We start from the raw sequence: 72089 nt of genomic DNA on the forward strand, positions 1-72089 counted from the left end.
ATAGGGACGTTGTGAAGTACGTGTCCCAGTCGTTCAAGGGAGATGCGTTAGCATGGTGGAAGTCACTCCTACAAGCTGCCGGTAAGGCCACACTGTACGGTATGTCATGGGAACAGTTTGTGGCCCTGATCAAGGAGAATTTCTGCCCGCAGCATGAGGTCGAAAGAATTGAGTCGGATTTTGTATCCCTAGTGATGAAGAACCTCGATTGTCAAGCATATCTTACTACATTCAACACCTTATCTCGATTAGTGCCGTATTTGGTGACCCCGGAGCCGCGGAGGATCGCTCGTTTTATTGGGGGTCTGGCACCGGAGATAAAGGCGAGCGTTAAGGCATCAAGGCCTATGACATTCAGATCAGTAGCTGATCTATCCCTCTCCCTCACTCAAGATGTAGTCAGATTGAGAGCTATGAAGAGCTCAGAGGAGAATAAAAGGAAACGTGAGGATGACACCTCACGAAGATCTGAGAAACGACACAGAGGGAACAACGACCACCGGAAAGGGTCGGGATCTAAGAAAGGAGATCATCAATCGGGTGAGAGACCCAGATGTAAGACCTGCAAGAGGCACCATTTTGGGAAATGTCGTTTCGAAGCGAAATCCCAGTCTCAAGAAAGGCGATGTGGAATCTGCAAGTCCACGGATCATAAAGCCTTAGATTGCAAGAGGATCAAAGACGCAACTTGTTTTGGTTGCAACGAGAAAGGGCACATCCGGCCAAATTGCCCAAAGAATGCGAAGAAGGCTGATGAAGGAAAGAAGACTAATGCGAGAGTCTTCAGAATGGACGCCAAGGAGGCAGTTCTTGACGACAACGTCATTACAGGTACTTTTCTTGTAAATGATGTTTTTGCTAGAGTCTTATTTGATTCAGGAGCCGATAAGTCGCTTGTAGATGATAAGTTTAGTAAATTGTTGAACCTTCCTGTTAAAACCTTAAGCGTGAAATATGAGGTGGAATTAGCCGATGGAACTATAGAAACCGCCTCGACTGTTCTAGATGGATGTGTTATATCCATTAGGAATCATTCCTTCCCGTTATCCTTGCTTCCCTTTAAGCTAGCTGGATTTGATATAGTGATAGGCATGGATTGGTTAGCGCAAAACCAAGCCCAGATTCTGTGCAACAGAAAGCAAGTAGTAGTGAAGACTCCGTCTGGTGAGTCACTCACTATTCAAGGAGATACCCAGCATGGATTGCCTGAGCAAGTGTCCATGCTCAAGGCATCCAGATGCATGCAGAAGGGATGTGTCATTTATATGGCACAAGTTACCATTGATGAGCCGAAGCCGAAGATTGAAGATATCCCTGTTATCTCAGAATACCCTGAAGTATTTTCGGAAGAACTCCCCGGTTTGCCACCGGATAGGCAAGTGGAGTTTCGGATAGACATCATTCCAGGCGCTGCGCCTGTAGCAAGAGCACCATACAGATTGGCACCAACGGAGATGAAGGAGTTGAGGACGCAGTTGGATGATTTGTTAGCTAAAGGTTTTATTAGACCTAGCTCGTCTCCTTGGGGAGCGCCAATCTTGTTCGTTAAAAAGAAGGATGGATCGATGCGTCTGTGCATCGATTACCGTGAGCTTAACAAGGTCACTATCAAGAATAGATATCCGTTACCCAGGATCGACGATCTGTTCGATCAGTTGCAAGGAGCAAGCTATTTCTCCAAGATTGACCTGAGGTCAGGTTATCATCAGTTGAAAGTCAAGGATGAAGATGTGCACAAGACCGCGTTTAGGACTCGTTATGGACATTACGAGTTCCTAGTGATGCCTTTTGGGCTCACCAACGCACCAGCCGCATTCATGGATCTCATGAATCGTGTCTGCAAGCCCTATCTAGATAAATTCGTTATCGTCTTTATTGACGACATCCTTATCTACTCGAAGAGCCAAGCTGACCATGAGAAACACCTTCGTTGTATTCTCAAACTTCTGAATCAAGAGAAGCTTTATGCCAAATTTTCGAAGTGTGAATTTTGGCTTCGAGAAGTCCAGTTCCTAGGACATGTAGTAAGCGAGCGTGGTATCCAAGTAGATCCCGCTAAAGTAGAAGCAGTCATGAACTGGCAGGAGCCGAAGACTCCTACCGAGATTCGCAGTTTCCTCGGATTGGCAGGATATTATAGGCGATTTATTGAGAACTTTTCAAGAATTGTTGCGCCCCTAACTTCGTTGACTCGTAAGAAGATTAAGTTCGATTGGGGCCCTAAGCAGCAGGAATCCTTCGATATTTTGAAGAAGAAGTTGAGCAATGCTCCAGTGTTGACATTGCCCGATGGCGTAGAAGAATTTGTGGTGTACTGTGATGCATCACACACTGGCATGGGCTGTGTACTCATGCAGAAAGGCAAAGTCATTGCCTACGCTTCTCGACAGCTAAAGGTGCACGAGAAGAACTACACCACCCACGATTTGGAATTGGGTGCAGTTGTATTTGCTTTGAAGCTATGGAGACATTACTTGTATGGAACCAAGTGTATAATATATTCAGATCACAAGAGTCTTCAGCATCTGTTCAATCAGAAGGAATTGAACATGCGTCAAAGGCGATGGATGGAGACTTTAAATGATTATGACTGCGAGATAAGATACCATCCAGGCAAGGCAAATGTAGTTGCCGACGCCTTAAGCAGAAAGGAAAGGGTGAAACCAATGAGAATCAATGCCAAGCGCATTGAAATAAGGAATAATTTGAATGAAAGGGTGTTAGCTGCACAGAAGGAAGCCGTGCTGGAAGCTAACTATCCTGACGAGAAGTTAGGAGTAACTGAGGAGCAGTTATCCTACGACAAAGATGGAATGTTACAACTAAACGGACGAATATGGGTTCCATTTTATGGAGGACTTCGGGATGTTATCCTCCAGGAAGCCCACAGCTCTAAATATTCCGTTCATCCTGGAGCTGATAAGATGTACCAGGATTTGAAAGCAAACTACTGGTGGATTGGTTTGAAAAAGTCAGTAGCTGAGCATGTAGCAAAATGTTTGACTTGTGCGCAAGTCAAGGCTGAACATCAGAAGCCGTCAGGTTTGCTTCAACAACCTGAAATTCCCAAGTGGAAATGGGAAATGGTGACAATGGATTTCATCACCAAGTTGCCGAAGACGAAAAAGGGAAATGATACCATATGGGTCATAGTAGATAGACTGACTAAGTCAGCTCATTTTCTACCCATCAAGGAGACGTATAGCTCCGATATGTTAGCTCAATTATACGTTGATAAGATTGTAGCGTTGCATGGTATACCTATATCTATTATCTCCGATAGAGATACGAGATATACATCGCATTTTTGGAAGAGTTTCCAACAATCGTTGGGCACTCGTTTGAATTTTAGTACGGTTTATCATCCTCAGACTGATGGTCAGAGTGAGCGTACTATTCAAACTTTGGAAGACATGCTTCGTGCATGTGCGATCGATTTGGGTGGTAGTTGGGATAAGAACCTACCACTGATTGAATTCTCCTACAACAATAGCTACCATTCCAGCATAAAGGCTGCGCCTTTTGAGGCCCTATACGGTAGAAAATGTAGATCGCCCATTTGTTGGGCCGAAGTTGGAGATGTCCAGTTGTCGGGACCAGATATCGTTTTTGAGACGACGGACAAGATCGTGCAGATACGCGATCGTTTGAAAGCTGCCAGGGATAGGCAGAAAAGTTATGCGGATCCTAAGCGCAAAGATTTTCACTTCGATGTAGGTGATAAAGTATTGCTTAAAGTATCGCCCTGGAAGGGTGTGATGCGATTTGGAAAGAAAGGCAAGCTAAGCCCGAGATATATAGGACCCTTCGAGATTATCGAACGTGTCGGGTCAGTCGCTTACAAGTTAAACTTGCCTGAAGAGCTTAGCGCTATTCATAATGTGTTCCACATCTGTAATTTGAAGAAGTGTTTCGCTGACGAATCACTGGTTATACCGCATACAGATATACACATAGATGAGAGTTTGAAGTTCGTGGAAAAACCTTTGTCGATTGAGGATCGACAGGTGAAAAAGCTTCGAAGGAAGTACATACCTATTGTAAAGGTCAAATGGGATGCCCGTAGAGGTCCCGAATACACGTGGGAAGTGGAATCCACGATGCAAGAGAAATATCCTCATTTGTTTCAGTAAATCTCGAGGTCGAGATTTCTTTTAAGGGGGTGAGGATGTAACACCTCGAAAAAAAAACTTCGTCCAATAATGTCTTGACACGTGTCATAAGGTTCCGGTATGTGAAAACAAACTTTAGAGGGACTAAAAGTGACAAACAGTGAAAACTATGGAACGTAAGGGTCCAAAGTGTCAACAATGGATAAATAGACTCTATGATAACTCTACATAATGTTTATAACCTTAAACGGATGGTTCATGGATCATACGAAGCGGAAAATGCACAAAAGTGAGGAATTACAAACTATAGGGGCCAAAAGTGTCAACATGTTGAATTTATACCTCTGAGTGAACTTTTGGCAGACCCGAAGCTTGGTAATGCTAAAATGTACTCACTAGAATGTGTGGTAAAAGTTTCGTGAAGTTTCGATAACGTATGAGAAAGTTATGGCCAAAACCGTACTTGAGGGGTTAAAAGCGTCAACATCGAATTTCATGGCTTTTCGGTTGAGCGCAAAGTTATCCGAGGACATTACCATGTTGGTAAATGTCCCAAGGTTCTTAGAAACCAAGTTTGGGGGTTTACGCGTCATGATAAAGAGCCGAAACATCATTTGCGAAGACAGGGACCAAAACTGCCAATGTTTGGCAAAGTTTGACAGTAGCAGAAGCCAGGCGGCCCGCCTGGGCTGCCTAATGCGGGCCGCGACCCAAGCCCAGTAACAACATTTCGCGAACTATTGTGTTTTGGGTCCGAATTTGAATGGGAAACAACTGTTTTCACCTCTCTTTTGCACCAATAAACTCCCTTGCATGCCTAGGACAACAGTAAGCTCTCTACAACCTCTGAATTCCTCCTTAAATCAGATCACAAGCTCATATTTTTGGGCACTTGGTTGTAAACAAGAACTCTCAACTTGCAAGAACACTCTCAAGGCTTCTGGAGCAATTCTGAACGACAAGGCTGACTCTAAGGATTAACTAAGCTTCATTAGGACCTTTGTAAGCTTCTATATCAGTCTCTAATTCGTTCTAGCATAGATTAATTGCTAAAAGTCAAACCGTTGTTCTTATTATTTGACTTTTCGATTAAACGAGTTTTGCTCTATCATTTCTCAAATTGAAACCACTGATATGTTGGTATTATTGTGGGAAACAAACCCTCAAAAGGGTATTCTCTGATTCCCACTTTATGCATGCTAATTGTCGAGTCAAAGTTGTTTCTAAAAAGTCAACAGAAATCGTTTTTGCGAAAAATAGCTCAAATGGTAATGTAGAGGACATGCAATCTGTTTGATCATCATAAATAACCTATAATATATATAAGAATGTGTTTTATCTTAATCAACTCGACAATCTTTAGTATAAATACGAATCGGAACCGAAAGTCTTGTAAAACGACTTTTTCGTAGACTATCGATTCGGATCCGTGCATGCATGTTTGAGATCTGTATTAGAGCATATTTTGAACTATTTTTACTTTAGTATAACTTTCTGGAATTTTTGATACTTGAGTCTATACTTAGCCGATTCATTTGCATGTTTCCGATTTATGCTTAAAGTTGACTATTTTGCCCTTTTTGATATAAAACGTGATTTTTGGAAAAGTGAAAGAGTAGAAATCTTTATTTCTAATATATAAACTTGCACCGAAAATTTGAGATCAGTTGGTGGTCCAGATTTTGAGTTATGGCCAATATCGTAAAACTATATCTTAAAGTTACATAAACGGCGTATTTCGCATATAACCTATTTCTGGCCACGTTTTAATATAAAACTTTTTACCCACTGATGTTATATAATATTTTGGGATTTTTGATGATTTTTATTTAATTTTTGGCTGATCGGATCATACGTCGCTAAGTCGATTCGGTTTATGCCGGTTTTGACCGTTTAAGCCATAAAATGAGTTTTATACATTCTTTTGACCCGAAACCTTTTTCTACTGATTTTATACGTTAAATAAATTATTTTAAGTATTCTGGAAATATAAAATTCTCAGATTTCTTTTGAAAACCCGGAAACGGCGTTAAATCGCATTTTAAGCGTTTTTAACGCATAGTAAGCGTTATACTCATTTCAAACATGTAAGACTCATACCTACTGATGTAATTAGTATATTTTCATATAATAACAGTAAGTAAAAATGTTTGAACTCAGATTTCCAGTTTTGGCATTTTTAGCCCTTGTGAAATTACTAAAATACCCCTAAGGTGCATAGTTTGATTTTAAATGATAAGTTTTGTATATGGGTCATACCCTACTGTTATAATATACCCAATAAAGTATATTTACTGTATAAACCAGACCCGAAACTCAGATTTCTAATTTTACTCTTTTATAATCTTTTAAATGACCAAAATGCCCTTCTAAGGCATAAATTGAGTTTAAAATTATTCGGGGCATAATAGAACATAACTTACTGATATTATATCATATTTAAAGCATATTATCTCAGGGAACTTGCATATGACTCTTTTGGCTACCCGTAACGCCCTTTTAGCGTTCGGTTCGGTTTACGTAACTAGTTTGCGTAAATTGACCGAAACGGGTCAAACGTTATCATTTTTATCTCAAATTCCAGAATGTATTTAGTATACCCATATTATACAAGTATTCAAACTTGTTGGGTCTAAATCACATTCTATCCGGTCTTTCGCTTAATCGTGCGCTTGTACCGTATCGTCCTTAAAACTAACCGGTCTAAGCTAAAGCTTAAATAAAGGACCCGTTAGGAGTCTAATAGGTTATTATAAACCTTTGTTCCAGATTAGGAGGCCCAGTAAAAGCTACCTACACTTACCAATTGTGATTCATACTTGCTCAGGTAAATACATTTTGACTTATTTTCCCTATACGGGCTTGGGGTACGGTATATAGTATACCGCTTGATCGAGCGCACAAATCCTGCGCCCTATGGGTGTACAGTCTTGAATAGTTTGTGCGACTCGTTTAAACAGTCTTGTCTTACTTTAGGTTTTGGGGGGTTATTGACCGTGTCCCGGATATCCTTGTCATTATCTTACGAGATGGCCACGACCAGAGCACGGGGTGTAGGCGTACACCCGACGTGTATAACTCTTTAATGTGGTGTGTCATTTAATCTTTAGCCCGGACAGCAGATCCCGGGCCACCAAAAGTACGAGTACATGTAATTCGTTCACAAGTTTATATTGCATAATTATCCCAAGTTAATAAAAATATTTATGCCTTGTGCATTTAAATCAATTTTCAATCATTTTCAAAATGAGTCAGTTGATTTGTATTTACCAGTGTAAACTGACGTATTTTTCCCAAAAGGTTAAGTGCAGGTACTAAACGAACTAGGCTGGCTGTTTCCTAAGAGCGTCCACTATAGTCTCGCAAGCTCGGACGACAAATAACTGTTGAACAATTTTTATCCTATTTTTATTTGATCCGCCTGTGGATCCGTTTCAACTACTGTGATATTTATTATTACATTTAATTAAAGTTGAAATGTATCTATTTCTGCTTCCGCTGTGCATTATTATATTGTGTTGTTCGTCTATGACGATGCCAACCACGTCACTGTACCCCACACCGGGCCCACCGGTGACACGTGGAGGTCGGGGTGTGACAGTATGGCTGAGCATTCTTCACTTAGGTTGACCAATTGCAAGGTTTCGATCTTTCTTTTGTGGGTGAGGAAGTCTCTTATGAATTTTGAATATTTTGGCATTTGAGTAAGGACTTCTACAAATGGGAGATTGATATGCAATTGTTTTAGTAAGTTTATGAATTTTGTGAATTGCTCATCGGTCTTTTGGTGAAGTAACCGACCGGGGTAGGGTACCGAGGGGGTTTTTGGTTGGTTCGGAATTTTGTGGGATAGTTTCTTGGTGGGTTGAGGGCGAGTTTGTGGGTACTTGTTGCCACACAACGAGACCATGATGAGGGCATTTTCTCAATAGCTCCTTGAATCTTTCCCAAGTTTCGTATAAAGATTCCCCGTCCTCTTTTGAATATGTATCTATTTCGGTTATTAATTTAGCGGTTTTAGAGGGCGGTGTAGGATCGGGGAATCGATCAAACGAGACGTTCAGAAGAGTTCTAGACCAAATCAGAGGCGGAATTCCTTGATTTGATCTTCATTGCAGCTTGATTTGCACTTAGAAGTAGATTAAATGTCGATTGTATTGATTTGACACATATACAAGAGCTGGCGACACTTCGGCAGAGCTTTGCTACCGGAATCAGAAGTTACAAATGAAGAACCAAGACTCACTATATATAGGGAAAGCCAGATCGCGCGAACCAGTCCTGTCCAGGTCGCACGAACTGGTCAGTTCGCACGAACTGGCCAGGTTGCATGATGTAACATCCCAAAACCGGGTTTGGTAAATTAAAACCCGGTTGGTAAAAAGAAAAGAGTTATAATCCCTCACCTAATCAAAATGAAACTAGAGGGACCAAAACCGTTAAGTGGGGAAACATGAAATTATAAAAATAAAATTAAAACACCACACACACACAGTGTGTGTGTGTGTGTGTGTCGATGGTCAGGAAGGAGAAAAAGGGGTTCAACCCTAGTTTCACAAAAATATCAAATTGAGAGGGAAATTCAGCTCGGATCTAATGCATGTACATGAATTCATGATCATCTAGCCCTATAAATCACTTGGATAGGAACTACATTAACACGTACTCAAGCATGGAAGGCTAACGGGTCAAGATGAGGCAAGGAAGCGGCTACGAACACGGATGCACAAGGTAAGTGATTTCCGGAATCACTTCTTAATTTGTTAAGTAAGGTTACATTCTAGTTAATTAGCATAATGGTTGAGACAAATAATGGATGGGTGGTATGAAACCAACGATTTTGCTAAGTAGATGTAATGGGTCAAAATGAGGTCTTGATGTTATGATGAAACGAAGAATAAGAAATGTCTACGGAATGGTAACCGGGTGACGGGTAGGATTGGGCATAAGCACGTTAATGGGTGAGTGGAAGTGCGGATAATGTAAAGGTTTTATAGCTAAAATGTTCTTGTAAATTCTGGGCTAAATCGAATGTGTTATTGAAGAAAATAGGAACGGGTCAAACAAGTCATAAATGAATAATAAGTCGATAGTTCACAAGTTAAGAATTTCCTTAACTCGGATATGGGATTTCAAGTCCACATGGTAGAATGCGAATTTACAAGCATGTAGGAAGAAACGGGAGGTTAAACGGGTAAACGGTTCAAAAGATACGCACGTTTTAGTGCGTACGGACGACGAAACGAATCTGCAGAAAACTGCAGATTCTAGAGGGCGTAGCCGACGGGTGGGGGGCCGTCGCCGACAGGAAAGGGAAAAACCATTTTTGTGCTGACGGGTTAATTTCCTGTCTACGGGTTTTTGGGCTACGGGTGAATGCAAGGCCCGTCGCCGACGGCCCTAGGGGCGTCGGCGACGGCCTTCCCAAGTCCCAAAAGCTGAAACTTCGTTATTTAAGTTAATTGACGTACCGTGGGCTTCGGTATGATATCCGTGGACTACGGCGGACTTTCCAAACATGATTCTGTTGGTTCTTAAATGTTGATAGGCCAAAAAGCTAAGACTAAGACCCATATTAATAACATATGATTATGTAAGAGGTACGTGTGATCTAGTACATGATCGTTAAAGTATGTGCGTATGTATAAAGATAGGTATAAGTATATGCATGTGTGTAAAGATCGCGGGGAGGTATGTTCATATGTAGATGTGTATGTATGCATGCAAGTAGAGACATGAATGCAGGTACGTATGTAGAAGTGTATAGATATGTATGAGAATATGCACGTATGTAACAATGTAGGAAGGGTATGTATGTGTGTAGATGTGTATATACGTATGTATAAAGGTATGTATAGAATATGCTTGTATGTTAAGATGTAGAAGAGATATGTTCGTATGCATATGTGTATGTATGCATGTGTGTAGAGATGTACGAATGTAAGTGCGTATGTGGAAGTGTATGTATGTATATATGTGGAAGTTTAGAAATGTGTGTGTGCGTATGCAAATGTGTACTAGTGTATGTATAGGAGTACGTGTGATCGTAGACGTGAATGTAGGAACGCATGAAAGTAGGTACATGTGTAGAAATGCATTGGTGAATATATGAAGATACGAATGAATGCAGGCATGTATGTTTTGAGGTATGGGGGTATGCGCGGGTACATGTAAGTATGTATATACGTATGATGTGTGTGTGTAGTATGTGACCAAAAGTGCACGTACAGATGTGCGTAGGTACGATGTAGTATTAATTGTACATGAGGGAATGGGGCTAGTATATATGTGTGCATAGCCTTAATATGTTTGAGTACTAAGTTACTAATCATGTGCCTTGAGAATGAAATGAGATTTGCAGGTATGCTATGGTAGTCCATCGTGAAGTTTTGAGGAATTGGAATGTAAGATTGCACTCGGAAGGATAATCGAAAAGTCTGGCACACATAGAAAGCTTGCGGCGTGGTCAATTAATTATGTATGATAGATTATGAATGTAGATTATCAAATTTTAATGATGTGCATGTTTGTGGTGGATGTAGGTTACACGGTCTATCGTCGGTTTAAAGCATTGGAGGATTGAAGATCGAGTCAAGGGCAAAAATTGTACGGGAAGAGTAGTCACGTAGCTCAAACGCGTATATGTAATTGATGTGAAAATTCAGAACGAACGATGTAAACCCTTTAATTAACTTTAAAAATTTCTAGTAACGAACCCCAAGTATGATATATGACTAAGATAGAAAGAAATTTTAAAGGCCCAAATTTTCCGCTGCGTCATTTTAAGGTATTACGTTTTAGGGCGTTACAAGTTGGTATCAGAGCCCTGGTTTGAGAGAATCGAGTAATAGAAAGTAAATGCTTGAACTCAAAACGGTGTGCTCTCGTAATCAAGAACCCGTACAATCCAAGACTCGATCAAGGCCTAAATGCAAAGGCGAATGTAAGTATGTATTAGATTATGTATTTGAAGGAACTAATAGTGTGTTATGTGCAAGGTAAGCTTAAGAGTTTGAAGAGGATGATCCGTGAATACAGAATAGGATGAACGCTAAGGCGGGCAAAGGTGCAAATAGGCAAATTAACCCCAGGTACACACTACTAATATGTATGAGTACCGATGTCAAAAGAAAAAGGAAGGGTCTCCTTGGGAGGGTAATTATTAAACGAAAGACAATGATGTGGTCTTGGGGAAGTTTTAGAAATGTGCACGAAACTGAAACCCATTTCTCGGGCATAAGTCGATGATTACACGAAGGCACGAAACTAGTGTGTGAATTGCGCACCTGGCCAGTACGCAAGAAGCATATGACTTTCGTGAGACCGTGGCAATTATTGCAGGTATGTCCGGTAGAACTGGGTAGCAGGTGGGCACTATGTTGTAGCGAATGCGAAATAGCAAATCCATTGCGGATTTGGTTATGCTAACGAAGGTTATGAAAAGTTATGCGAGTCGACCGGTTCTAGCGAACAAGTCGAATAAGAATAAGCTACCATCCGTTTTGAACGGGTGATATTGAATGCTCTAATGAATGCTAGAAGCTTAATCCATTATACGGATTGAAAGAAGAAGTTATGATTAAAAGCGAAAGACCCAATTATTTGGGTAGTGGAATGTGTATGCTTAACTCTCCTTGAGAGTGATTATGCCGAAACCCAATTATTTGGGTAGTCGAATGTGTATGCTTAATTCTCATTGAGAGTGTTTATGCCAACCCCAATTATTTGGGTAGTGGAATGTGTATGCTTAACTCTCATTGAGAGTGTTTATGCCGAAACCCAATTATGTGGGTAGTCGAATGTGTATGCTTAACTCTCATTGAGAGTGTTTATGCCGAACCCCATTTACTTGGGTAGTTGAATGTGTAAGGAAGAAGAAAACTCATATATGGATAGAACTAAAATGAAGTAATTATGATTCGACAACTAAGATGACTAACCTTAAAACCTAGTTGCTGAAGGTAGGTAAAACCTTAAGTTTTTATTAAACACATGTAAGAAAGAAAAGGTACGAATGATATGTTTGAAACCGCTAGATGGATTCAAACATAGAAGGAATGAAGGGTATGGAAGTTACGTTTAAATCCGTGGGACGGATTTAAAACATAAAAGGATGTAATGGTTGCCTTTATAAGTAAGCATTAGTATAAGTTTGAATATATAGGGACGATGAACTTTTACTAACCGGTCGAGGAAATGAGAAGGTTACATGGAAGTATGGCATGGAAGGTATAGATTTGATAAGAAGAAGTCAAACATAGATTTGTGTATAAACGAAAATGAGAAAGGTTTCGGGGACGAAACCTAATTTAAGGGGGGTAGACTTGTAACATCCCAAAACCGGGTTTGGTAAATTAAAACCCGGTTGGTAAAAAGAAAAGAGTTATAATCCCTCACCTAATCAAAATGAAACTAGAGGGACCAAAACCGTTAAGTGGGGAAACATGAAATTATAAAAATAAAATTAAAACACCACACACACACAGTGTGTGTGTGTGTGTGTGTGTGTCGATGGTCAGGAAGGAGAAAAAGGGGTTCAACCCTAGTTTCACAAAAATATCAAATTGAGAGGGAAATTCAGCTCGGATCTAATGCATGTACATGAATTCATGATCATCTAGCCCTATAAATCACTTGGATAGGAACTACATTAACACGTACTCAAGCATGGAAGGCTAACGGGTCAAGATGAGGCAAGTAAGCGGCTACGAACACGGATGCACAAGGTAAGTGATTTCCGGAATCACTTCTTAATTTGTTAAGTAAGGTTACGTTCTAGTTAATTAGCATAATGGTTGAGACAAATAATGGATGGGTGGTATGAAACCAACGATTTTGCTAAGTAGATGTAATGGGTCAAAATGAGGTCTTGATGTTATGATGAAACGAAGAATAAGAAATGTCTACGGATGACGGGTAGGATTGGGCATAAGCACGTTAATGGGTGAGTGGAAGTGCAGATAATGTAAAGGTTTTATAGCTAAAATGTTCTTGTAAGTTCTGGGCTAAATCGAATGTGTTATTGAAGAAAATAGGAACGGGTCAAACAAGTCATAAATGAATAATAAGTCGATAGTTCACAAGTTAAGAATTTCCTTAACTCGGATATGGGATTTCAAGTCCACATGGTAGAATGCGAATTTACAAGCATGTAGGAAGAAACGGGAGGTTAAACGGGTAAACGGTTCAAAAGATACGCACGTTTTAGTGCGTACGGACGACGAAACGAATCTGCAGAAAACTGCAGATTCTAGAGGGCGTAGCCGACGGGTGGGGGGCCGTCGCCGACGGGCAAGGGAAAAACCATTTTTGTGCTGACGGGTTAATTTCCTGTCTACGGGTTTTTGGGCTACGGGTGAATGCAAGGCCCGTCGCCGACGGCCCTAGGGGCGTCGGCGACGGCCTTCCCAAGTCCCAAAAGCTGAAACTTCGTTATTTAAGTTAATTGACGTACCGTGGGCTTCGGTATGATATCCGTGGACTACGGCGGACTTTCCAAACATGATTCTGTTGGTTCTTAAATGTTGATAGGCCAAAAAGCTAAGACTAAGACCCATATTAATAACATATGATTATGTAAGAGGTACGTGTGATCTAGTACATGATCGTTAAAGTATGTGCGTATGTATAAAGATAGGTATAAGTATATGCATGTGTGTAAAGATCGCGGGGAGGTATGTTCATATGTAGATGTGTATGTATGCATGCAAGTAGAGACATGAATGCAGGTACGTATGTAGAAGTGTATAGATATGTACGAGAATATGCACGTATGTAACAATGTAGGAAGGGTATGTATGTGTGTAGATGTGTATATACGTATGTATAAAGGTATGTATAGAATATGCTTGTATGTTAAGATGTAGAAGAGATATGTTCGTATGCATATGTGTATGTATGCATGTGTGTAGAGATGTACGAATGTAAGTGCGTATGTGGAAGTGTATGTATGTATATATGTGGAAGTATAGAAATGTGTGTGTGCGTATGCAAATGTGTACTAGTGTATGTATAGGAGTACGTGTGATCGTAGACGTGAATGTAGGAACGCATGAAAGTAGGTACATGTGTAGAAATGCATTGGTGAATATATGAAGATACGAATGAATGCAGGCATGTATGTTTTGAGGTATGGGGGTATGCGCGGGTACATGTAAGTATGTATGTACGTATGATGTGTGTGTGTAGTATGTGACCAAAAGTGCACGTACAGATGTGCGTAGGTACGATGTAGTATTAATTGTACATGAGGGAATGGGGCTAGTATATATGTGTGCATAGCCTTAATATGTTTGAGTACTAAGTTACTAATCATGTGCCTTGAGAATGAAATGAGATTTGCAGGTATGCTATGGTAGTCCATCGTGAAGTTTTGAGGAATTGGAATGTAAGATTGCACTCGGAAGGATAATCGAAAAGTCTGGCACACATAGAAAGCTTGCGGCGTGGTCAATTAATTATGTATGATATATTATGAATGTAGATTATCAAATTTTAATGATGTGCATGTTTGTGGTGGATGTAGGTTACACGGTCTATCGTCGGTTTAAAGCATTGGAGGATTGAAGATCGAGTCAAGGGCAAAAATTGTACGGGAAGAGTAGTCACGTAGCTCAAACGCGTATATGTAATTGATGTGAAAATTCAGAACGAACGATGTAAACCCTTTAATTAACTTTAAAAATTTATAGTAACGAACCCCAAGTATGATATATGACTAAGATAGAAAGAAATTTTAAAGGCCCAAATTTTCCGCTGCGTCATTTTAAGGTATTACGTTTTAGGGCGTTACACATGAACCTGCTGGTTCAGGCCTGTTTCCCGATTCTTTCTTACAACGTGTCTTGGTCTATCTATTCTATTACATGACTCGATACAAGACGAAGTCAACAGACATATGCACCAACAAACTCCCCCTTGGATGATGACGAGTCTTCAGTGTATTGAGTCTTCAGTCTTGATCGGTCTTCTCGCTCTTTCAAAGTATCTTTCTCTGTAAGCATCCTTCAATCTTTATATTCTCTTATCAGAATCTCAACCTGACTCTATTCTCTCTCTGATTCTCTTGATCATATATCTTGATTCATTAAGCTCTTCAGCATTAGCAGCTTCTATTTCGAACGCTATTCCAATAACTAAATCTGGCTTTTATGTCTTCAGACTCCCCCTTTCGTTAAGTCGGGATCGCAGTCTGGAATTCACAATCTGCATCTTTCACAGGTTTAGGAACGTCTCCTGGCTCTCCGTAGCAACAGAATCAGAAATCTGGCTCTAATATGCATATGCTTATGCAGAAAATCCTCAGGAGTCGAAACCTAGCTCTTTCAAAGCTTTTTACCTGCACATACTCTACCCAAAACATAAGGTTTTTTATTTATAACAATTTTAATCTCTGCTTAACCATTTGTATTCATAACAGACAAATTTTGATTTCAAATTAATGAACCATTTAATCATTTCAAGATCATTTCTCATTTCAAACAAGCTCTCCCAAACTTGTTGTTCATCATGTTTAGCACTTGGAATTTTGAAAATCAGCTTTCCAAACATCAGTTGTCGAAAATAATATAATTTTTTTTTAATTTTCAAAATTTTATGCTAAAGCACATTCTTTTTGGGTTTTTATCAAAGATTTTCAGAATGTAAAAATGCAATAAAGAAATATTTACAGACAATATTTTTGTGAGTTTGTGTAAGAGGATCATATCAGTTTATGAGACAAATCATTAACACCGTTGATCTTGATTTAACTTTAATTTTTAAACAAATTCACTTCTGATTGTCAGTATTTTTGTCCACTTAAACTTCTACACAAGTTTCAATTGATTCAAGATACGAATTAGTGTTTTAAGGACTTAAACTTATTCGCGTGTCCCACCTCAGAATATACTCCCGTATCAAAATTCCCTAGATTCAGTCTTACAGGTGAGTATACCAATCTGATATCTGTATCTGGGTTAGTGCGAGACCTTGAGAGCTCAGGTATGAACTTCCGTTCAGTCAAAGAGATGAAGGCTCGACTTTAGGTGTGTTCCCTTTAGGGAATCTTTTCTTCAACTGCAATTGATTCATATCTTTCGATATTTTTCAATTTTTATGCAGAGGGTAAGCTTTTAAAGCGCATAAAGTATTATACTAGGTCTAGGCCATTGCTTTCGCAATATCAGAAGACCAGGTATAATACCCCAGATATCAAACAGTATAAAGACTTAGTATCTCAGAATCAGGAAATCTCTCAAACAAGATTTCGGGGGTTACCCATATATCCGAGAGATGTTCCCACGAGATAAGTAAGTATTAATATTTATGTTTATATCTCAAATTCAATCTACTAGTCGTGCGAAGTCTACTGGCACATCATCAGTGAGACTGGTTTAAAAACATTTTGACTTTCCATTTCTTTAGCATGTTGTGATAGTCCACTGATGTACTATCATTTCCTATTTTTCACAACAAAACTCATTTTTGATTTTTCAATGTTTTAGGTTTTTTTCTGGTTTTATCATATTTTTGGATTTTTCAAATTTTCAAAATTGCTAAAAAATTTTTTACTCCCCCTAAAATCAAAAATATGTTTCAATTTTGATTTTCCAGGAAAATTTGAAAATATTGCTTTTACTTTCAATAAACTGTACAAATAAAATGACAAACTGATGTGAATTGCTTCAATTCTCCATCCTCTTGGCTTAAACAATCAGAACTTCCCTTGACAACAAACTATTTTCCCATTATGATTTCAAAACACTTAAGTTTGTTTTAATCAAAATGGTTTTTCCGGAAAATTAGTTTTGTTGATTTCACACATCATGAGGATTTATTCATCACGTTGTTCTTTCAACCACTTGTATGAAAGTTAAATCAAGTTCAATTTAATGACCTTGATTAACCACTTGTAAAAACAATCACTTGTAGGTTTTTTTTCACACAAACATTTTCATTTCTAAGAAAGATGCCGATTCCTACTCCCCAATTACCAACCTGGGAGTTCCGGCAAGTCAGGATTTTCAGTTAAAGAGATTCACCCAAGCCTGACGGTCCTTGGGTGATTCTGAGTCATCATCACTCGGTTTCTTTCCTTTCTTATTCTTTTCATAGAATTCCTTTACCCCTTTGACCTTCCCGTCAACCATTTTTCCAAAAATATTTAGAACTCTAGGGTTAAAGGCTTTTTTAACATCAAATTCTTTTTTTTTCAGAAAAGAAATGATTTGAAATCTCAACTTTGCCAATTTTTTGCTTTTAATTTCCATTTGTCAATGGTGGAAAATTTGCATCATCCATTGCCAGAACGGAAGTATCACTTTTTAGCTCAACTGGTGGCTCCTCTGACTTTGACGAGTCAGATTCATCGCCAGAAAGTGGCTCCTTTGCTTTCGAAGAAACAAACTCATCGCCAGATTTAACATCTGATTTCTTAACAACCCACTTGTGGTTGTTCAGATTCACTTTTCTTTTGTAAAAACGTTTTGAACTCTCACCAACTTCAAATGTAGAATTTTTAAACATTTTGAATTTTTCAGTTGGTGGTTCAGTTTTATCAACAACTTTTTCTTTGAGTTTAGAATGAACTTCCTGTTTTGTTTGGGTTGCCTTTGGACAGTTCCATGCAATGTGCCCAACATTTTTACATTGATAACAGGTTCTCATTTCCTTCTTCTGAGCAACATTATTCTTCATTCCCTCTTGCTTCTTAGCAAGGAATTCTTTGTTCGTCTGCTTTCTGAATAAATTCTCTTTTTCTTCTTCAGAAGATGTTCCTGAAACAAATTTAGTTTTTGGTTTATAAATTTTCTCATTTTTATGATTTTCTGGTGGAATAAAACCTAAACTTTCTTTTTGAAATTACTGTTATGGTTTGGTTTCTTTCGATAACCCAAACCAGAACTGTAATCTTTTTTCTTGTTTAATCTTTGTTGAACTCTTGAAGTGTATTTTTTAGGGTTTTTCAGTAAGATTTACATCTTTTATTTCAGAAATATTAATTTCTGTTAATTTGAAAACCTTGTTAATCATTTCAGTTTTAACACTTCTTATTGGAAATTACTCATCAGAATATAATTTGTCGGAGTCATTCAAAGTATATGCTACTTTGAATGTTTCTTCATTCAAATTATTTTTTGATATCAGAAAATCATTATTGTAAACCCTTTTGACCGGTGTACTCGAACGTCTGTCTGATGAATACGAATTTTCTGATTTAGACTCTGAATTTGACTCTTCATCTTTATCCAACACCTGATCGACCACTTTCTTAATTAACTCGGACTCATGATCAGTGTCAGACGCAATGAATGTGATGTCAATATTATCTGGCAATCCATCTGAAGGTTCAGATTCCCACTTTAAATTGGTTGCCTTTTTGACTCTTTCTGAATTAGGATTTCGTGGAGAATATCCTTCTTCAAGCGGCGGTGGACACCTTGTATAATTGGCACTATGTTTCTTACCAGTATTTTTACTTCAGATTTCTTCTCTTCAAACGCTTCCATGCCTTCTACTGTAGGGTAAATCTTGTCAATCACGTAAGAAGCACATGAATAACTTTTCAATAACCTATTTACCCTCTCAGTTTCGATCCTCTGAGTTTCCAATTTTTGCTCAAGTTCAGCACATTTCTCAATGTACTGATTGATGATTTTCTGCTTCGTCATGAATGCTCCATTGAGTGTCTTCATAGCTATCTCTTGTTCATTTCTTGACTTGCTATATTGATTCATAGCTTTGTTTAAAACATCATAAGATTCTTCCAGTCTGTTCATGTTATGAATCAATTTGTTGTTGTGCCTTTTCAGAGTATCACAATTTTCACACTTCTCGGGTATCTTTTCAGTATCTGCTTCCTTCTCAACCTTGATAGCTGGAATTTCTTTAACCTGCTTCTTTACTACTCGAACATTTTCCTCAGGTTTGACCTTTTCTTCAACAGTTGCTGCCTTATGATTCTTCTTTTTCGCAGCTTGTCTTTCTTTGATCTCTTCCATTTTACCTGCAAAATACAAAATTATACCTATCAGGTGAAAATTCTTTTTTATAATATTCAAGTTTTCGAATTTCTTCACTGTCATTATCACTCTCTTCATCTGATGAGTGATAAAAAATTGGTGCTTTTACTGAAGCCTCTTCTATTGAAACTGGTTCTTCCTCTTTCATTTTAGGACTGAATTGTTGAGATTCGTAATAAGTATACGCTATTTCATCTTCAGCAGTTGAATCTTCAAAAATTTGAGCAACAAATGCTTTAGAATCTGAAGTTATGTTAGGATCATAATGATCCCAATTAAAGCCTTCTGGAATCCTTTCATCTTCTTGATAAACTAGATAAGCTTTCTTTGATGGCTCTTCGATCAGATCCTTCCTAGCATGTGAAGTTTGTGGCGATTTTTGTTGATGTGGAGCAACTTGATGATAAATCGCTTTTCGATGATAATCATTGTTGCCGAATGGATTTTGAGCTCCACTTGCTTCGCGATTTGTGCATTCTCGCTTAAGGTGCCCCTTCTCCCTACAACGAAAACAAGTAACTTTAGATTTATCAAAGCCTAAAGGTGAAGTTCCAGCATCATGGAAATCATCTCTTCCAGTGATCTGTTTAAACTTCTCAGCTCTTCTTAACACACTAGCCATACACCACTTTATATCCATTAATTCCATCTCTTCAGCATCAATCTGATCATAATCCTCTTTGGTTAACATTGGATTACCAATCCTTCCGGCTACCAAACTTTCATAAGACTCTAATACGGTCACCAATAAAGACATATGACCTTTGGCAACCTCTTCCGAGAAATTCTGACCATTCTGAAGATGTAATGCAATGTTGCATCGTAGTACTTGCCATTATTGGATGCTGAAAAATTTGGATCAAATGATGGATATGAAGAGAATCTATTATTGTTGTTTGATCCTTGAGATGACCCTCTAGAAGAACTGTTTGCGTTAAATGCAGTTTCGATTTTTGGTGCAATGTTGGTCTTATCAATCGTACTTCCTTTGTAGTACAAACCAATGTCCTGTTCACCATTAGAATTCTTCATTTTCTCCATCTTCCGTTGTTACATCTCTTGAACTTCGAGTTTTTCAATAAACTTGCTCAGCGATAGATTCGCAAATTCACCATTATTCTTCAGAATTATAAGATACGTGCCCCCAAACATCTTGTGGTAACGCATCAGCCAACTTTTCAACCCACTCTTCTCTATCTTTCTTGACATCCAATCGCTTCATGTTAACCACCAAATTGCAATATCTTTCTAAAATCATTTTGGTGTTCTCAGTTTTCAATCCACGAAATGGATCAAATTATTTCTTCAAAAGCGATTTTTTGTTCTTAATCATGTCTAAACTTCTAACAAACTTCGTTTTTAGTTCTTTCCACATTGAGTGTGCACTTCCATTATGTTGCAATAAAATCAAGATGTCTTCCTTAATAGCTTGTTGCAATATACTGATCATCATCTTTTCACTTTTGTATTTCTTTTTCTCTTGGTCATCTAAATCTTTAATAGCAACAATCTCCCCATATTCATCAATCGGTCTAACATATCATTCTTCAACACATTCCCACGCCTCTAAGTGATTCACTTGAACCCAATTTTCGAAACGTTCCACCCATCCACTATACTCCTCGATATTCATGATCTTAGGCGGTTTTTGCATGGTGCCCATTTCATTCTCTAAGTTCACATTCTGAGCCATAGTGATCGGGGTAGCAAAGGCATTGCAAAATTCGTTTTCCATGTTTCGGTTTAAACAAACACAAAGTTCAAACGATCTCACACTCTTCAAACGACTTGGTGATGTTTCACACGACCTGATTCAAATCCAAACGACCTGGAATTGGTACGATCTGAATTTGGTGCGATCTGGAATAACCCGTGCGACCTAAACAACTTTTCAAACGACCTGAAATGCAATTCCAAACGACCTGGAAACCTTTTTAACTACACCGTGCGATCTGGAAGATTTCCAAGCGACCTGGAGTTCTTTCACACAAACCGTGCGACCTGATAAACTCAAACCGTGCGAGCTGGGTTCAATCCGTGTGAGCTAGACTCAATCCGTGCGACCTGGAGCCCAATTCGTACGACCTGGAGTCACTTTCACACGATCTGAATGCTTTTCGAACGATCTGGTGATTTTCAAGCAGCTTCGGTCCAAAAGTTCATGATTTTATTAATTTTTAGGTTGAATTAGGTTCTAATTTGTTTACGGATTGATTAAAACAGTGTTTTACATGTTATATCACAAAATCAGATCATTCTAACCACGAATTCACGGTTAATTTGATGAAAAAGTGTAGAAAATGAGTAGAAATGAGTAGAAATCAGATATATCGGTGAAAAACAAGCTGAAATGGTAAGAACTCTTCCTCCTGAGCTCTGATACCACTTGTAGGATCGGGGAATCGATCAAACGAGACGTTCAGAAGAGTTCTAGACCAAATCAGAGGCGGAATTCATTGATTTGATCTTCATTGCAGCTTGATTTGCACTTAGAAGTAGATTAAATGTCGATTGTATTGATTTGACACAGATGCAAGAGCTGGCGACACTTCAGCAGAGCTTCGCTACCGGAATCAGAAGTCACAAATGAAGACCCAAGACTCACTATATATAGGGAAAGCCAGGTCGCACGAACCAGTCCTGTCCAGGTCGCATGAACCAGCTGGTTAAGGCCTGTTTCCCGATTCTTTCGTACAACGTGTCTTGGTCTATCTATTCTATTACATGACTCGATACGAGTCGAAGTCAACAAACATATGCACCAACAGGCGGGAAATACTTATATAGAAATTTTTGGGAAAGTTCATTCTAAGTGTTTACCGATCCATTTGGGAGGGTGTTGAGCCAAGCCTTGGCTCGGTCTTTTAGTGAAAATGGGAACATTGCAGATAGCGTCGTTTGATGCTCCGTTGATCGGAAAGTGCCACATATTTCCAAAAAGTTGGTAATATGTAAATGGGGATCTTCATCGGGTAGGCCATGGAATGTTGCGTAATTTTGGAGCATTTGGATCAAACGCGGGGAAGTTCAAAGTTGTTGGCATCGATATTCGGTGCATTGATGGCGGCTCCGAGGTTACTGACCATGGGCCGCAAGTAATCCATTATGGTACGTTGATCCGCCATCGGGATTCGATCCCCTGAAGCTTTCTCTTGATTTTTGGCTTTTAGTCTTTTTCTTAGAAAGCGTTTGGTTTCGTCTAGAGGTTCTTTTATGTCTTTATCAGAACTGGAGCTCATGCACCGCGTAGAGATTTCAGGCCCTGCGATTGAGTTCTAAGTCCTGCGATCAAAACAAAAAGAAAAGTTGATCAAATCGTTTACCAAGGCCCCGTGGTCAATGGCCACGGCCCGTGGTCGTGATTACAGTTGCTGTTTTCTAGATCCCAGTTACTGGGGAGTTCAGCACGGCCCCATGGTGCACCTTCACGGCCTGTGGTCACTCTTCTGTAACTTAGAGAACAAAAACTACCAGTAAGGATGGTAGACACGGCCCCGTGTCTGACCGGGCATGGCCCGTGCTGAGTTCTGTAGATTTTGAAAAACTGAAAAAATTCCTAAAAAAAGAAAAAATGCAAAAAAATAATTAGGCCGTTGATTTTAAACTTTCTTAAAATCCTTGTATCCTGGAAACGACACCAAAAACTTAGTATGCGTTAAGCGTGATATGATTTTATTAATATTTTATGCCCATTTTACGCATTAGTCAAGTTTTAGATTTATAAAACACGATATTATACTAACACTAAACACACACTTGGCAAGTGCACCCATCGCGAGCGTAGTATAGTGTTGGTAAGATACCGAGGTCGTCCAAGGAGACAAGAGCTTTTAATACCGGTTTATCGTCAACGTCTAATCAATCTAAATTTTTTGAGAAAAGAGTTTTTAAACATAAAAATAAATCTAAAAAGTAAAAAGATAAATAAATAAAGAACAAATAGACAAGATAGAATCACTTCGATCTAACTCATCTTTAATGTACCCTTTGATGATTTTCGCACTTTCGGACTTTTTAAGAGATTATCTTAGTTATAGTAGTAGGCCCCTCTTTTGAAGGTGACGTTACCCTAACCCAGTGGTTTGAGTCAGCAGGGATACTATCCCAAAGGGTCGGAATATTGAAAGACAATTAAGTAAGTTATTAATGCGAAAATTGGTAGGCCCCTCTTTTGAAGGTGACGTTACCCTCGGCTAAGTGGTTTAAGTCAGCAAGGATACAATCCCAAGAAGCCGGTTTAATGTTTTAATAGTAGTTTACATATGAGGGGTTCAAACTATTCGCACCCCCGCCATCCAATACCTTTGGGGCATTGAAGGAGGTCCTAGTAAGCTTGAACCAAGTCCTCGCAGGATCTAGGATCTATACACGGAACGAGACAAGAACTTTACCAAACCACCCTTCTAACCCCCTTCCAGGTAGTTAACGCGTTTTATATAGACCGTAAAGACACGAATGAGCAAATCAATGACATCGTGAAGAAATGTAAAGAAAATTCACTTTCAACGTAAGAAACTAGTTATTAAAGTCATTAATACATACCCAATTAAAAAGTGTCAAAAGATTAAAAATCAAAAGTAATGCATTAAAGACTTGTCTTCACCAAGTGATGTAAGAGATTAGCCAAGCATGGCCTTTGATTGACAAAAACTCCTACAATCAATCTTGGATCCCGAGATTACTACACACTCTAAATATGAAAGATGGATGATGGTGGTGGGTGTTAGTGTTGGTGTTGTAGTGGTGGTGGAGTGGTGGCAAAGTGGGAGAGAAGTGGTTTGCCAAGGGTGCCTTTGAAGGGAACCAAGCACCCCTATTTATAGTCAGAACCGAGCCCCGGCCACGGCCCCGTGTCCACTGGGCACGGCTCGTGGCCAACTTCTTCTCTTCCTTCATTTATTGCATCTGTCAATAGAGGGCCCCACACGACCCCGTGTCTGCTAGATATGGCCCCGTGGTAAACTCTTCATTGTACTATCAAGATTTTGCAAATCTAAGAGTTGACCACGCCCCATGGTGAGCTGGGCACGGCCCCGTGGTGAGCGTAGAAGCTTCTGCAGTCTTTGTCTTTTTCTGTGAGGTTTGACCACGGCCCATGCCTGGCTGGGCACGACCCCGTGGTCAGATTCTGTTTTCTTGTTTTTGCTTGCCGAGAGGTCGGGCATGTCACGTTATTCCTTCTTCTTGTAATTATGTTGGTTTTTGGCTGCTTATTTGTTCCTTTTGTTCTTTTAAGCTCATTTGGTCCTGTAAATTCAAAAGGGAAGAAAGAAACACGCTTTTTCCAACATTAGTACTAAAAAGGGTTGGTTTTATGCCTCAATTGATGTAATTTATATGTTGCATTTTGTACACATCAGTTGTCATAATGCACGGGTCATAAATCAACTTAGTTATTATTTTCTATGTTTTATATTTCGATCTAATTTCTTTATATTAACACGCCGCAACTTCAGTATTGGTAGTCGTTGGCGGTTGTGTGACATTAATGTTATTTGGCACGATACTACGCCCACACCGCAATGCGTGGGCTTAATACTAGTTGTTTAAAATAATTAATATTATATTTTAAAAAATAATCAACAATCTATATTAATAAATTAAGAAAAAAAACACTTTCACTTTCATATTCATTAACCATAACACCCCTCAAGTGAAAGTGTAGGGATGGCAAAAAAACCCGAGTTTGACAGGTAAACCCAAATCTGGAAATATTCGGGCAGGGTATATCCGAAACCCGATGTATGTAAAATCGCGTATGAAATTGGAAAAAAATAATATTTTACGGATACGAAACCGATATGGGATTTGGTGATACCTGACTTGATTATACGAAACTATATACTCGTTTATCCAAACCATATAGCCAAAACATATCCCCTAAAACTTAAAGTTTTTATTTTCTTTTTTTTCCAAATCCCTTGTTTAGAAATCCTTCATTCAAATACTTTTATTACTTAAAAATTAACTTTTTTTTTCTTTTGACATATATATCTTGAAAAATCATCATGTCCCGATCCGTGGCAGATTATCAATCAGGACATGATGATTGTTCATAGCTCATGACAACTAATAAAGTTTAAATATTTATTCATATTCAAATTAAAAATGTCACATAACAAAAAAAAAATCAATACATCAATCCAAAAACATAACTCATAAAATAAGTCTCGTTTGTCCGACTAAGGCATTTCCTACGTGTCTCCATCGTTGTCTCGTCAACCTAATTTCCTGTATCATGTGTAAAACAGTTTTTTGGTCAACATAAATTGGTGAGTAAATCTGTATTTTTAAATAAATAGTTCATTTGTTTTATGAAAAATATTAACATACAAAACATGTGTTAATAAGATACTACGAACAATAGACAATCACCACTATCAATCATTACTATTCACATGCAATAAACAAACAACAAAAATAGCGTAACCCATGATCATCCCATAGACAATCACCACTATCAATCATTACTAAGAATAATAAGGCGATACCCACATCCCATAATCACGAGGAAGTATGTGATGGCGAACAACCCAAACAATGAGGAGAAGTCAGCCTAAGAGTAATGAGGCGATGCCGATATCCCATGCCTTAAGGAAAAGTCAAGATAAGTGCCTAAGAATAATAAGGCATTTGTGAAACAAGCAACCATTGTACATAAATGAAAAAAAAAAAAAAAAAAAAAAACAAACTAAGTAACACATAAATCATACCATGAATTTAGATGCTTTGATTATTAAGTCAAATGAAACATGAAAGTCGCGACAAATGATAAACCCCATAATGTTAAATTGTAAAAAGGGGAATTTGGAAGATCTACTCACAGTTTACGTATATAACAGAACGAAAAAATACCGCACGAGAACGAGGAAAAACTTCAAGAGATAAAAGTCACCCTAAATATAACATATCGAAAAAAAGACTAAACAACCAACACATAGATAATTATAAAATGAGTAAACTGCCATTTTGGTCCCTGTGGTTTGGGCACTTTTGCCATTTTAGTTCAAATCTCAAACTTTTTACATCTGGGTTCCTGTGTTTTGCATTTTGTTGCCATTTTAGTCCAAAATTCAAAAACCCCATTTTTTGACTGTTGCAACCTCCTATTTTGTCTTTTAGTTCAGGGGCATTTTGGTCATTTTGCTTTTCATTTAACATTTTCTTAATTAACATTTTCTTCCCCAAATAAAGCATCATCATCCCCAAAAAAAACCCTAACTGACTCTCTCTCTTCTCTCTCTCTCTTCTCTCTCTCTAAATCGATCAGTTAATTGAGACCTAAATCGATCATCATCATCATCATCCCCAAATAAACAACATAATCCGGCGTCGTCCCACCTGAGCACCACCACATAATCCGGCGTCATCCCACCTGAGCACCACTCCGGCGTCGTCCCTACCGAAACTCAGATCCACCATCGTCATCGTCATCTCTGCGTTCCTCTCTCTCTCTCTTATGTTTCTCTCTCATTTGGCTCTCTCTCTCTCCTATTTCTCTCTCTTTCTAGTGCAGAATGGTGGTGGGGGGATGGTGCTTGTTTCAGATATGTTGGTGTGGTGGTGCACCGTGAGTGATGGTGGTTCAGATCTGCCGGTGTGGTGGTGGTGCGGGGCTGTTGGTGCGGGATGGTGGTTGGGGGTGATGGTAATGGTAATGTCTGGTGGTAATGGAGGCGGTGGCGGTGGCGGTGGAAGCGTGTGGTGGTTGCGGTGGATGGTGAGTGAGGATGGTGATTTTCTGGGTTTTAGATGTTCTTGATTTTATGGGTTTTGATGATGATGTTTGAAGATGAACGATCTCTGGGTTTTGATGATGTTCTTGAAGATGATGTTCTTGATTTTTCTGGGTTTTGATGATGATGTTTGAAGATGAACGAGGTCTGGGTTTTGATGATGTTCTTGAAGATGATGTTCTTGATTTTCTGGGTTCTTGATTTTCTTGAAGATGATGTTCTTGATTTTCTGGGTTTTGATGATGATGTTTGATGATGTTCTTGAAGATGATGTTATTAATTATTGAAATGTTATAATAAATTAACATGGACCAAAATGCCCCTGCATTAAAGGACAAAATAATCAGTTTTCAACAGTCAAAATAGAGGGTTTTGGATTTTGGACTAAAATGGCAACAAAATGCAAACCACAGGGACCCAGATGTAAAAAGTTTGAGATTTGGACTAAAATAGCAAAAGTGCCCAAATCACAGGGACCAAAATGGCAGTTTACTCTTATAAAATTAAACCTTATGATTTGGGGACTCTTGTATACCTCAAAACGTATAACTGGATTTTCCAACTTGATAAATAAGTTAATATTAGTAAATGCGATTTACTTTTATGGGAAAAGATCAAATAGGAAGTTAATTTTCGCTAGGAAGGATAGGAAGCCATAGGATTATGACATGTGGCAAATTTTAAAATAAAGAGAAAGGGTATTTTAGTCAATCCAACTCCTTCTTCTTCCTTTTTCAAAACCCAGTAAATTCAAAAACCCACCATTTTCAAAACCCACCATCTTCAACTATTTCTTCACTTTCTATCTCAATAATCACTACATTATAGTGCGATTTTCATCACCAATCAATGATTCAGAACCCGATCAATGTGTTCTTCAGCTTTTTTTTAAATAAAACCCAGTTTAATTTCATAAAAAAATCTCGTTTTTTCCGGTGATTTTGGAGATAATCACTCGATTCGTTTTGATTCGAGCGTTGATAAGTGTTTCTATCATTCAAATTTCGTCAATTGATGAAGAAATCGGCTTCGATCTATGTAAGAAATTCTTTAATTTCATTTTCATGATCTGGGTTTTTGATTTAGTCATTGCGTTTTACGATCTTTGCGGGGGTCCGGGGGCGGCAGCCCCTGGCTGGGGTTGAAAAATTAAATTGCTGTACTAAAAACGCATCAGAAAAATTAATTTTCCAGAAATTGGCTCATTTCGAAGACAGTAATTCGTAGACAATTCAGACAGTTCACAGTGACAGACAGTTTTATGTGTCCATTGCGTTTTTGAAATGAGTCATTTTTAAGTGTTTTCTTGCCATTGCGTTTTACATATAAGACATTTCTTTGTGTTTTTGGTGCATTGCGTTTTAGGTAAAACACTTTTTTATGTGTTTTCAGTCCATTGCGTTTTAGAAAACAGACATTTTAAGTGTATTCTGGCCATTGCGTTTTACAAATAAGTCATTTCTTTGTGTTTTTAGTGCATTGCGTTTTAGGAAAAACACATTTTTATGTGTTTTCTGGCCATTGCGTTTTACAAATAAGACATTTCTATGTGTTTTCTGGCCATTGCGTTTTACAAATAAGTCATTTCTTTGTGTTTTTGGTGCATTGCGTTTTAGAAAAATGTCATTTTTTAGGTTTTTTTTCACTGCGTTTTACGTAACTGGTGGTTTTTCTATTGCGTTTTACGCAACTGGGTTTTAAATCTTTTTTTTAATATAGCAATAGTATACTCGTTTTAAAGATTAAAAAACGCTCGTTTTTTTGTGCAATTTTTATAAAAAAAATAATGTCATATGAAAGAGTTATTAACGTTTAAAAAATGGGGGGGAATTGGAGGAGAGAGAAACTATTGGCTTGGATTGACTAGAATGCCCTTGAACAAACTCACGCGCCTCATTTCTTCCTTTTAATTTCCCTGATTTAATCTTAGCCCTTGATTAACTTAATGGATGGTTAAGATCACTTCCTATCCTTCCTAGCCAAATAAACTTCCTATTGTATCTCCACCCTTATTTTTATTACTAATCATTTATCATGTTATAAATGTTAGAAAAAATCGATTAATGAGTAAGATTGATAATATAATAGCACTTTATCATATACCGTAGTGGTTTACTATAAACTATAGCATGCGGAATGACTATAACTAGTTGATCAACCATAGGCAAGCCATAAAAACACTGCCCTTCTAGTATGGCGTCGTAGGTAAGCGCCTACAATACAGCCCCGTAAGTAACCGTTTGTACCATGCAATATGCATACCATAACACTTTACACTTTATTACTTTAACAAAGTTGCAGTTTAAAACTTTATGGTTTCTTTAACAAACTTTATAATAATCTATCATGTTCGAAAACATAATGCTTTACTTTGAAAACATAGCTAATATGCATAACACCCAAAAAGTAATGTAAAGAGGGGTCTTGAAACTCACATGTGTAGGTATAACCTTACCGATTACTGTACATTCTTGACCCTTAGTTCACCTGATAAAGTTCCACAAGAGAAACGGGTCAACTATATATCAAATCCAAACTTGCGCTTGGAACAACGCTAAGTTACGCCTCAGTCTATAAGAGCCTCATGGTTGTGGCTTCCCATTGGGTTGCACGGTTGCACATGACCCCATAGGCGAAACTAGCCTTGCGTTCCCAACGATTGTGCTCCAAAGGGTTGTGCGCCCATCCAATCGCCCTTGTTAAATAGGTTACAATCATGCCATGTTGCATCTGTACAGTGAGGCGTAACATCTGTGAGAAACTCTAATATGCCATTAATGGCGGCTAACTTTCTCTCTGATCAGATATCTATGGCAAGATCACAGCTTTATGGCTCTAAATGCATCAAAATCGATGTAGATAATCTTCATTATTGAAACACATGAAAACATGCAAACTTTAACGTGAATAACGTTGTTTCAATTCAATCTCAAACCCGAATGCAAAACCTTCGAGGTAAACAACCCCAAACCCATTTTTATTCACAAATAACTTAAGGGTGTTTCCTTGTTGATTCCATTTGACTATAACTTGAACCCTAACATTAAAGAAGCAAAAACACAGTTTTTCTCTATAGAATCCCATTCTCTCTCTTTCAAACGAAAACGGGGGTGTGAATGAGCATGGAGGTTCACCTTCTCACCACTTACACTGTGTTCCAGAGTCTCATTTAAGAAGGGAAAAGAAAAGACTTGGGAGGAAAAGAGAAAAAAATCATGTTCCAGAGTTTTTTTTTAGGAAGGAAGATGGGGGAAAGGAAAGAAAAAAATTGAAAATATTGACCATATATGTTTCCTTCCAAATTGGAGTAATTGGGAGAGAAAGCCTATCTCTAAAATTTGAACTCCTTATGAATTCCCATATTACCCTTACACATTCTCTTTTATAAAACATGATTCTACAAACGTTCACAGCAAAATTTTTGGCGCTAACCTACCTGCAACTGGCGGCAATATACCGCGATCTTCGATCTTCTTGACGTCTGAATCATTTCAGGTTCTCCTTGTTTTTCCATCTTTTGCCCTAGTTATTGTTCTTCATTCAGGACTGCAATACTTTGTTATTTGAGTAATTTTTTTTTATCATAACTTGCTATACATGTTATTTGTTTCAGAAAGAAAAGGTTTTGAGATTTCTTGGTGTTTGGGTTTATAGATAAAAAAGAAAGATGAGTTCTTGTGTCATCATTTGATATTAACTGCTGGTAGCTTCAATCTAATCTACATTACATCAACATCTGCAAAACTAAATAAAATGATAAACAAATGAAAATTTACACAAGACTAACATTTTCTTATATTTAGTTAAAATAAACTAAGAAATAAATGGTTTGATATCAAACAAGGTATAGTTTCTTTAAGTAACATGGTATAGGCTGATGTTCGACATCAATTTTGATTATGACAAAGTATAGTTTCTTTAAGTAACATGGTATAGGCTAGCAATTTTATTCTAAATCAAAGTTAGGCCGAGGGAAGACAACTAGGCTATATGGGTAATTGGTTCGGGTGTTCACGACAATTTTGGAAAGACTTAAGTAAAAGCTGGTAGTTTGTAATGTTGTTTTTTTAAACTAAATTGTACTAGTTTGAATTCTGTTAAATATGTTGTGATAATGGGTATATAATTTAATAGAAGTTCATAGTGAAACCTGTGTCGTAGGCAGTCGGATTTCATAACAGACTTGACCTATTGTGTTTCCTAAAGTATATGCTTTCCAACATCTAGGAAATTTATAATGGATAATCGAATACTCAAAGCGGCTGAACTTTTGAAAGCCAGACAATTACCTGATTTTAGCATTTTTTTTACTAGTTTAGATCGGTTCAGATCAGTTAATGGCATCGATATTATTATCCCCTTTTACTAGTTCACATGGTCTTATACAGTACTTACCAAATTATAACATCAGGTCCCATCGTAATTATGACAGCTCCCATTTTGAATCAGCAGTAACAAGACACCAAGTTAGTGATCGTTTCATAGGATGTAATAGAATTGGAATTGGATTTTAAAGAGTTACTTTGAAATCCCATACTGCGTTTGGTTGGTATAATTTCAATAGTACCGCTTAAGCAAGATTAGAAGAAATAATTTCAAACCATTTTTCATGCATATGATTAGTTTGTTTACTGACCTACTTCCTTATTTGGCTTCCTGCTAATCACTACACTTTATAACTTCCAATTTGAACTTAAGATGTTAAAATTAGGGGCTGCAATTCTATGACAAAGTTTTTACATGTCTTGTCGTGAATTGTGATGCTTAGTTGCTTATCTAGTTTATGTATTTGTTTAATAATTTTTTTAGTACGCACTGCATACTTATGGATTTTAAAGAAAAGAAGGTTGTGCTAGTTGCAAATTAGTAAAGAAAAAATTATTTAGCAATCTTGTTTGTGTTTATGAAAGTGTATATGTCAATCAAGTTTCCCCATCTTAGTAGAACCTTATTTCTTTAGCATCGTGCAGTGTAGAAGTAGTTGTCTAATTGAATGCAAACAGATTTAAATTGTTTATTTCTTTAGCATCGTACAATGTAGAAGAAGTAGTTGTTTAATTAGTTTTATGTCTATAGATGGAACTGATTGTTTTGTGTAAGTGATTCATCTTGTTATTTGTTTGGATTATCATAGTAGGTTAAGAAGTTTTATGTTAAAGGGTATAATTGTAATATTGTAGCTTTCTGTTCTTTTCCTCCTAACTCGGGAACACCTAAAATGTTTAATTTTCTTTCCTTTTCATTTAACTCGGGAACACAAAATAAAATCACCTATTTTCCTTTCTTTTCTCTCTTAGTTTCCTTTCCTTTCCCTTTCTTCTTTAAATGACACTCTGAAACAGAGTGTTAGAGTTTTAGAAATAAGTAATTTCCCTTATGCCCTTGTGAGCCTTCCATATTTAGGTTGGGTTTGGGTTCCTTCAAACTCACAACTAATTAACTACACATAATTATTTTTTATCCATAAAACACCCATTTGGATCCAAGTTATCATTACGCTTATTCCTTTAAAATTCCGGTCATTACATATAATGTTTATATAATATAGTTATATAAATATTTTTAAAATAAACATATATCGACGGCAGTTTTTTTTAGAATTGTGTGAAAGTCGTCGGTAGTTTTCAATAAAAAATATATTTTTCTTTTTTGTATTCCATGGGATCAATTGGTACCCTGTCAGTAATTTTGTTTAAAAAGATATTATTTTATTTTTGGATTTCGTGGAATTTATCCCTAATTATCCGACGAATTAAAAATTATTTAGTCATTTATCTTTATACCACTTTTCAGACGGTGTCCTTTTTAACGAATGTTGACAGGCGGTGTCCTTTACTAGGTATTTTGTTACAAGTTTATTCCTTTACACCCAACCCAGTTAAAAAACCCTGTTAATTGTTGACAGACGGTGTCCTTTACTAGGTATTTTGTTGCAAGTTTAGTCCTTTACCTAGGTATTTTGTTGCAAGTTTAGTCCTTTACACCCAACAATTAACAGAGTTTTTTAACTGGGTTAGGTGTAAAGGACTAAACTTGCAACAAAATACCTAGTAAAGGACATCGCCTGTCAACATTTGTTAAAAAAGACACCGTTTGAAAAGTGGTATAAAGATAAATGACAAAATTTGTAATTTTTCCTAAAAGAATATTATTTTATTTTTGGATTTCGTGGAATTTATCAGTAATTATCCGACGAATTAAAAATTATTTAGTCTTTTTATTTTAGATTTCATAGGTTCCGATGATAGTCCGTTGGTAATTACCGACAGAAAATTTTCTATCGATACTACTCGTTTTTTTTAGTAGTGTGTTATATAGTTCCTTAATAAACAGTATATTCAAACAATGACAAAATGCATAATTAATGATTGTTAATGCCTCAAATTTATATGAAATATGCAAATGGGACCATATAAATAGTGGACAACTTGCTTTCTCCAAACCTTTGTCTTCTTCATATTCAACATCTTGGACATGCGTCACACACATCGTACCCTCTCTTTCTTCTCATTTCCCCGTGTAATCTGTTGTTTTTTATATCATAAGTAAGTTTATTGTGTTGAATAAGACTGTTATTAAGTTGAATCTACTGTTGTTAATTGTCATTCCCCCAAAACAATCTGTATATATACATCATCACCACCTCTCTCCATTGTCCCAAAACACCACTTACATTTGCACTTTCATTCTTCCGTAATGTCAAGCAGAAGATCGGCCCAATCATCAAATGAGGCTGTAAGGCTCACTGATGCTCAAATTGTACAACTCCTCTCGAAGTTGCAACAACTTCTTCCCGAGATTCGTAATCGGCGTTCCAACAAGGTAAAGATTATCCCACATATCATGTAGTTTGTTGATTTGCTTGACATGTTTTCAGTTATGTAAAATATAACGGTTTACCAACTTTGAAATGAAGAAGAAGAATAAAAAAAAAAGAAGCTATTGGATTCTCTTTTTTAACTTTTTTTTTTCTTCAAATAATGTCAAGGACAAGAAATTAATCTCAACATGTGTAAAGACCAAAACAGTTGAGGATTTGACAAAGCAAAAGCTTAACTTTACAAAGTTATCCGGTCACTTCCTGCAACCGTTAGATCAAACGTATAGTCAATATATAACACATGAAAATTACTATCATGCATAACTAAGAAAGTATACCATTTTTATGTTCAACCACTTGGCAAAATCAACAAGCACTTTTCTTTTCTTTGTTATGGTATACCGTAATTGGAGTTCAACTGGAAAATAAAAAAACCCTAACAAGCAACAACTAGTGTGGAGATATTGTATAAATCTTTGACCTCTTGTTTTATTTAATTTATATAGTAATATGCATGTGATAGTCGATCCTAACGACTACGCTCCATAAAGGGTCTATTTTTGAGTCACATGAAAACGACTAAAGCACACTAGATTCATGTACCCAGTCACTTAATTAACATGTATGTGTGCCCGTGTTACAATAATATTTTATTTGTACAGTTTTGGAAAATAAATAATCCTAATAATAGTTTTGGTAAGGCAGGCATCGGCTTCAAAAGTGTTACAAGAGACTTGCAAGTATGTAAGAAGCTTGCATAAGGAGGTTGACGATCTTAGCGAACGATTGTCACATTTACTGTCCACCATCGATGATGAGAGCCCTGAAGCTTCAGTCATCCGAAGTTTGATTATGTAATATTGTATCGGTTATATATTCCATCCTACGTGTTAATTTATGGTGTTTGTGTACCTAAAATTAGTTATGTATTAAACGTGCTTACATACATATCTATATAGGGTTTATATTACCATATATGTTGTACTGATCAGAAAGTTAGTTGGTAACTTTATATAGATAATATATTGCATCACTTTAATCATCGTCAAATTTTATGTATTTTGCTGTCTTTTTCTTCTTCTTTCCACTTTATATCAACATAGAAACTTTGCACGTCAAAGATCACATTCGAGAGGGTGGACTGTCTATCCGTTTAACGATACATTTGTTAATCATGCAAATAAAGTGGGATTTTTTCTTTCTTTCAATTCATACATTAATTGCCTTTCAAAAAAAAAATTCATACATTAATTAAATATTTAATGCGTTATTTTGATGAATAAAACAATATTTATGAGTGACAGGTAGAGGTGCCATTATTGATAACCGATGTTTACCGTAGAACGGTAGAAGTTGATATGCCCACAGACATCTAATTTCATTTGACATTTAGATGCTTATGTTTAATAAAGAAAATGGCCCCCCTTAAGTGTTGTCGTGAATAAAATATAAATAACACTGATTTTTAACAAATTTGCAATAATTTATGGGACAGTGAGAGGTGTTCGTTGTTTTGAAGTGGTTATTTTATTATTATATGATTTAACGTGGATATATGTTTTTTTAGTGTTTGATATAGTAAAATAGATTATTATTTTTATACATAAAGTAAGAAGTTTGGATAATTCTTGTAAAAGTAGTTCCAAGAAAATTTCAGAAGTAGTACCTAGGCAAAAAAAAAAAAAAATACTTATTTTTAATCCTTTTAATATTTACCATTTATTCTCTATATAATCAGAATTTATCAATAATATTTGAATAACCTAATTACATCTGGTATAATCTTATTCGTGTATTTCTTGTCACATAGACAAGCATCGCAAGAAAAGAAAAAACCTACAGAGACGATACCTAATTAAGGGACGACAAAAGTCGTCTCTGTACTTCACTCTACAAATATAAATGCAATACTTCACTAGAAACAATTAATACCGAGTTTAAGATCATTAGGATTCGTCAGTTTAAGATCATCATGATTCGTTATGTTTGAATCTTTGTTAATAAGAGGATTTTATTAATATAGTATTATAGATTATGTGTTGTTGGTAGGGTGGCATAACGAGTCAACCCGATCTTTTAAGACACGAACACGATAACACATGAACCCGAAACACGTAAGACGAACACGACACGAAATCTTATCGTGTTAGATTTTCTAAACACGAACACGAACTTGTTAATAAACATGTTACACGAAACGACCTGCTAAGACACGGAAAAATTACCAACGTATCATACGACATGTTTAAGACACGAACACGACCTGTTTAAGACACGAACATGGCCAAATTAGGGAAGCTGTGAACCGAATTGGGAATGGTGGTGTTTGTGAGAGAGATTTAAAAATTACGGTTTTGATTGTGGAAAAAGAACTGCGTATGTTTGTGAACAATTCATCACAGGTCCCACGACAGATGACCCCATGTCCACACCCACATATAATATTTTTTAATTTTTAATTACTAACATGTACTTAACAGATCTTAACAGGTTAATGGGTTTTAACTTGTTTAGACACGAAACCTGTTAAGGTCTTATCGTGTCGACCTGTTTTAGACACGAAACATGTTAAGGTGAAACACGAAACATGATAACTTCGTGTAGGTACGTGTCATGTTATCGTTTTCGTATCAGAATTACCAGCCCTAGTTGTTGGTGTGTGCATGCGTGTGTTTGTTTTTGGCTTTTGTGTTCTTTGTATGTTTTTGGAATCTCTAAGACCCTAACTTTTGTGGTGTTTAGTGGTGGTTAATTTTGGTGTGTGGTGTATCTAAGGTAGCGTTTGGTATGCAGGAATATGAGATGGAATGGACTATTATGAAGGAACGAAAAAAAGAGTGTTTGGTTGGTCAATGGAATGGAATCGTTCATTCCAAAATGCATTCCATTCCCTCAAAATCATTTCATCATTCCCCCCTGTTTTTTCTCATTCCATTCACTCTTCACCCTTCATTAATAACACCACAACCCACCACCGTCGCCACCACCGTCATCCGCCACCGTCACCCACTTCCGCCGCCACCCGCCGCCACCCACCTCCATCCCTGCCACCGCCATCCCCGCCACCCACCGTCGCCATTGCCACATCCGATGACCGCCACCACGCAACTTTAATCATCGGCGCTGCCATCTACGATCACCGCCGTCGTCGCCACCAACCTCCGCCACCGCTATCAACCGCAACCACCCACTGCCACCGCTGCTACCACCTTTTACCACCGTCACCGCCACTACCACCGCTGCCACTGACCACCGCGGTCACCCACCACCACCACCGCTATCACCACTTGCCGCCGTCTCCACCCACCACCGCCGCCGTCGCTACAACTACCACCTATCACCACCCACCATCACCGTCCATCGTTGACCACCACCATCCAATTTAATTCCTTCGTCTTTTCTCGCATACCAAACAACAAAAAGTAATGCTTCATTCCATTCTCACAAGGCAGCCAAACAAGACATGGAATGGTAATGATCCATTCCATTACCTCATAACTCGTTCATTTTATTCCCCTGTTTATTCTATTACCACATACCAAACAGACTCTAAGTTCTAATGATGGGAAATGATGGTGGTCAAAAGAGTCATCAATTGGGTTGCCACATGGTCGTTGGTGACTATGAACATTCAAACACATTTACTACATCTACATTCTCAAGATGCGCGTTAATAGTGTTTTTCAATGGTTGGGTGAAATGGATGCCAAAGGTAATAGTGTTAGGCATCCCTATTAGACCAACACATTTACAATTTTTCCTACTTTAAAATTATGATTTTACCATTACTTCAAAATTATGTTTTTCCCCAACTTAAAAATAAATTTAAGCTTTTGCTCGCAGCTAAAAATTTCAATTTTACTCCCGGCTAAAAATTACAATTTTGCCCCGTTTAAATTTACACTTTTGGCATTAGTTTTTTTCCTTAAAATTACGATTTTGCCATCAGTTCAAAAGGATGTTTTTACCACCACTTAAAAATAAATTTACGTTTTTGCTCCCAGCTAAAAATTTTAATTTTCCCCTCGGTTCAAAGTTATGATTTTGCGCCGTTTAAATTTACAGTTTTGCCATTAGTTTTTTGCTCACAATCACGTTACGATTTTGTTAAATCAACTTAAATTTACATTTTCTCCATCGTTTTTGTTTGTTTTCCTGGTTAAATTACAATTTTGCCCCCAGTGTAAAATTACAGTCATGCCGGCAGCTGCCTAGCACTCCCCCATTGGTCCATTTAATTTACGATTTTATCCCTGAATTAGAATTATGATTCCGCCCTTAGTTTTCTATCGTTTTAGTTTTTGTAGCAAAACTATAAAAGTATTTTGTTTTTATTGGTTGACTCCATTTAATTTTTTTTTCGTGTCAAGGAGCTGCCTAACACTCGCTCATTAGTTCTGAAAAATTACACCTTTTGCCCTGGGCCGAAAATTACGGTCTTATCATCGTTTTAGTTTTTTTCCTATCAAAATTATAGTAGTGTTTTTTTATTGATTGAGAATTATTCGGCCATCGCCCCGCAACGCGGGTGGGACATCAACTAATATAAATACATTCAAACAAACTAAGTAAGTCGCGCAGTAACTTGTTTAAAATATTAGTATAAACGTAGATGGAAACTAAAATTTATATAAAAACTAGGGGGAATACCCGTGCGATGCACGACATGCATAATAGTTATTGTTTTTTCCTGGAACGACGACTGATATAGATAGTGCGTGACACGGTACGAAAATGCGAATATAGTATAGATTTTTAAAACAAAAACCGGGTTTTTTTAAAGTTAGCCGTTTGACTATGGTTATTTTGACCAAAGTCCACTCCTCATTCGGCGCTTTGTGGTAGCACCACCAGTCAAAAAAGGCCCAAAACACTCGAGGGTACAGTGTTCCCCCACGTTTTTAAGACGCTTTGAGAGAGGTTTGCGCCCCACCACATGTGGTCTCACAAAACTTCAAATCTATGGACGTGTGGTTTCTCAATCCTCTTCAAAAGACGTCACAGTTTTCAATTTTTTTTATTTTTTCTTTTTCATTGTGTTTTAAATGGTGTAAAATAGATGTTATATATATATATATATATATATATATATATATATATATATATATACACATATTATACTACATACACATACACATATAAATTTAGTTTTAACATTTAAAAGTCAAATTGCAGGTTTTGTTCCCTTTTATAGATCAGAAAGCAGTTTATAAACTAACAAAATTAACAAATCCTAACAGTTCTTCAAGTGTTTAGTTATATAATCTATATATTTATTTACTAAAATTTATTACAATTAACCCAATACTTAATAAATAGGGTATGCAGGACTTAAAAAGTGTTATCTGGACACGTATGTCACTCCAGCTTGCCAATCTTGTGTACCGACTCCAGGGTAACATTTTCAGATGCCTGCAACGCATCTGGTTATAAAAGTAAAAAATAAACAAAAATGATGTTTTAGATTTTTACCCTGGTCTCAAACTTAATGTAGTTGTTTAGTCCATTTAATTAAATTTTATTTTTAGTTGACGCATAGGTACAATGTAGTCCTCTATTTGTGACAATTGTCATTGTGCTTATAGTCATGTGATGTTGTTTTAATACCCGTTAACCAACTCGTTTCGCCTCTATTTCTCAGTTATTTAAAGAAGCAACATATACATCAGAGGTAAATTTCTAAAGATAATGGTGAACCGTCAATGGTACAATAAACTTACCTCAAGACTACCATTTGCTAAACTGGTAGTGTATCTCAGAGTCCAGAAATCCCGTGCTAGAGCTATTTCAATTAATATATGGAGAAAAGGAAGAGCCGCATTGATTAAACATGGTCATAAAGGCTCGTACTATTTCATTAAAGTTAATTGTAATATTAAGTATTAGTTATCTAATAACCAATCAATCCTTTAAGATGAATTGTTATGAAAAGTCTATAAACCCTAACTTAAACATTAATATATGGAGAAAAGGAAGAGGCTCATTGATTAAACATGGTCATAAAGGCTGGTACTATTTCATTAAAGTTAATTGTAATGCATTTAAAGCAACCATAAATTTTGATTTTAAATATAAGATATAGCTAAACTTAGAAATTGTTTACTGAAAGTTGAAGTTGAAATAAATCATATTCAGATAATTATTTTTTATATGCAAATTCAAACAGACCTATCAAAATATGTAGGAAAACCCCATGCAAGTCTAACTCCGTCACGCTTAAATTCATGTAACCTGGATGCGGTTCATTACTTATTTAACCCATTTATTTAAATAGGCAGGCGAGTAGTAATCGGGTTGGTGGGTTGTAAAACTGTGTTAATTTTACCAGCATGGTGGAAGTCAATATTCTACCAGTATCATTACATCCAACTTTTTAAAAGTAAACAAATGGTTTGATAATATGAAAACTATTTCAAATGAATATTAGTAATGTATAAATTTAAACGAACATTCAAATGAAAATAAAGAATGGTTACAAACGAACGCAAATAAGAGAGAGGACAGACATAAACGAAAGTCAATCATCGAACATAAATGAACGAAAATAAACGAACATAACATCGAACCTCCAATTCGTTTACGGGTTGCACCTACTTCTGTTTAAAGCAAGATGTATAGATTATGCAACGTACCTTAACCACGCGTGTGTGTGTATGTGAATATATGTTTTTAACTTGATCCGCATAAATAGTTTTGAGCCAATAGAAAGCGAACCGGGGACTAAATAAAAAATGGAACCCAACTAAAAGCGAAAACCAAGGAAACTGAAACCAAACCTAAACGAACCAAAAAACAAACCAGACCGAAATGAACCTATACAAACTGAATAATTTTACCGAAACAAATAAGCTGAGACAGATAATGTTGCTGAAATGAAAACCGAACCTGAACCAAAAACAAATAAAGCGAATCTAACCGGAAAGGAAACTAAATTTACACAAAACTAAAAAAAACTGAAAACGGAACAAAAAACGTAAAAGATCTTACCGAAACGAACTCAAAAAACTTAGATCGAAACAAACAATTCCTGGGAAAAATCAAAACCAAAACGATGCAACTAATGAGATGTCGTACGGAGGCGAAACTAATGAGATGTCGTACGGAGGCGAAACCGAAACCTCTGGCGGAGGATTTAAAGCTTTTCCGGCGAACCTCCGATGACTCGCCTTCTCTTTCTTCTGGTTAGGTTTACGGTCGCGACAGTTAACCTGTTCACTACTGGTAAAGTTTTCTTCAATAGCTTCAATTACTTGATGAATTAGCTCTCGGTTAACAGACGTGTCCCACCGGAACCAGTAGTTCGTGTAATAATCGAAGCAATCGCAGTCGAATACCGGAAATTTGTGTGCGGCCGGAGCTTTCTTCTTATTGTTATTATCAGATGATCTAAGGTTTGTGGAATTATTTTTGACACAAATGATTAAAGTAATGTAACTTGTGATTATTAAACTGGAATTGTTTTTGACCCAAATGATTAAAGTAATGTAACTTGTGATTATTAAGTAAATTAAATGAAATTAATAGGATTCTTATAGGCTGGTGCATTTAAAAGGAATTTTTACATATATCCCCTTATTAAAAGCCCTTATTACATATTTGTCCAATCTTTAAAATCAATTACATATTTCCCCCTTTCTTTATGAAATTACCCTTTTACCCTTTTTCTTAATTTCTTATCTCTTAACTTCAAAATCAATCTAGTCAATACTCTATATGTTGTGATAAAATCTTTAAAATATTTCTTTGAAAAAAAAAACGGTCATACCCATTTTATAAAACAAGTGACCTTTTTACATATATATATACTGGTTAATTTAAGTTTACATATTTTTAACAACCGACCCATTATACATTTAAATTTTAGTTAACTACACTAACAATTTACGGTAAAATATCTAAAATATCTTATATAAAAAAACATATTGTTATACAATATACGTTTGTTTTTTTCAAGTCGTAATCAATTTTTCTTTAGCCTAAATCTTAGTTCGATCATCAACATTTTAATTGTTTTGAAGCAGGAGCTAAGTTTTCATTTTTTTTGTGTAATGCTATTTCAGAAATCTAATTGTCATGTTTTAAACATTCAAAATAATATTGAAAAAACTGTTTTACAGCAAAAGTAAATTTTTAAACCATGGTCGCATGACTGTTTTCTTTAAAAAAAATAAAGCTTAAAAGCTATGACGTATTATATATAATCAAAACTTTCAATTTTCACATAACAGAGGCAGAAGCTTATAAAAAAATAGGCAGGGCTTATAAAAAAATGAATTCATATCATTAGGTTAATATCTTATCTGTAAACAATTATATTACACATTAAATCATAAAATATGTAAGTAATGGTATTAGAAAGGGGAAAAATGTAATAATCATTTAATAAGTTCATTAATGGTAAAATAGTAATTCTATAGGAGTGATTTTAATAAAATGGGTAAATATGTAATATGTATGGTTTAAAAGGGGAAAATATGTAATTGATTTTATGGGTTGGGTATATATGTAATAAATGATCTTAGGAGGGGGATATATGTAAATGACCTCATTTAAAACAACTATAAATTTTGGTTTTAAAATAGAACATATAACTAAACTTTAGAATATATCAGATTCAGATGATCTAGGGTTTGTGGAATTATTTTTGACACAAATGATTAAAGTAATGTAACTTGTGATTATTAAACTGGAATTGTTTTTGACCCAAATGATTAAAGTAATGTAACTTGTGATTATTAAGTAAATTAAATGAAATTAATAGGATTCTTATAGGCTGGTGCATTTAAAAGGAATTTTTACATATATCCCCTTATTAAAAGCCCTTATTACATATTTGTCCAATCTTTAAAATCAATTACATATTTCCCCCTTTCTTTATGAAATTACCCTTTTACCCTTTTTCTTAATTTCTTATCTCTTAACTTCAAAATCAATCTAGTCAATACTCTATATGTTGTGATAAAATCTTTAAAATATTTCTTTGAAAAAAAAAAACGGTCATACCCATTTTATAAAACAAGTGACCTTTTTACATATCTAGTTACTGGTTAATTTAAGTTTACATATTTTTTACAACCGACCCATTATACATTTAAATTTTAGTTAACTACACTAACAATTTACGGTAAAATATCTAAAATATCTTATATAAAAAAACATATTGTTATACAATATACGTTTGTTTTTTTCAAGTCGTAATCAATTTTTCTTTAGCCTAAATCTTAGTTCGATCATCAACATTTTAATTGTTTTGAAGCAGGAGCTAAATTTCCATTTTTTTTGTGTAATGCTATTTCAGAAATCTAATTGTCATGTTTTAAACATTCAAAATAATATTGAAAAAACTGTTTTACAGCAAAAGTAAATTTTTAAACCATGGTCGCATGACTGTTTTCTTTAAAAAAAATAATGCTTAAGAGCTATGACGTATTATATATAATCAAAACTTTCAATTTTCACATAACAGAGGCAGAAGCTTATAAAAAAATAGGCAGGGCTTATAAAAAAATGAATTCATATCATTAGGTTAATATCTTATCTGTAAACAATTATATTACACATTAAATCATAAAATATGTAAGTAATGGTATTAGAAAGGGGAAAAATGTAATAATCATTTAATAAGTTCATTAAGGGTAAAATAGTAATTCTATAGAGGTGATTTTAATAAAATGGGTAAATATGTAATATGTATGGTTTAAAAGGGGGAAATATGTAATTGATTTTATGGGTTGGGTATATATGTAATAAATGATCTTAGGAGGGGGATATATGTAAATGACATCATTTAAAACAACCATAAATTTTGGTTTTAAAATAGAACATATAACTAAACTTTAGAATATATATATAGATTGATAAATATTTAAAGAATTCTAATAATTACTAAGTATAATAAATAAACTAAAAGTACAACTAAAAAATAACCTTATATTTGTGATATATATCAAAATATCAAAACATCATATTTTATTTTATCATAAAAATTACCACATCAACTAAAGGGAATATACATATACCACCTAGGGTGGGGTTCTAGAGTGAACACTAGTGTATTTGCAAACTGAGTGAACAAATCCTGACCATTGATCTACACACGTGTATGGCCAGGATCTCATCATCAAATCGTAAAATACACTAGTGTATTTCAACATTAAATCATGGTCATTGATCTACATACGTGTATGACCAGAATTAGTTCACTCAGTTCGCAAGCTACACTAACCATTTTTCAATGTTACGGACACTAAAATAACTCATATTTTTTCTAACAATAAAAATCACACAAACTTTCTTATTGTTACAGTCTTGTATTTTTTTCTAAAAACATTATGAGTAAGTTGCCAAAACCGTCCCTGAGGTTTGGGATGTTTGGTAGTTTCATTCTAAACAATTTTTTTTTTACCATATTGTCCTTACTTTTGGATTTTTTTGCTATTTTCATCCAAACATCTATTTTTTTTTTTTTTTTTGCCAAATTGTCCTTAAGATTTGAGTTTTTTTTATTATTTTCATCTAAATATCTATCAGAAAAAACAAAGCACGTTAAATGTTTGGATGAAAATGATAAAAAAAAAAAAACCCAAAAATGAACAACAATATAATATAATACCAAAAAGTTATGTTGAATAAAACTCACAGATATGCCCAAAGCTTAAGGATGATTTTGGACATTTACTCTGTAACTAAATACATATCAAGTGGCATGAATTAAATTAATATGAAACTTCATCACTATTTGGTGATTATCTATTTCTTTTCAAGTTAACTTAATTTAACAACTTAATTATAACGCCATCAATAATTGAGATAAGCAAAATGGTTCCCTCTAGACCCATTTTCTTATCTAAGCTTTTAGAGTTTCTACTTAGGTCGTATGGTATCACCCTTTCACTAAATGACTTTCACTTCACAGTAAACTATAACATAAAGTTGCAGAAAGTATATTGTTTTACAGAACATTGAATATTTTTAAAGAAACTAGCAAGATGCTAAATCTAAAAGTACATATTATATAAACGTGTTTGAAACATTGAACAAGCATCAATCATCCCAATTGAAAGATTGTAATCCATAATAATCCAAAAAAAAAAAACTGAAAACAAAAAAGAGTTCGCCTTTATGATTTCAACCACTTTGATCGGTGTATTTGGCATACTTTGATCGGTGTATTTCGCATTAGTATGTTGTTGAAAGGTTCTTTCATTTCTAGTTTTCCATAAAATGCTATTGTATAACATGTATCTTGTAAAATATCCTTGTTGAAAATTGGGACATCATATCATATATAGTTGTTTTTAAGAAATTTGTCTTCTATATATCATATATAGTTGTTTTTTAAGAAATTTGTCTTCTATATAAAAGAAACAAGCCAACAGATTTTGTTCATAAAGTTTGGAGGCAGCCTTTTCCAAAGTCCAAATCTTTAAAGGGGACAGAAGGAACACTTTTCTTGACCTTTTTTCCATAATTCGGGCTACCAATTACATAAATCGCTCTACCATTTTAACGCCCATAATTTAGGGTCGCTTTTTGCTTCCAAGATCTTGGATTTTGTTCTTTTGTTCTTTTGACTACTCATCTATTTGATCATCATAACTTTTGATTAAATATGCTTTATTTTGCATTCAATAACTTTTTGATACAAAAATGATCCAAACAAATTTTATGATACGACCAATTAAATATGCTTTATTTTGCATTCTCGAACCTTTTGATTTGAGCTTGTTGAATATTCATTTTGTTGGTGGGTCTCCTTTGCATTAGTACTAGATAGAAGAAAGCTTCATTGACGAGAAAATTAGTTGGTAACGAAATTATATGAAGAATAGAAAGCTCAGTTTGTAAATTTTACCGACAGATTTCTATTCACGTTTCCATAGAAGAAGCATCATAACCGATATTACCGACAGAATTCTGTGAGAATCTAGTACTGAAAAAAGTTTTTATTATTTTAGAAAGATGAAAACAACATATTACCAACCCGGTGTTGGTTATTGCCTATGGTTTTACCTGAGGATTTTTAATTGTGAGTAGATATGTTCTTTTTAATATAAAACACAATTTACTGATAGATATCCTGAATATGGTCACTAAACATGATTTTTGCTTTTTAACGCGTATGGAGTACCCGGCGATTCTGTTGGACGTTAAAAAAAAATATAAAACACAATTTTACTGATAGATATCCCTCTGAATATGGTCGGTAAACATGATTTTTGTGGATAACTAATTTTCTTTTTTTATTGCCTGTAATAAAAGATTATATAATATATAACTCAACACATATAACCAATCAAATATAAAACATGAATAGAATATATAACAAACAGAGAATATCAATCACATAATTTACCTCTAAAATATAGTTTGCTGATGTTGATACACCATTTCACTTTAACTCTGTCTATATATATGTATAGAGTCCGGTTAACGTACAATATTCCTTAACGTACTAGCGTACGCTGTGAAATTACGCACATTGTAAGACTCAAAACTCTAATCACGCATGTTGAAAACCATAACATGCTTCATTACATAATTATAACATGCTTCGTTACCTAAGTATAACATGCGTGATTATGGTTTTTCAACATCCATGATTAGGGTTTTGAAATTTACAACGTGCGTAATGTCACAACGTATGCTCGTACGTTAAACAATATTGTATTTTACACTTTCACACACACACACACATATATATATATATATATATATATATATATATAGGATTAGGTTCAAACGTGAACAAAATCCCAAGAGTGAACTGCGTGAACTGATCTGGACCTTTGATTTTGTAGATGATAGATCTTAGATCAATGGCACAATTGTAATTAAAGGTATAATAAATTTAATTTAAATTTTAATCTAAAGGGTAGAATAGGAAACTTTCATATTAAACATATGGAAACTAATATATTTATATATATAAATCACGAAGGCAAGAAAGTCCTCCCTAAATTAATTCATTGCCTTATCTAGCTTCTCTTCCTTTGAAGAATAAACGTTGGAGGATGAAGAATCGATCCCCTCAGAATCACAATAATGAGTTTGAAGGTGAGTGTTTTTATATAATTGTTATTATTATATTTCACTTCATTTCTATCCTGAATAATTCCAAGTTAACAAATCAAGTATCTTTTTTCTTTTCAATTAATTCACGGTGTATTATATGAATGTTGACGCATATATATATTACATATACATTTTCTGAGTAACATATTATATAAAGAAGGCTGGATATTTTCAAGAACTTAATAATAAATTTGGCAGAGGTGAGCAGTAGAAAATGGGAGGTCATTAACTTGTCCGAACAAGAAGAAGAGCTGGTTTATAGGAAGCGTCGCCGCTCACGGCGGCGACGGCGACGGCGGCTGGGAATTTTGACGGTGATGATGACAAACAGAACCTATCCCAACGAGTTTCTGGTAAAACTCTCCCTCGTTTTCTTTTATTTTTTTCCTTTCTTTTCTTTTCGGAAAAATTGATGTTCGGTTGTTGATAATGGTGATGGTTACTGTTTCCGGTGATGATGAACTTTATTTTTTTCCTTTCCTTTCTTTTCTTTTTTACGATGTTTGGTTGTTCATTGACTGTACACATATGTATTGTAGCAGGTTTTGTGATATATCAGAAGGTTGTGTTTATTGATTGTGTAAAGTCGTTGATGTACACTTGTGATTTTGCTCTGTTTTTAATGCGATGTACACATGTGTATTTTGATTTTCCTCTGTTTTTAATGCGATGTACACATGTGTATAGCGTCTGTTTTTGTGATATCTCAGTTTTTTTTTGTGTATTAAATGTGTAAAGTTGTTGATGTACACTTGTGAATTATGCAAAGTATTAGTTGCTGAGTTTTTTTTTGTTCAATTCGTTGATTTTGCTCTGCTTTTAACGCGATGTACACATGTGTATTCTGATTTTGCTCTGTTTTTAATGCGATGTACACATGTGTATTCTGATTTTGCTCTAATTATAACCCAATGTACACATGTGTATAGCGTCTGCTTTTGTGATATCTCATAATTTTTTGTGTATTGAATGTGTAAAGTTGTTGATGTACACTTGTGAATTATGCAAAGTATTAGTTGTTGAGTTTTTTTGTTCTATTATAGGAGATGTTGTTAACGAGAAAAGTGGAGATGGAAGGTCGGTAAGGATGATTCACGTATGAGGTCGATAAGGATGATTTAGCATACAACGTGGCGAATAGTTGTAAACGATTATGTTTTTCTTTTTTTTCGATTATGTTAGGTTTATTGTTTTTACGAAACCGGAACTTGTAATTATATGTTTTTTTTGTTTGGTTTGGAAAATATTATGGAACTTGTAATTTGTTAAATATAAAATAGTTTACAGGTATTGTTTATATGTATGTATTATGTAGCTAATTACACATATGTACGATGCTGAGTACACATGTGTACTGTTCTATTTATATCCAAGTACACATGTGTATACCGTTGAAATATTAAGGTTACGTGGATCTTAAAAATTAAAATTTAAATTCTATTGATGAAATCTAAAATAAAAATTAAAATTGAAATCTCGTGATTTGTTGTTTGTTTTGAGAATTATCTTATTAATAAATAAAACATAATGTGGATAATGAATTTAAATGAGGAAAGATGTAACTTAATTCAGTTATTAAAATAATGATTAAAATCTAATTTTTTATATAATTACAATCATACCCTTAACAACTAAAAAGGGAATCAAGGGTCTATATAAGTTCACGCAGTTCACTCTTGGGAGGTTGTTCACGCTGGAACCCTACCCTACCAAAATATAGCATCTCTCAAATGTATGTGGATGGCATGTTGGGTGGCTTAGTGGCATAAGGTGTTTAATATGTTAATTCTCGAACTAGATTTTAGTATGTGTATGAGGATGGAGGGGTGGGCGGGGGTGTTTGCCTATAAAAAGGATAAAAAAAAAGACAATTGTACAACCCGAATACATATACCATATAATAACTTAAAGAGGAGGGGGTGGAGCTAGAGCTAGAGCTAAAAATCTGTTAAACAACAATTGTACAAGCACTTATATATTCTTAGCATACATGTATACACGTTATAAAAATTCAGTCATTTTGATTATGATAAAAACATGAAGATGCGATCAAATGCTATATTTGTTTACCATATGACATCCTATGTCTTGACTCTTGATCGTCAACAATGAATATTCCATATTCTGGTTAGAAAGAATAAGGTGATGCACACGTTGACCATGGACCTTCTTGGCAAGTCTAGATACTAGATAATTTAGACAATGGTAATCTCAAAGGAAGTGTGATACAAATAGAAGACATACAGTTGATGCACGCTTTAACCATGAACCGGACAATATAAATATTATTCAGACCAACCAAGTTTATATAATTAAAAAAATGCTTCTATGCATTTTAAACATAATTAAATTTTATATCTTTTATAAATATATATTAAGCATATTGGCTGAAAGAATATACCATTACATTATATTTTACGTTCTTGAAACCTCAACAAATATACAAGGGTACTATGAGAAACAAGGTAGTGTAAATGAAGGAGAACCCTATCCCATAATCTACCCAAAACTCACACAAGTTTTATGACTTATAGCAACATCAAGTCTAAGCTCTAACTCCATTATGTATAATGTCTTACCCTTAGACTACACGGTATGAAGGGCTTGAAGTGACACGTGACAACCACGTCAGCAGAGAGGGATTTCCCTTTCAAGCCTCAAAAAGAGCAGGTAGGAGGGGCGTGGGAGGGGGCGTGTGGCAATCACATTTTTATTTAATTATGTTCAAAAAAATTAAACAAATCAAGGAAGAAACCCACCACCCAATCAACACCGGCCACGTGATCACCATCCACCTCCAACACCTCATGAAGAAACCCACGCCACCACCTCCACGCCATGCCCACGCCTATACGCAGGGCGGTGTGTCGTCGTTGGAGAAGCTCCGCGCCACCCTCTCCCACGCCCACACCATGTAGTCTTACAATGGAACCAAAGGCCACATCAATTACCCATAGAACATCAAAACGCACGTTGATATGTCCAAAAGAAATACTTGCGTAACCATAATATATACAAAAACAAACCAAAATTACGGTTTACAAAGTCAAAATCCATGCATCTATATTTATACTATATAATAAAAGAAATCAAAGGGGACACCTGTCATTCGTTGGAGCTATCTATTTTTTTTTATTTTCTCACCTTTATCTTCTACTTAATTATGGATAATTATTTTTAAAATTTTTGTCTTTATCTTCCACATAATTATAGAAAATTATTTTTTAATTAAAGTTATTAAATCCAATGTTTTAATAAAACATCCATATAATATATAGAATTAGGTTCAAGAGTGAACACTAGTGTATTTGCGAACTAATCCTGGCCATACACGTGTGTATATCAATGGCCAGGATTTGATGATGAAACACACTAGTGTATTTTATGATTTGATGATAAAATCCAAGTCATACACGTGTGTAAATCAATGACCAGGATTTATTCACTCAGTTCGCAAATACACTAGTGTTCAGCCTATAATCCTACCCTACATATATATATAACCGAAATATACAATTCATTTAAAAACATACCTTTTCTATAGGGATGGTTCATATAAGAACCGGCTTGAGTTGAGAGAATTCGTAGGAGCTCAACTTCCAATTTTTATTTTCAAAATTTATTTTTCACCAAAAATCATTTTAAAAAATTAGCTTTCCAAAGGAAAATAAAAATAAAAATTCCTTGCCACTTTTTTATGGTGGCAGTTTCACTCCACCACTTCAGACGCTAGAGTGATTTAAGGTGAGTTAATGATTCTTACATGTGACAAAAAAAAAATTGACAATTGAATTTTCTTTTGATTTTTTTTCATAGGGGGGCTTTTTTTTTTTTTTTGTATTACTCTATCTTTACGTAAAATTTGGTCAAAAGACTCTCATGGGAAGTAGAGTTCTCAAGAGTTCTCTCATCAGAAGTTGACTACAAAGTCTAAAATTTCTAAAAAATGTAAAAAGGTCATAAAACACACCTAAAACTCAAATATAACATAATAAAGATTATTAAAATACCACATATGTGGGTCTTGTTTTGTGTTTTGGATGATAAAGCTCTGATTATCCAATGACTAACATTTTGTATTTTATGTTGATTATTATGTTGTGGTTTATATTTCTAGTTCTACGATGGTGTGTTTGAGTTTTATGAAATGCTAGGGTTTGAGTATAATATTTTAGTAACCTTCACTCTTTTATTTATGGGTTTTTGATGTTTCAGGGCTGAAATTATGATATTTTATGATTTTGTTCACTTTTTAAAAGATTTAAACTTTGTAGCCAAACCCACCATATATATATATATATATATATATATATATATATATATATATATAGGGGAAGGATGTATAGAAAACCCACTTTAATTTAGAAAACCCGGGAAACTTAAAGCTCCCGATGCTTTTTTTTTTCTTAAAAAAATTTACACATGTTATATACATGTTTTTAAGGGTTTTGGGCAAAAAAAAAAAATCAAAAAAGCGCCAAGTAGATATTTTTAAAAAAAATAAACAAGTTTTTGTGTAACACATGTTACATTTATCTGACATATTTGTAACATGTGTTACACCAAAACTTGTTTATTTTTTTTTTTTAAATATCTACTCGGCGCTTTTTTGATTTTTTTTTGCCCAAAACCCTTAAAAACATGTATATAACATGTGTAAATTTTTTCAAGAAAAAAAAACATCGGGAGCTTTGAGTTTCCCGGGTTTTCTAAATTAAAGTGGGTTTTCTATAGATACTTACATTATATATATATATATATATATATATATATATATATATATATATATATAGGTAGAGAATCCTGTAAAAAGTGCTCAAAGTGCCCCAAGTGTGAGAAGTGTATTATAACACTATATATAATACTATATAACACCACATAAACACCGTATAACAATATGTAACACCATATAATACCATATAACACTATGTAATACTATATAACATTATATAACAAATATAACACTATAGTTTGTCTGATAGCATGTCTATGATAGATGTATAGTGTTATATTTGTTATATAATGTTATATAGTGTTACATAGTGTTATATGGTATTATATGGTGTTACATATTGTTATACGGTGTTTATATGGTGTTATATAGTATTATATATAATGTTATAATACACTTCTCACACTTTAGACCCTTTTTACACTATCCTTACCCTATATATATATATATATGTGTATGTATATAATTATTTTAATCATATTTTAAATAACAGTTTTTTAATGATAAGTTTAGATAAAAGTATTTAAGTAAAACATCATACAAAAAAAAATCTTTTAAGTATTTGATTTTTCATTGTTATCTAAATAAAATATCAATATTCATCTATTTTTATATTTATCAATATTTATATATATTGTTTAATAAAAGAAAACTATGAGAGATATTTTTCATCAATTAAAGTTATTTATTTTTTTGTTTTCTTGTCTCTCTCTCCTACTTAATTATGTATACTTACTTTTTTAATTAAAAATATTTAATATATTATTAACTAAATGAAATTAATATAAAATAAATTATTAAAAATTTAAAATAAACTTATATTTTCTACTTAAAAGCTTCCCCAAGTTCAAAATTATGTTGGTTAAAATATTTAAAAACAAAAAAAAATGATAATAATTATTTTTATGAGTATTTTCTTAAAAATCAAATATTTTATGTGGTTAGATGATAAGAATAATAAAAATACAATATATTAAATAATATAAAACAAATGGATTAAAAAATAAAAGTTAATACCCCGCTAAAAGTAATGTTTTAAATTAAGTTAACAAAATTTATAATTGTTATGTCAATGTTTATTGTTTAATATATATGTATATCTTGACAACTGTATATGCTAAATATTACAGGGGAATGATCCACTAAAAGTGGGTTTTGCCTAAGTAGTCTAGGAATGATTGTGATGATGACATGTGATACTCTTTATAAGTAGGAAGGAAAGTTATTTTGTTACTATAAAATTTTAATCCTTATAAGTAGGAGTGTGAAGATGAGATGTGGCACCCTTTTGTTTTCTCAAAAATACAACAAAAAATGTAGTAAAAAAATCTAACACAAAAAATCTAGTACGAAAAATATAGCATACCACAAAAAATCTAGTACAAAAAATTCAACAAAAAAAATTAAGACAAAAAAAGCTAACACAAAAAGTTTAGCACAAAAATATAGTACAAAAATCTAGCATAAAAAGTTTAGCACAAAAATATAGTACAAAAATCTAGCATAAAAAATACTATACAACATAGAGATACAACACATTCTTTTGGGTTTTGTTTAGTTGTCATATTTTATATAGTAATATGGTACTCAAATTAAATATAAAAAGACGCTCGATTTTGAAATTTTTATGAAAAAATATTGTCATATAAAAAAGTTATGCACGTTTAAAAAATGGGGGTGAAATATGCTTGTGGCTTGAATGCGGAGAGAGAAAGTCAATAAATATGATTTTCCAAAGATACCCTTATACCCCTCAATTTTTTTCCTACATTTTAATCCTAACAATTGATTTGAAAAATAAGTGATTAAGATTTCTTCTAATCCTACTCAGAGAAAACAAACTTTTTTATTTGATCTTATCTCATAGAGTAAAATTCACGGATAATCCCTGTGGTTTTGTAAAATAACACCTATAGTCCATAACTTTTAGAAATTACACCCGTGATCCTTGTGATTTGACAGTTTGTTATTCGGATAGTCCTTCGAGTGGATGGACGTTAGTTTTCTAAGTTAAGTTGATGTAAAAAGACTAAATTACCCTTACTAAGAATTTAGTTATTATTTATACACACAAAACTAACAGTTTTTTCTCACCTCTCTAACCCCTATCACCTACGACTGCTATCACTATTGCCACTTACCAACCACCTCCGGCGACGAGATTTGAAACCAGCTAACGACCCAGCGAGATCTAACCCACCATCTTCCTCTTTGACAACCGCCCATAACTCCACCTAAGGCAGATTTAACGTGCAAACCTAATTACATTCACAGCCCTAAAACCTGATTCTAACCCAACTAAATATGAAAAACTTTAGCCGGAGATGAAATTAACCTCTTAAAATCCCATATGTTGAAGGGAGAAAGGAGTAATCAACTGAGCTTATAGTCGTATCGTTGAAGTTTTAACCATAACATCATAATAATCAACGACAGAAAGGAAATTATGTGGAGAACAACTATGGTGGATATCTAAGCTTCATCTTGTGGATCATCTTAATCCGACCACCGAAGTTTTCCCCCAGATCAAAATCGATGGTAGTGGAGAAGATGATTAGAGGCAAAACCTCGAACTGCATCCTTCTCTTATATTACTCACCGTCATTTTGTTTGATGCCGGAAAAAATGAGCCGGTGGGGAGGGGTGGCAGGTGGTGGTGTGGGGGTGGTGGTGCTGGTGGCAACGGGAGGTGGTGGGAGTTTGGCTGAGAGAGAGAGAGAGAGAGAGAGAGAGAGAGAGAGAGAGAGAGAGAGAGAGAGAGAGAGAGTAGAGATAGTCAGGGTATGTGTGTTTTATGTGTGTGTGTGTGTGATATTTTTTCTTATATTTTAATAAAAGCAAGGGTAATTTTGTAATTTCATATGTACTTAACGGAGAAAACTAACCGACATCCACTCTAGGGACTATCTGGGTAACAAACTGTCAAACCACAGGGACCACATATGTAATTTTCAAAAGTTGGGGACTGTAGATGTTATTTTACAAAACTACAAGGACTATCCGTGCATTTTACTCTATCTCATATATTACATTATAGTTTATTCAAGTAGTATAATACACTGGTTTATTAATATAGAGTAAATTACAAGTTTTGTCCTCTATGTTTGGAACAAATTGTAGGCATTGTCCTTTGCCTTTAAATTTGACGAGTTTTGTCCTTAACGTTTCAAAATTCTGCACGTTATATCCTTTAACCCTAACTCAGACAGATTTTTTGGTTAAATATGGTCATGTGCCTTGCACATGAGGGCATTCTTGTCATTTCACTTTCTCAGGGGCTATTTTGTGAAGAATTCTTATTCAGGGACTATTTATAAAAAAAATAAAAATTAAAAAAACAATTATAATCTCTCTCTCTCTCTCTCTCTCTCTCTAATCTCAAACAAAATTGCATCCACTCTTTCTCTATCATCATCATTTTCCTTCCTTTAACTCTCAAAAAATTTCTCTAATTCATAATTCATATCAAATGACGATAAGTGTATCGAACATCTTACTTCACTCGTTCGAAATTAAGCCCCATTCATTTACCACCATCCTGACCTGTATTAACCGAATAATCAACCAACAATTAGCAACTCATATATCAAATACTAACTCATAATATCAACTTTTATGATGATTTAAAATTAAGTCAAACAAAAGTGGATCTTAGAGCCAAAAAAAAAGTTGTACAAGCTTCATGCTTCTAACAATCACAGCCACAAATGCCGTTAATTTAAATTAACCCCAAATAAAAGAGCTCAAAATTAAGAAACCAACCAACAAATTAAATTATTAGTTTTACCCAAATATTGTATCCTAACAAAATTTTTCCAAAATTTCTAGTTAAAAAGCAGATAAATTTCTTGAACCTGGCAAAGGATTATAGTAACCCAGAACTTCGATATGCTTTCCATCTCTGGGAGACCTGCTATCGGCGGCCATAACTCTGTAAAAGGGCCAGTTCCGGCATCCCAACCTCGCCAATCGAAGCCTTACCACCATTTATTCTTATGCGTCCAAATTAGGGTTTTGGGTTCTGATGTCAATTACACCAAAGTTTGTTTTCCTCTTTTTCACTTTACTCCCCTCATTCTTCTTAAAATATGCTATAGCGGGAAGCCACCACCGTCAACACCATAGTTCAACGGCTGCCTTTGTTAGCCTGGTTTGGTAGTTGATGAAACACAGGTTAACACTAAGGTTAACCTGTAGGATTGTCTCTTCTGTGGGTTCAATCTCCTTCTCTACTCGTGAAATGACTATGATCCTGCAAAACAGCAACACCGTTAGTCTCGTTAAGAGGGGAATATGGGGTTTCCCTCTTAACCAGGCTCCGGTGTGAGAATAAGTACTGTTCTGAGGGGAATAAACAGTGTGTGTTGAGTGTGAGAGTATAGAGGGTAAGATGATTCAACCTGAATGATGAAGGATCCTATTTATAGCCGGATGGTAGAAGAAGGAGGAGCAGTGTTGCCAGCTGTTATAGGGCGCCAGCTGTCCGACCAAGGGGAATATCCTCTTGGTTTCCTCTGCTGTGGTCAGGGTAGTGGTACACATGGCGCGCCTGTATTTGCTCATGCTAGGAACGCCGTACTGCTGATGTCGGTCTGCTCCTTGATCTGTTGCAGGACTACATGGCGTTTGACGAATGGTGACACGTTTTGTCCTTTTGGTCAGAGGGAGCATCTTTGGTGCCACCTTGCCATATTCCAGAAGCTTCTAGAAGCTTCTGGATTCGCTTGCTGATGTGTGCCATGTAGGATGTAAAGGTGGTGTGGTCCTTGCCTTGTAGGCAGGGATTTGGGACCATACCTCTTCAAGTCCCCCCAGTCCAGTGTGCCTTCTAGTTGAGTTGATCGTCTAGGAGGGATTCTGGACTTTTAAGTAGTTGGTTTTTGTTTGATGTGTGTTGGTAGCTTTGCGTAGTTGAGCCAGCCGGATGCATGGTGCATGGTCTGTTGGTAACTTTGCGAAGTTGAGCCAACTGGATGCATGGCGCATGGCGTGCTAGCAAGGTTGGGCCAACTGGACGCATGACGCATGGTTTGTTGGTAACTTTACAAAGTTGAGCCAACTGGTCGCATGGCGCATGGTTTGCTGGCACTTTGCAAAGTTGAGCCAACTGGATGCATGGCGCATGGCGTGCTGGCAAGGTTGGGCCAACTGGATGCATGGCGCATAGTTTGTTGGTAACTTGGCGAAGTTGAGCCAACTGGACGCATGGCGCATGGCGTGTTGGTGTTTTCTTCTGAAGGAAGTTTATTGTCTTGGGAGAAGGACAACTGATGTGACTGTCTGATGTCCCTGTCTTATCGGAGTTCAACAGGCGCCTTTTCAGTGGTGTCAGTTACTTTTCTCCACGTTGTCAGGTGTGTGCCGCCCACGCTCCCAAAAAAAGAGGTGACGGTTTCTCTCTCTGCTGAAGTGTCTCTTCCTCGTTGGAAGACCTTTTAAATTCCTGACGGCCCACTACCCTTCGCATTAAATGCGATGGGTATAAATATAAGGCGGTTTTCTTGACTTCCTTCACTTTTCAAAATTTGAACTCCCGTTTTCTCTCTTAATCCTTTATCTTGGTTCCTCTTTCTCTTGGGTATATTCATATTATCTTCCTCATCTTCTTTCAATATGTCTGGAGTGAATCCTTCATTGAAGAAAAAGAGGAACAAAGGTAAAAATCCTCCCGGTCCTGATCAGGCGAAGATAGGGTGGAAAGAAGAAGAATTTCAAAACTTGGTGAGGGAAATGGGTTTCCTTCCAGATTGGGGTGCCCAGTTTCCAACTCCAGGTTCTACCGCCATGGATGCACCTCCTGGTTACATTACATTGTATGCTGCTTTTTTTCCGGGAAGGTAACTTCAGACTCCCGATGACCAAGTTTACTGCTGAGGTGTTGAGGAATTATGGGCTCCATATCTCTCAAATCAACGCTATTGGGCTTCCCCGTGTTACCCATTTTGAGTTTATTTGCAGAGCTAACCGTGTTGAGCCGACGTTTGAAATGTTTAACGTTTTCTACACTGTGACTTACACCAGCGGTTTCTACTCTTTTAACTCCCGGGACGGTGGTGTTATCCCCTGTTCTTCCGCTCCTTTGAAAAGCTTGCACGATTGGAAACAAAAGTTTTTCTACATTCGCCGTGGTGTTATCCCCGTGGATATGCACTATCGGTCAGTGAGTGAAGGGATCCCGAAGGTAGACGTATTGGTGGATTTTGCGAAACAGGAGTGGTACAAGAAGGTGACGCATAAAGCCACTGCTATTTCTCAGCTGGAGGGGAGGGCGTTGGTTGGTTCTGGTATGAGTTTACGGTGGTTTCTGAAGAACCCTCTGGGTGTTCCTGTTTATGGTTACCAAGGCAAACGTATGTAATGTTTCATAGTAGTTTTTTTTTGTTCTTCCTCATCTCTTTGTTTTTCGCAGTTGGGTACAGCTTGTTGAATATTCTAGACCCTAAAGCTGCTGGTGCCATGGTTGAGGCGATTCAGGAGGATGGGAAACTAACATGGTTGGATCAGATTCGCCACCGTTTTTTGCATCCTACGAATGAGAGTTTTGCTGCTTATGCCAACGTTGTTTTAGGTGAAGATGATGAAGATGACGCTATTGATCTCACCCGAGAGGAAGTTGTTGTTTTCTAGAGTGGAAGTTCTGACAGATCTGTTGAAGGTCTAACTTCTGGTTACGCGCGTGCAGGTCCGGCGCAAGGGGTTGTTAATGAGCCTGTTAGTGAGCCCGTTGATGATGATGTCGAAGTTCCGGTCGAGACTACTGATCAGTTGGAAACGAGGAAAAAGACAAAGGCGGGCAAGCCAGAAGGGAAGGAGAAGAGGGCTGAGGGAAAGACCACTGAGACTCCTCGTAAGCGACCCTCTACCCTTCCTGTCTTAGATTACGTTGTCGTTTCTGATACGTTGTCTGGTTTAGGGGCCGGAGAGAAACATCGTGGGTCTGATCCTGATGATCGCGCTACTTTGACGGAGATGATGAGGAAGAAAGCTCTTGAAGATAAGAAACGTAAGCTTGATGAGCAGGCTGCTGCTATGCTTGCGTCAAAAAAGGCCGGGCTCCAGAAGGAAACTACTGCTGCCCCTTCTGAGTCTGAGATTGATTTTGGGGTTTTCACTGCTACTCATGGGAACTTGTTGGAGAAAATTTATGAGGCTTCTGGTTCTGGAGGTACAAATTTTTTGTTTGTTTGCTTGGGTTGTCTTTTCTTTGCCTTCTTTCTGATTTTTTTTTTGTCTGTATTGCAGCGGGTGTGAAGCCGGTTAAGGCTGCTCAAATGTTTGATATTTCTCAGATTACTCCTCCCTCTTCTCCACCCTCGAGGACTTTTGGTTTGTCCGCTCCTCCTGAAGTTCCGGTTGAGAAAGAGAAACAGGTTCCTGTGGAAGTGGAGCAGGTAGGAGAGGGTGGTGGTGATGGTGATGCTGGTGGTGCCAGTGGCGATGCTGGTGGTGGCCGAGGTAAAGGTGTTGAAATGGAGGCGGAGTCTTGTGAGGCTACGCATCGCCAAACCATTTATCCCAGACGTCATCCGGCCCCTGGTGGCGGTGGCACCTCTGGGGTTCCTCATGGTCAAGATTTTGAACACGTTCAAGCCGGGTCCTGGGATACCCATAACCCGGCGTGTGATGATTTGCCGCATGCCCATCGATGGCATTTAACCCAGGGTTCCCGGATGAATGACCATGTCAACTGTCAGGAATTCTTCAACTTGTCTCTTCCCCCTGCTGAGAGGTTGTTCCAGAAAAAGCGCAACCGATTTGATCTCTTAGATGATCACATTCATGCTGGGGTTAACTTCTTTGCCACCGCCCAGGAGATTATCCGCGAATGGAAGTCGATGGGGGAAGAGACTTTTGAGTTTGAGAATGAGAAGAAGGCTTTTGCTGAGGAGAGGGAGAAATTTAATGCTGAGAAAAAGGGGTTATTGTGGAGGGTTTCAGATGCTGAGCGCGAGCGAAGCAGGTCAATCTTCAAAAGTAAAAGGATTGGGAGGCTGCTTGTGAGCGTACTAATGCAGAAATGCAATCTCAGCGCGATGCTATTGTCAGGCTATCTGGGGAAAAGAAGAAAATTAGCGAGGAAGCTGAGCAAGCGCGCGTTGTGTCTGGGAAGAAGGAAGAAGAGTATGTTCAGCGTATAGCTAGGTTGGAGGAATTTGGTGAAAAGAAGGTTGTGGAGTGTAAATCTGCTGAACTCCTTACTGAGGAAATTTCTGCTGACTGCAAATGGCTGTTTTCTCGCGCAGTCCCTTTGGTAACTTCTCTTATACATGTTCACTTTTGTTTTGTATTTATTGTTTTTCTTATGTTTCTGAATGTTTCTTGTAGATTGCTGAGCGTATTGTGAAATCTCATGAGCTTGCCACCTACATGTTTGAGTTGGGTCAAGCGGCGTATAATAGCGGTCGCAAGGAGGGTTACAACGAGGGCAGGGTTGCTGCGGCGAGTGGTGAGAAAGATTACCGTTTTGAATTGTTCAAGGAGGATTGTTCTGGTAAGTATGCCACCAAACCTCGTGAGTACGAGTTTATTGAATTTGGTGTTGTGAAAGCTGTTGAAACGTTGTCTCGGAAAGCCAACGCTGTTGAACTTCTGAAGAAGGCTCTTGGTGACGAAGGGCATAGGGCAGGAGGTGCTGGCCCCAGTCATCAAGATTGAAGGTTTCCGGCCTGCGTACCGCGTATAGGCTTTGATAGCCTTGTAATTGACAATCCTACAAACAATTTTGTTTATGTGTTGTGAACAAGTTGCCTGTAGTTGTTTTGTGAATATTTAGCCATGTTTGGCTGCTTTTACACTATTATTCATCCCTTTTATTTTGTTTGTTGTGAATTTTGCCATTGTTACAATATGTGCATGTGTAATTACTTTGATTAGGTATCACGAATGAATGATGGCGCTGACAGGTTGTGTTGTGTTAGTTACAACGTTTATTCTGTCGTTTGTATACGCAGGTTGGTTCGTGAATACGAAGTGATCGAGTTACAGGTTATTGTGTGGACCCAGCTGTGTTCAGCTTTAGGGGTCTTTACAATGTTTGTTGACCGTGTGTTCGATGTTTTCGTGTTTATATGGGCACGAAATATTTATTTGGCGTTTTCTAGGCTTTGGTTGTGTTTTTGACCCGGCTTGTGCACTCGTTTGTGACAGGCCTTGGAGGTCTACAACGTTTCCTAAGGTCGAGCCATTGATGTTTTCGTGTATGCCCGAAGTAATATATGCAGTTGTGACAAGCAATTCGCATGGAAAAAGTATAGCCAAACACTTCTTGTATTAGTTCTAAATGTGTTGGCGCGCGGCCGTTACAAGTACATAAAATTTTGGCTGTTTACATGTAGCATCTTCTTAACTGTTGAGCATTCTAGGTTCTTGGGACTTTTTTGTTGTCCAGGGTGCGTAGCTTATATGCCCCTTTTCCGTGTACTTCATCTATCACGTAAGGCCCCTCCCATTTGGGAGCTAATTTTCCGGGTTTTTCGGCGTTAGACGCCTCATTATCCCTCAGGACGTAATCTCCCGGATTGAAAGTGCAGATTCGGACTTTGGAGTTATAATACTTTTCCAGCTTTGTTTTGTATTTTTCTTCATTGATTGCAGTCATCTCTCTCCTTTCTTCTAGGAGGTCGAGGTCTAACCTCCTTTCTTCTTCGTTGTTGATCATATTCATGGAGAGCATTCTTGGTGACGGCAATCCGATCTCTGCTGGTATGACAGCCTCGGACCCATAGACTAAGTTGAACGGTGTCTCTCCGTTGCTTGTTTTCGGCATTGTCCTATGGGCCCATAATATGCTTGGCAATTCCTCAACCCAACCTCTTCTTTGCTCTCCTAGCCGTGCTTTGATGTCGTCGACAATGCTTTTGTTAATGGCTTCCACTTGCCCATTCCCCTGCGGGTGCGCAACCGAGAAGAAGGTATGTTCGATCTGTAATTCTTTGAACCATCGTTGAAGATCTTCTGCAGCAAAGTTCGTCCCATTGTCGGTGATGATTCTTAGTGGCAGCCCGAAACGACATATGATCTGCTCCCAGATGAACCTTCTAACTACGGTAGATGTGGTTGACACGAGTGCTTTTGCTTCTACCCATTTTGTGAAATAGTCGACTGCGACTATTATAAATATCACTGCACCCGGGGCTTCAGGAAAGGGGCCAACCATATCTATTCCCCATTGTTGGAATGGCCACGCCGTTGTTACAGGAACTAGTTCGTTCTTGAGGCGCATCGTCTTTGGAGCATGTCTCTGGCATCCGCTGCATTTTCTTAGTATCTTCACTGCGTCTAGATGCATTCCGGGCCAGTATTACCCGGCGTTCATGACTTTGGCTACTACCATCCTTGGGCCGGTATGGATGTCGCAGATGCCCTCGTGTACTTCCCGGATCAGGTAGTTTGCATCTTCTGGGTCAACGCATCTTAATAATGGTCCTAAATAGGATTTCCGATACAATATTCCGTCGGCCATCTGGTAGTGTTCGGATTTGTACTGCACTTTTCTTGCCTCAGCTTTGTTCTCCGGAAGTATACCCGATTGGAGATACATAATTATCGGGGTCATCCATGACGTTGCTCCCACTTGGATAACACTTACTTCTCTTAATGGTACTGACGAGTTGCTCAAAACTTCTATGCGCACATCCTTGGCTAGGTGTTGGAAACTTGTGGATGCGAGTTTACTTAACGCGTCTGCTGGTTTGTTCTGGCTCCTGTTGATGTGGTGCACCTTGTAGGAATAAAGGCTTTGTAGCAATGTCTTTGCTTGATTTAAGTATAATGCCATCACGTCTCCTTTGGCGTCGTATTGACCATTGATTTGCCCAGCTACTAACATGGAGTCTACGTGCGCCTCAATGTGTTTGACTCCCATCTTGATTGCCAATCTTAAACCGGCAAGGAAAGCTTCGTATTCGGCTTCATTATTCGTGCTTTTAAAGTCTAGCCTGATGGCGTACGTGAATTCGTGTTTATCTTCATTAGACGCGCCGTCTGTGTACAGTAGCCATGGTTCTTCTGTTTGTTGTCTTTCAGCTTTCTCCATTGCCTTACACTCTCGGTCCTTGTCATCAGGTACTTCTGTCATGAAATCGGCCAACACCTGGCCCTTGATTGCTGGTCTCGGCCTGAAAACCACATTATGGCCTCCCAGTTCTATCGCCCACTTTGCTAATCTTCTAGAAATCTCGGGCTGTGCAAGGATGTTGCCAATGTTGTAATTTGTTAATACGTGAATGACGTGGTTGGCGAAGTACCTGCGCAACCGTCTTGATGCATGAATTAGTGCCAGCACTAGTTTTTCCATTATGGCGTACCGAGTTTCTGGGTAGATCAGAGTACGAGACACGTAGTAAACTGGTGTTTGAACACCTTGACGGTCGACGAGTAGAACTGCTCCAACTGCTTTATCAGATGCTGACAGATATAATACCAGGGGTTCTCCTTTCACTGGCGCTGTCAATGTTGGTAATCTTATGAGACAATCTTTCATTTCGCGGAATGCACTCTCTGCTTCCAGAATCCACTAAAATTGGCTTTTCTTCATGCAATTGCGGAAGTGTCTTGATAAACGGGAAGGATTTAGCTGCGTAATTGGCTAGGAAGCGGTTGAGTGCTGCCAACCGTCCTGCCAGTTTCTGCATCTCTTTGATAGTTGATGGTGAAGGCATCCTCTCGATTGCTTGCACCTTTTCGGGGTTCACTTTAAAACCATCTTTTGTGACGATGAAACCCAGGAACTTTCCTTCTTCCATGCCGAAAGAACATTTCGCTGGGTTTAGCTTGATGCTTACTCCGCGCAGTGTGTCGAATGTTTTCTGAATATTCGCCAGCATCGTACTTTCTTCTTTGCTCATGATGACCAGGTCATCCATATATACCTCGATGTATTTGCCAATGGCATCCTTGAATGTTTCGTTCATCAGTCTCTGATAGGTCGCCCCTGCATTCTTTAGACCAAAAGGCATTTTGGTGTAGCAGTATAGCCCTGTCGGCGTGCGGAATGCGGTTTTGCCTTCGTCTTGGATAGCCATCTGTACCTGGTGGTATCCCTTGTAGCAGTCGAGAAAACACTTCCATCTGAACGTTGCTAGCGAGTCAATCTTTTCATCAAAATCTGGTAAGGCGTAACAGTCACGCGGGCATGCCTTGTTCAGGTCCTTGTAATCTACACACATTCTCCAACTGCCATTTGTTTTCTGTACCATTACAGGGCTCGCCACCCAGGTTTGGTATCGAACTTCTCTGATGATACCAGCATTCAACAGTTCCATGACTTGCTCTTGCATAGCGTCGTGTTTTATGTCTCCCAAGTGGCGTTTGTCATGTACCACAGGTTTTGCACTTTCTGAGACGTTTAATCGGTGTTCTGCTATGTGTCGTGGAACACCCACCATGTCAGCTGGTGTCCAGGCGAACACATCCATGTGTTCAAACAACAACTTTTTTAGCGCTGCGCACGTGAGATCAGATATTGCAGGGCCCAAGGTAACTGGTTGTTCTGGGTATGCGTTGTTTAACACCCATTTTTCTGCTTCTATGCGCAGTGCTGGTTTGCTTGCCTTTGCTGGTCGGATTTCATCCGTTGCTAGGACGTCTTTACTCGCATATATTATCGCTATCCCTGTTTCTGTTGGGAATCCAACAGCTGAATGTGGTCCGGAGCAAATCATACTAAAATCTCCTTGGGATTCTCTTCCCAACAGAATATCGTGTCTTGAATGTGCTGGCAGTACCATGAACGTGACTTCCTCTGTTCTTGAATTTCTTCAATCTGAGAGTAGCACCGGGAATGATATTTGTCCGAAAGGAAAGACGGCTTCGTTGCAGAAACCAGTTAACGGGTAGTCAACTGGTTCCAAGCGCGCCTTGTCTTCTTGGTCGAATTGATTAAAACATTGCTCGTATATGATGTCTGCAGTGCTCCCTGGATCGATGAAAATGTAGTCAGTTTGGTAGTGACCGATCACCCCAGATATGACTATGGGTCTTCTTTCTCTTGGGCCTCCTCTTACAATAGGGAAAACAACTTGTCTTTCGCGCCATGAGTCATCTTGTGTGCGCTTGTTATAATTTTTTCTCGGCCTTCGTGGACCCCCTTGAACCATGTGGGTTTCTAATTTCCGTAGTTTCTTGTTTTCTGGCCCTTCTTCTCTTCTTTGAATCTGGCGGTAGTCGCGCTTTCCACCTTTTACCAGATGAGTGAGCTTTACGTCTTTTAAGGCCCTTTCTATTTCCTGCTTTAGGCTGAAGCAATCGTCGGTTAAGTGGCATGTGTCTTTATGGAATTCACAGAAAAGATTTGGGTATTGACCCCTTTTGTTTCGCATTTGTAGTGGTGGCTTGAACTGGTAATTCTCAGTTGACAAGACCTCTGAAGGGGTTTTTGTTAGGGGTGTCTACTGTTTTTCTCGGTTTTCTCTTTTGACTTCTTTCCGATGGGCGATCTGATTGATTGTATGGCGCGCGTCTTCCTTTATTGGGTTTCTTTCCCTATGACCGGATGTTTTCCATGATTGGCCTCTGCCCTTCTTGTTATGCCGGTCGTTATGGTTGTATCCGCGCTGACGGTTGTCATCACCGGTCAACTGTTTGTCAGTTTGCGCAATGGTTTTCGCTGCCTCAATGAAGGTTTCCCAATCTTTGGGTCCTTTGTCCCTTCCTTTTGGTCGCTTGATTAGATCATCACATTTTACTGCCCTCATGAAATGCGCGCGCACCATCTTCTCACCTACATCTCTAATTTCCAGACATTCTTTGTTGTATCTGGTAATGAAGTCCTCCACGCTTTCATGGTCCTTTCGCCATATGTTCAAACAATCAGCCGGATCTCTGGTGTGCCTGCGCTACTGAGAAAAGTGCGTGAGGAACTTGTCTCGAAAGTCGATCCATGATTTAATCCTTCCTGCTGGTAGGCTGTCAAACCAAACGCGCGCTGCGCTGACGAATGTTTGAGCGAAGAGATGGCACCAAGTTGGTAAATTCCATCCACCTGTTGCTCCTGCGCCATTAAAAACTTGGAGGTGATCATCCGGGTCTGTCAAGCCGTTGTATTTGCCCACGTTGTGTGGCAGTTTTGTTTTGTCAATAGCGGCTGTGGCAATCTCTTTGATGAATTTTGAATTTTCAGCCATGTCGTCTGGACGATAGTTCAAGGTGTAATCATGCTCTGCTTTTGGGTTATAACCTGCGCGCTTGTGAGGTTTGTATGCTTCATGCTCTGGCGGCAATCTGCTGAACACTATCTTTCTTTGTATGTCTCGCCGTCTTCTTCTTTATAACTATCAAGCTCGTCGTTTATGTTGCGCGGACCTAAACGACTTTGTATCGGTTTTCTTGGTGGGTGGGAATACTGCACATAGTTGCTTTCCGTTTCGCCGTATGTGTCGCTGTGTCATGCACGCTCGGCCTTCGGATGCTTGGTACTGGTGCTTTATCTGGACGTAAGGTCCATGCATTGGCCTGCTGAGGCATGTGAGTGCTCAGAGACCTTTGTGGTGGAGTAACAAATGCGGATTGGTTGGCTTGTGCTTGGAGTAAAGCCTGTTGCGCGCTGAGTTGTGTATAAACAAGGTTTATAGACGCCATTTGTTCAGCATACCAGGAAGCCAGAGTTTTTCCTTCCGGTAGCCCTAAAAGTGCAGAGAAATTTAGTTGTGTTTGTTCCGATGGAGCTGAAGGGCCGGCTCCATGGTTTAGTGTTTGCACTGGTGGGGGTGTTTATTGAACTGTCCCAGACGGGGGTTGGAATGTTGCTCCGTTAGTGACTTGGGTGATGAGCCTGGGTGATGGTTGGAAAGTGGCTCCAGTTGTGTTTTGACTGACAACTCTGGAGGCACTACCAAAGATGTCCGGGAACTCATTATTTATCTGCCCTTCTTGGATCGTTTCGTTCCTTTGGCTTCTTTGGACGTGCGCGGTGTCCGTAATGAGCTTAAAAGAAGAAACTTCTCCATCCACCTGGTGGGAAGGGTTTGTTTCTGCCATTTCAAAGAGTTTTTCGAAGAGAAAAGAGATGTGGGTGGTTTTGCAATAATGCGGTGGGCGCCAATGATGAAACACAGGTTAACACTAAGGTTAAACTGTAGGATTGTGTCTTCTGTGGGTTCAATTTCCTTCTCTACTCGTGAAATGACTACGATCCTGCAAAACAGCAACACCGTTAGTCTCGTTAAGAGGGGAATATGGGGGTTTCCCTCTAAACCAGGCTCCAGCGTGAGAATAAGTACTGTTCTGAGGGGAATAAACAGTGTGTGTTGAGTGTGAGAGTATAGAGGGTTAGATGATTCGACCTGAATGATGAAGGGTCCTATTTATAGCCGGATGGTAGAAGAAGGAGGAGCAGTGTTGCCAGCTGTTATAGGGCGCCAGCTGTCCGACCAAGGGGAATATCCTCTTGGTCTCTTCTGCTGTGGTCAGGGTAGTGGTACACGTGGCGCGCCTGTATTTGCTCATGCTAGGAACGTCGTACTGCTGATGTCGGTCTGCTCCTTGATCTGTTGCAGGACTACATGGCGCTTGACGAATGGTGACACGTTTTGTCCTTTTGGTCGGAGGGAGCATCTTTGGTGCCACCTTGCCATATTCCAGAAGCTTCTAGAAGCTTCTGGATTCGCTTGCTGATGTGTGCGCCATGTAGGATGTAAAGGTGGTGTGGTCCTTGCCATGTAGGCAGGGATTTGGGACCATACCTCTTCAATGATGAAACACAGGCTAACACTAAGGTTAACCTGTAGGATTGTCTCTTCTGTGGGTTCAATCTTCTTCTCTACTCGTGAAATGACTACGATCCTGCAAAACCGCAACACCGTTAGTCTCGTTAAGAGGGGAATATGGGGGTTTCCCTCTTAACCAGGCTCCGGCGTGAGAATAAGTACTGTTCTGGGGGGAATAAACAGTGTGTGTTGAGTGTGAGAGTATAGAGGGTAAGATGATTCGATCTGAATGATGAAGGGTCCTATTTATAGCCGGATGGTAGAAGAAGGAGGAGCAGTGTTGCCAGCTGTTATAGGGCGCCAGCTGTCCGACCAAGGATATCCTCTTGGTCTCCTCTGTTGTGGTCAGGGTAGTGGTACACGTGGCGCACCTGTATTTGCTCATGCTAGGAACGTCGTACTGCTGATGTCGGTCTGCTCCTTGATCTGTTGCAGGACTACATGGCGCTTGACGATTGGTGACACGTTTTGTCCTTTTGGTCGGAGGGAGCATCTTTGGTGCCACCTTTCCATATTCCAGAAGCTTCTAGAAGCTTCCGGATTCGCTTGCTGATGTGTGCGCCATGTAGGATGTAAAGGTGGTCCTTGCCATGTAGGCAAGGATTTGGGACCATACCTCTTCAGTAGTTCGTGAAGGTTGTGGTTTAGTGTGATGGTGTTTCAGTGGTGGCTTGGTTCCATATACAAAGAGAAGAGCGAGATATTAGAGAGAGGGATAGTTTTTTGAGCTCTGTAACAGAGTGATGGTGTGATCTTTTGATCTCTGTAATGAATTGAGGGTGCTTTTTGAGAGTTCAAGGAAGGAAGATGATAATGATAGAGAAAGAGTGAATGCAATTTTGTTTCAGATTATAGAGAGAGGGAGAGAGAGATTATAATTGTTTTTTTATTTTTTAAGTTCTTCTTATAAATAGTCAGTGAATAAGAATTCTTTACAAAATAGCCTCTGAGAAGGTGAAATGACAAGAATGCCTTCATGTGCAAGGCACATGACCATATTTAACCAAAAAATCTGACTGAGCTAGGGCTAAAGGACATAACGTGCAGGATTTTGAAACGTTAAGGACAAAACTCGTCAAAATTAAAGACAAATGACACCGTCTGCAATTTGGTCCAAACATAAAGGACAAACCTTGTAATTTACTCATTAATATATATGTTTTTTAAAACATAACCTTTTTATTATTAATTATATAACATTACATTAATCAGCCCGTATAATTCATGAGATTCTAAACTAGTTAAATATATATTATACGCATGAGGTCCAAATTAGCTAGACATTAACAAAAATAAAGTCTCTACTACATAATTCAAATCCATAGTAGTTGTCTTCAACAACCCTTATCAACTCGGTTCTTTGTTGTGAAGAAAAGAAAATACAGTGGAGCTAATTGCTCAATGTGAAAATATTGAGAACAATACACGAATATAATACCTCAAAAAATAACGACTTTAAGTCACTCATGAAAAGGGAAAGAAAGTCTTTTATATTTTTGAATTCCCTTGTCGAACAACACTACTAACACCAACGTAAAATAAATACAGGACAATTGCATATTTTCATTTCTAATAGTAATTTAATTACATATTTACCCAACTATATATTTTAATTACATATTTTCTCTACCTAATTATACTTTTTTAGTCTGATTCAACTGCCCTTTTCAAATATACACGGGAATTGCCATTTGCCAAACATAGACAGTTCATTCTCATCGTCTAGGGAGAATTCTGGATGGGAGAGAATGAGTGAGAAGGGTCGAATGAACGCAACTAAGAGTCGTGATGTGTTTTTTTTTCTTTTTCACTTGGTAGGGATGTTTTTATCGAAACCATGACGTTTTGGCAAGTTTCGCGTCTAAGGTTACATGTCTACAAACAACGAATTCATATTTTCTAGCTTGCGAAATAATCAACAAATGTCGCAACCCCTGTCCCCTGTAACAAACCCGGGTACGGGCGGTCGCGGCCAGTTCTGGTGGTATCGGGTGTTTGTCCATTTTTGGCAGCGGAAATTACATCAGGACCGTAGTTAGGAAATATTTTATTAGATTAAAATACCACACTTTCATAATATTAAACACATGGGGTAAAACCCAAGTTTAAGTACACACATTTTCATAGGAATCAATCCTATTTTTATTTAATAAAAACATCTATTTATTTTAGGTAACTTTATTGCCACTTTTCCAAGTCTTCAGTGTTGTCCAGCTGGTTTCTATTTGGCTTTCACATATTGTTACCTGAAACGCGTTTAAAAACATTTTGTCAGGAGGAAATACTGGTGAGTGAATCTTAGTTTAATCAAGTTTTAATAAAAACCATTGTACAGTATTGAGGGCGGTCTCGCAATTACATTTGTTTCCAAGTCATATCAATTACCACCCACGGTACTGTCAACCCGACTTGTGGAAATGTTACCCCTCGCAAGGCAGTAACAAATTTTGTATACAAAATCCCAACATACCGACGATAATTGTATCCTTACAAATACTCAACAGCTGTTTAATATATAATTAAACGTGTGAGGTTTTGTAAAAACAGTTTGCAAAAAGGAGATTACTCACATTGCTGTCTTAGATTTTCTGTAAGGGTTTCCTGGGAATTATCTATAAATTACACAAATGCACACGTGTTAGTATAATAACCCATTTTAACATTAGCAATACCCTCCCCGAGATGGCATTCCAACGACTACGTCGTGCAGAACCACGACAGCCGTTACGGAACCCTAGATCAATCGGGCAGCGTATCTAATACGTATCCAGGGGTTATGATACTTACAACGGAGCAGAACTTCGTTATTTAGGGGGGGTATTATACCCGAGTATAGTGCCTACTATGTAGTAATTCGAGAGAGAAAGTAAGAATTGAGCGAGTTTCGACTGAAGGTCCGATGCCCTCTTATATAGGGCCTGATTTGGGCTTTCTCGCGGCCCGCGTAAAATGAGACATCGGGCTACGCGGCCCGCGTAAAATGAGACCTCGGGCTACGCGGCCCGCGTAATAGGGTTATAGGGCTTAGCCCTGATTGGTCATCACCACCAGACCCGCCACAATATTGACACGTGGCAGCACCGGGTATCGCCTGAGTTTGGAGCTGTCGCGCCCCGCGTAAGATCTTAAGTGATCTACGCGGCCCGCGAGCGACCTATAAACTTTTTTTTTAATTAATTTTAAATGCTAGATCGTATTTTGGGCTCGGTTTACACATACGGGGTGTATTTTAAGACATATTGGGATATTTTAAATATTTTTAGGGTGTCGAAAAATTTAGGAGAGTGTTGGTTTTATTTTGGGTTTGTTATATCCTCCCCACCTTGTTTTAGAGCTCGTCCTCGAGATATACTAGAACAAGTGTGGATATTTCCTTTGCATTTCTGATTCAAGTTCCCATGTTTACTCAGGTCCTCTTTTGGAGTCCCATTTCACTTTGACCAGAACTAATCTCCTGTGCTTGAGATTCTTGACTTTCCTGTCTTCAATCTGTTAAGGCCTTTCTACAAATTTAAGTTGTTCATTTACCTCTATATCCTTAAGAGGTACTACCAGTGATTCATCAGCTAAGCATTTCTTGAGGTTAGATACATGAAACACATCATGTATCCTTGCCATTTCCTCTGCAGTTGTAGCTGATAGGCTACAGGTCCTATTCTTCTGATAATTTCAAAAGGTCCAACATACCTGGGACTTAGCTTTCCCCTTTTGATGAATCTTACCACTCCTTTCCAATAAGAGACTTTTAATAATACCTTGTCTCCTACCTGAAACTCTAACGGCTTGCGTCTCTTATCAGCGTAGCTCTTTTGTCGATCACGTACTGCTTTCAGCCGTTCCTTGACTTGAATGATCTTGTCGGTTGTTTCTTGCACTATCTCAGGTCTAGATAGTTGCTTTTCCCTGATTTTTGCCCAACAGACTGGGGTTCGGCAATTTCATCCATAAAGTGCTTCGAATGGTGCAGCATTGATACTGGTGTGATAACTGTTATTGTAAGAAAATTCTATTAAAGGTAAGTGTTCATCCCAATTACCTCCGAAGTCAATTACACAAGCTCTAAGCATATCTTCCATTGTTTGAATTGTCCTTTCGCTTTGTCCGTCCGTTTGAGGATGATAAGCTGTGCTTAAATTTAGCTTGGTTCCCATTGCCTTTTGGAAACTTGTCCAAAAATGAGAGGTAAAACGACTATCTCTGTCAGAAACGATTGATAAAGGAATTCCATGCAATGAAACTATTTCATTTACATATAACTTGGCTAATTGTTCCATACTGAAAGTTTCCTTCATTGGTAGGAAATGAGTTGACTTAGTTAACCTATCTACAACACCCAGATTATATCATTACCTTTCCTTGTTTTGGGTAATTTGGTAACAAAATCCATTGTTATCAAGTCCCATTTCCATACAGGCATTTCTAGTTGTTGCAGCAATCCTGAGGGTTTCTGATGTTCAGCTTTAACTTGTAAACAAGTTAAACACTTAGAAACATAAGCTGCTATATCCTTTTTCATTCATATCCACCAGAAATTCTTCCTTAAATCCTGGTACATTTTATCATTTCCTAGATGCACTGTATACTTAGACTTATGGGCTTCTTCTAATATACGGTGGCGTAGGTTCCCTAATTTAGGTACCCACATTCTATTCTTATGGAATCTCCAATTTCCATCGGTTCCTTGTTCTAATTCTTTAATCATCCCTTTTAATTTTTCAGTATCATCCTTGATTACTGATTCTTGTGCTTTTGTAATTTGTTCATTTAAATCTACTTGTAAAGGTAATGTCTCCAAATTTTCAGGGCAAAAATTATAGCTCCTATTTCTAGATCATGGGTTGAATAATTCTCTTCATGGTTCTTAAGCTGCCTAGATGCATAAGCTATAACCTTTTGACGTTGCATCAAT

The 72089-nt window shown here is 37.3% G+C and overlaps 3 protein-coding genes, 1 long non-coding RNA gene and 1 other non-coding gene across 5 annotated transcripts; 4 read left to right on the plus strand and 1 right to left on the minus strand.

The window, feature by feature from the left end:
• The first annotated feature begins 8015 nt into the window (after positions 1–8015).
• LOC118482467 lies at positions 8016–8122 on the plus strand. Its single transcript, XR_004868502.1, has one exon. It is a non-coding gene; the product is annotated as a small nucleolar RNA R71 (small nucleolar RNA).
• Positions 8123–8681: 559 nt separating this feature from the next.
• On the plus strand, positions 8682–10839 carry LOC110874764. The gene is made up of 2 exons (XR_002556203.2): positions 8682–8843; positions 10655–10839. It is a non-coding gene; the product is annotated as an uncharacterized LOC110874764 (long non-coding RNA).
• Positions 10840–33304: 22465 nt separating this feature from the next.
• Positions 33305–34720, plus strand: LOC110874763 (transcription factor PRE1). The gene is made up of 2 exons (XM_022123209.2): positions 33305–33672; positions 34376–34720. The coding sequence occupies exons 1-2, from the start codon at positions 33547–33549 to the stop codon at positions 34526–34528; spliced, it is 279 nt and encodes a 92-aa protein (XP_021978901.1). The 5' UTR covers positions 33305–33546; the 3' UTR covers positions 34529–34720.
• An 11879-nt stretch (positions 34721–46599) lies between these two features.
• Positions 46600–48044, plus strand: LOC110876520. Its single transcript, XM_035977770.1, has 3 exons — positions 46600–46726; positions 46943–47097; positions 47788–48044. The coding sequence occupies exons 1-3, from the start codon at positions 46684–46686 to the stop codon at positions 47827–47829; spliced, it is 240 nt and encodes a 79-aa protein (XP_035833663.1). The 5' UTR covers positions 46600–46683; the 3' UTR covers positions 47830–48044.
• A 16190-nt stretch (positions 48045–64234) lies between these two features.
• On the minus strand, positions 64235–64795 carry LOC110876519. The gene has a single exon (XM_022124689.1). The coding sequence runs from the start codon at positions 64793–64795 to the stop codon at positions 64235–64237; it is 561 nt and encodes a 186-aa protein (XP_021980381.1).
• Positions 64796–72089: the final 7294 nt, after the last annotated feature.

Source organism: Helianthus annuus, chromosome 9 (assembly GCF_002127325.2).
Source record: "Helianthus annuus cultivar XRQ/B chromosome 9, HanXRQr2.0-SUNRISE, whole genome shotgun sequence".
NCBI lineage: Eukaryota > Viridiplantae > Streptophyta > Magnoliopsida > Asterales > Asteraceae > Helianthus > Helianthus annuus.

Coding starts and splice junctions, on each gene's coding strand:
- LOC110876519 (XM_022124689.1), bottom strand. CDS start 64,795: ATGCGAAACAAAAGGGGTCAATACCCAAATCTTTTCTGTGAATTCCAT.
- LOC110874763 (XM_022123209.2), top strand. CDS start 33,547: ATGTCAAGCAGAAGATCGGCCCAATCATCAAATGAGGCTGTAAGGCTC. Junction 33,673..34,375: donor GTAATCGGCGTTCCAACAAG/GTAAAGATTATC, acceptor TTGGTAAGGCAG/GCATCGGCTTCAAAAGTGTT.
- LOC110876520 (XM_035977770.1), top strand. CDS start 46,684: ATGAAGAATCGATCCCCTCAGAATCACAATAATGAGTTTGAAG. Junction 46,727..46,942: donor TCACAATAATGAGTTTGAAG/GTGAGTGTTTTT, acceptor TAAATTTGGCAG/AGGTGAGCAGTAGAAAATGG. Junction 47,098..47,787: donor CCTATCCCAACGAGTTTCTG/GTAAAACTCTCC, acceptor GTTCTATTATAG/GAGATGTTGTTAACGAGAAA.